Genomic DNA, 70,012 nt, shown 5'->3' on the forward strand with positions numbered 1-70,012 from the left:
TGACAACGCCACCTGGGGGGGGGAAAGGCTAGCCCCCAGGAAATACAAACTGAAAGAAAAATAAAATGTAGTTAGGACAATTGCGTTCGCACAGGTTCAGGGATGCACGGTGAGATCCTCCGTCCACTACAATAAAAATACAGAACATACACATTAAAAGGTGAAAAACATGGGACACAAACAGGCTCTCAACCTACAAAAAAAGAAAGAAACAATTAAAGGAAAACCAAGGTCTGTGATACAAAACACCCAGATATAGAAATACTTTCGCTCGGCGAACCAGCCCACAGCTGGTACTGGGTCCGATTGTCCTTGGTCTGCTCGGTCTCACACAACTTCCCACAGCTGGGAGAAAGGGGAAAGGCAGTACCAGTTTGTATAACCAGCCCAATATACAGCCGAGAATCGCCCCGGCCAGCCACAAAAGCTGGAGCGAATGATAGTCCAAGAGGGCGTGGCAAGGCAAGCTACCAGGAAAAACTGGGCCGCCGACAGATTAACCGTAATATAACCAAAACAACACAAAACAAAACAAGGCAAAACAAAATCAAACAAACAAGATCAACAAAACAAGACAGCAGCAGGGCAGGCGCCCGACTCTCTACGTAACCAAAGCAGGCGGTTGGTCCCCGAGAGGGCACGGCAGCAATCAAGCCCTACAAATAAGAAAAAGGCAAAACTAACCTTAGTCTTCTTTAATTTACAAAACTGGCGGCTATAAAATAAGCGGCTTACCCCAGAACTTGGAGGCGCTGTACTGCACGGCGGATGCACTCACGCGTCTTCTCACCATGGCTGGAGCAAAGGAAAGAAAAACAGCCGCGCTGTAGCGGGCCGCAGAAATATAACTACTAATTGCCGACGTTAGGGAGAAATCAGAAATCGAAGGGGAGACCTACCTGTAGCAATCGCATGACCTGATTGCCTCAGTAATTTAACCAACAAGCCAGCGTCTACCGCTGTATCACACCAGAAGCTCGGGAGGAAATAATCCAACGAGAAAACCCGGCTTGACGTAAGCGCGTAGCGGGAGCAGCACAGGAGAGAGAGAGAGAGAGAGAGAGAGAGAGAGAGAGAGAGAGAGCAGTAGCGCAAATGGGGGCGAGAGAGAAAGGAAAAGCGAGTAGCCCCTCCGGCTACATAAACAAAACCCCAAAACCCGCCACCAAGGCCACAGTCCAAAAAGTTCGACGTCACGCCCAGTAGCGGTGCGACAACTGTCCCCATAAAACAGTTCAGGCGGCCAGTAACTATAACACCAGAGTTCAGGTGGCCTACCTTGGGTCCCGTGATAGCAGCAGAACACTTCAGGCGGCCTGCCACGGGTGCCATGGCAGCGGCGCTGCAGCTCCGGCGGGCGGCCACGGGTGCCATGGTGGCGGCGTTGCAGCTCCGGCGGGCGGCCACGGGTCCGGCGGCAGCGGCGAAACCGTTCCAGCCGCTTCCCCCGAGTCCGGGGGTGGCGGCGCTGCTCCTCCGGCGGGCGGCCACGGGTCCGGTGGCGATGGCGCGGCAGCTCCGGCGGATGGCCACGGGTCCGGTGGCGATGGCGTGGCAGCTTCCGCTCCAGCACAACCCACGATTCCCGGCGGATGGCCACGGGTCTGGTGGCGATGGCGCGGCAGCTTCCGCTCCAGCACAACCCACGATTCCCGACGTGGCAGCCAGGCTGCTGGACGTGGCGGCCGGGCTGCTGGACGTGGCGGCCGGGCTGCTGGACGTCGCGGACACGGCAGTCCCTCCGACTCGCCGAGACCGTCCTCCGATGCAGGCTCCTCCCGCTCGCCGCGCTCCTCCCGCTCGCCGCGCTCCTGCTGTGGCTCGTAGAGCTCCTGATCAGGCGGCGCTCTCTCCCGCTGCGGCTCACAGAGCTCCTCCTCAAGCGGTGCGGGCTCCTTCCGCTCGCTGAGCTCCGCCGGCTCGCTGCGCTCCACAGTTGGCGACGCGGGCTCCGCCCACTCACTGAGCTCCAGCTCGGGCTCGCTGAGCTCCTCCGGCTCGCTGAGCTCCTCCGGCTCACTGAGCTCCACCGGCAGCGGCGCGAGCTCCTGCTGCGGCTCGCTGAGCTGCCCCTCCGGATGCGGCGCGGCCACAGATGGTTGATCCGGAGGTGAAGATGGTGATGCGGTAGCAGCAAGTGGTGAAGATGATGGTTGAGTAGGTGATGTGGACGGTGAAGCCGAGTGCGCTGCGGTCGCTGCAGTCTGACGGAACACTGGTGAAGAAGTAGCTGCAGAGGGCGGTGCTGATGGTGTGGCAACTTCTCGTGGTAGACTGGACAGCGATTCAGGAACAACAGACGGGTGAAATGATGGCAGAGTAGGTCCAGCAGGCATATCGACCTCCAACTGAGGATGAAGATGAGAGGCTGACTGGACTAAATACTGAGCTATAGGTAGCTGGGCAGCCGACTGAGTGACTAGCTGGGCTACGGCTTCAGGCTGGGAAGCTGGCTGTGCTACGGCTACAGGCTGGGCAGCTGGCTGTGCTACGGCTACAGGCTGGGCAGCTGGCTGTGCTACGGCTACAGGCTGGGCAGCTGGCAGTGCTACGGCTACAGGCTGGGCAGCTGGCTGTGCTACGGCTACAGGCTGGGCAGCTGGCTGTGCTACGGCTTCAGGCTGGGCAGCTGGCTGTGCAAGGGCTACAGGCTGGGCAGCTGGCTGTGCTACAGCTTCAGGCTGGGCAGCTGGCTGTGCTACGGCTTCAGGCTGGGCAGCTGGCTGTGCAAGGGCCACAGGCTGTGCTACGAGGTTAGCGTTCACACAGTCCAGTGAATAAACAGATGAGGTGAGTGAAGATGAATTGTCCATATGACTCACCACAATCGGCTGAGGGAAAGTCAGGGAATCTGGCGGCGGTGAAAGGCGCCAGCGGCGCGAGCGTCGCTTCTTTGATGATGCCGGGGCCGGCGCGACAGGCTGAGGTTCCACCAGTCGGCTGGACAGGAGAGCAGCTGTGTGGTTTTGAGCTGCCGGTCCTTGGTCTGCTGACTCAGCAGATGCCGCGGAGGTGAGTGGGGATGTGGTGAGGTGCAGAGAGCGTGGGAACTGTTTCCCCCGCAATGGAGGGTCCAACAAGTGAGCTGCAAGCGACGGTGGGGAAGCTATCTGCCTATGAAAAAAGAAGCAGGCAGCAAGGGCTCCCAGGGAGGTCGCCACATCCTCCTCGCCCGGACAGCCCAAACCAAAAAGCTCAAAGCTGGAACTTGCCCTCGGTATGGTTATGATCGAAATTAATCTCTTAATGTCCAAAAAGCTCACAGAAAGGGTGGTTGAAGACAGGAAAGTATCAAAAAATACGACCTGTATGTGTCTCTGGATCTTCTGCCTCGATAATGCTCCAACAGTAATTCCAGAGCTGGGCGAGCAACTCCTCCTGTGAGACGGTCCTTGAGTCCGCTGGGCCCATAATGGCTGGATCGTTCTGTCACAGTCTGTCTGGCAGACCATGGGGATGTGAGGAATGAGGACCCAAAATGCAGGACTGGATGACGAAGGCAGTGCGTTTATTTACAGGGGTGAAAATCCAAACAACCATAAATCCCCCGTGCGATCCCGACTCCCATTCCGTGTCTTCTCCCTTATCCCGTGCTCCGTGCTCTGTCTCCATTCCCTGTGTACTGTCCGTGTGCTGCCTCCTGGTTGCCGCAATGCCTCCTGGGGAAACACGCATACAAAAGGTAGCCGTGAGTACAAAACCTAACGGCAGACTTGCACTAACCTTGCACGTAAACTTAAGACTGACGGGAAGTCACTCAACGATCCAGCGTCGAGGAGCTCTCAGCCACACTGTTTTGAAGCTCCTCTGACGAGGCTTGATCGGCGCCAGGTGTGTGTGGATTCCTGGGTGTGACCGGTCAGCTGGCAGGGCCACGCCCACCAGGCCTAAAAGTGCCTGCCACGACCGCACCCTCACACACATGCACACACCCATAAACACCTGACAGCACACAAACACGGAACACAGGACAGCAGACACAACCATAATAACAATAATCACAATAATCACAATAATAATAATAATAATAATAATAGTAATAATAATAATAATAATAATAACTACAATAGTAGTCCACACTGCTCACGGACCCCGAATCCCTGGAGCTGGGTCCGTGACAATCTCAGCTAATGGTTAAAGTTGCTGAAATTACAATCTTGGAGTATTGTTACTAAGAAACGGAACATTAACAGATTGTGATAAAAGAAAATGTAGCTCTTGTTTTAACACATGGTGTATATCACAAGGAGCTTAATGATATAAGATGGGAGGGGAAAAGACAAATTTAAACCAAGAAATGCAAAACTTGGTTTGCAAATATAACTAAAGGCTTAATACAGAGAGCAGAAAATAAATCTTTGAATGTAATTTAAAGTTGGGTGGTGAATACATCATAACACCATTTAAGCATCATTTTATATAAAATGATGCTTATATGGAACTATTGATGACCTAAGACCTGATACTTTTTCCAAGGTCACACAGTCTTAACCTTTTCTTAGAATTACAGCGTCCTCTGGCCTCTGGGTCTGGGATTCGGTTCCCTCTGGCACAGCTGGCTGCCGGCAGAGCCCGCGGGCACGCCACTGCAGCCCCCTCTGGGTTCTGCTCCATGGCTGGTGGGTGACCTCTCGTCTGGGGATCTCCTCAGCTCTTCCCAGGAGGGTGTCCCTCCGGTGGTCCTCCTTGGGCTCTCGCACTCTGGGATCTCTGGATGTCTGGGGCCTGGATCTCCTCCATGCCTGCTTCATGGCCTGGGGGACGGGGCTATGGCCCTCTACACCCTCTAGCAGATCGTTACATGGAGAAACCCTTTGAATACAAGCGTGCTGATCCACACAGGTGTGCACACGGGTGTTCACAGACACAAACTACACCTTTCTTGGTTGCCACCTCAAAGCGCTGTCACTCCTGCGTGCTGCACAACAACATTCAATATTTAGTATTTAATGTGTGTAATATGTTGCTCTCTTTTTTTGCTTTTTTTTTCTCCCAACAGGTGATCCCGCTGATTTTTTTTTAAATGCCTTATCTCACTGTCCCTCTTCCCCTCTCTCTCTCTTTCTTTCTCCCTTTCCGATTGCCCAGTCATGTCTGTCCCGTCTGTAATAAAATAAAATAAAATAAAATAAAATAAAATAAAATAAAATAAAATAAAATAAAATAAAATAAATAATAATAACAAAGGTGAATCAAATGGACCGATACGGCAAGGCCGTGATGATCCACTTGGTAAAGCAAATCCGTTGGGTATCTTTGTTGGCCTTCATTAAACAATTCTGACGGCTAAAGAACCAAACGGGACAGGCAAAAAACAAAAAACAAAAAAAGAATTACAACGTCCAAATCTTTTTCTCTAAATATAAATATATTAGGTTTACATGTGCACTTTTGGGGGGGGGGGGGGGGATTGCTGTCCACACAGACAATATTGATTTGTAAATGATTAACTAACAATCATGTCAACACAAAGTTTTTTATTTGGAGCACAGTTCTACAAGGAAGACAAGTTACTGAAAACGTGCTTGTGCTTAAAGTGCGTTGGCACTCTTTGGTAATATTGTAGACACTGCTAAACTTAATCATTACATCGGCTCCTCTGATGACCTGTTTGCTGCTGCCTGCCACTGAAAGGCAGTGGGGAAAGGGGACACTTGGAGGTGGAGGTCCTGGCTGACCAATCCCCGGCTACCAAGACTGGCAATTGGGACATGGAATGTCACCTCTCTGGTGGGGAAGGAGTCTGAGTTAGTGCGTGAGGTTGAGAGGTACTGGCTAGATATAGTCGGGCTCACCTCAACGCATGGCTTGGGCTCTGGAACCAGCCTCTTGGAGAGGGGCTGGACTCTGTCTCAGTCTTGAGTTGCCCCTGGTGAGAGGCAGCGGGCTGGGGTGGGTCGTCCCAGTGGACGAGAGGGTTTGTTCCCTTCGCCTCCGGGTGGGGGAACGGGTCCTGACCATCATCTGCGCTTATGCACCGAGTGGCGGTTCAGAGTACCCAGCCTTCTTGTAGTCCCTGGGTGGGGTACTGGAGGGTGCTCCTCCTGGGGACTCTGTTGTCCTACTGGGAGACTTCAATGCTCATGTGGGAAATGACGGCGAGACCTGGAGGGGCGTGATTGGGAGGAACGGCCTCCCGGATGTGAACCCAAGCAGTGCTTTGTTATTGGACTTCTGTGCAAACCACAGTTTGGCTATAACAAACACCATGTTCAAACATAAGAATGTCCATAAGTGCACGTGGCACCAGGACGCTCTAGGCCACATGTCGATGATCGATTTTTGTTGCCATGATGCCAGGTCTCTCTTGGAAATGAGATTTTTGATCTCAATGATATTTTTTTACCTGGATAAATAAAGGACTAATAAAAATAAAATAAAAAATTGTAATCGTATCACCAGACCTAAGGCCATATGTTTTGGACACTCGGGTCCAAAGAGCGGCTGAGAACTGAGAACTGATCACCACCAGGATCAGGTGGAGGGGAGGATGCTGGACAAACCCGGTGCACCTAAACGTACAGTGAGTGTGTGCTGGGAATGTCTAGCAAAGGCCCCAGTCCGCGAGATCTTCAACTCACACCTCCAGCAGAGCCTCAGCAGCATTCCGAGGGAGACTTGGGACATTGAGTCCAAATGGACCATGTTCAGCACCTCCATTGCCGAAGCCGCTGCACTGAGCTGCGGCCGCAAGGTAGTTGGTGCCTGTCGTGGTGGTTATCCCCGACCCAAATGATGGTCACCAGAGGTGAGGGGAGCCACCAAGCTGAAGAAGGAGTCCTACCGGGCTTGGTTAGCCTGTGGGACTCCCGAGGCAGCTGATAGGTACCGACAGGCCAAGCGGAACGCAACGCGGGCAGTGGCTGAAGCAAAAAGTTAGGTGTGGGAGGAGTTCAGGGAGGCCATGGAAAAGGACTTTGGGACTGCCTCGAAGAGATTCTGGCAAACCGTCAGGCGACTCAGGAGGGGAAAGCGGTGTTCTACCTGCACTGTGTATAGTGCAGGTGGAGTGCTGCTGACTCCGACTGAGAAAATTGTTGGGCGGTGGAAGGAATACTTCGAGGATCTCCTTAATACCACTGGCACATCTTCCGTGGAGGAAACAGTCTGGGGACGAAGGGGATGACCCGCCAATCTCTGGGGGCGAGATCACTGTGACAGTTAAACAACTCCTTGATGGCAGTGGATAACGTCTGCCCTGAATTCCTGAAGGCTCTGGATGTTGTAGGGCTGTCCTGGCTGACACGCCTCTACAATGTTGCGTGGAGATTAGGAGCAGTACCCCTGGACTGGCAGACTGGGGTGGTGGTCCCCATCTTTAAGAAAGGAGACCGGAGGGTGTGGTCCAACTACAGGGGGATCACACTCCTCAGCCTCCCTGGGAAAGTCTATTCCAGGGTGCTGGAAAGGAGAGTCCGTCCATCAGTCGAACTTCGGATACAGGAGGAACAATGCGGTTTTCATCCTGGTCGTGGAACACTGGACCAGCTCTTCATCCTCTCAAGGATACTCGAGGGTGCATGGGAGTTTGTCCAACCAGTCTACATGTGTTTTGTGGACTTAGAGAAGGCATTCGACCGTGTCCCTTGGGGGGTCGTGTGGGGTGTCCTGTGGGGGGTCCTGTGGGAGTGTGGGGTATTTGGCCCATTGCTACAGGCCATTCAGTCCTTATACAACCGTTGCAAGAGCTTGGTCCGGATAGCCGGCAAGAAGTCTGACTCGTTCCTGGTGGGTGATGGGCTCCGCCAGGGCTGCCCTTTAACTGATTCTGTTCATAATTTTTATGGAAAGAATATCTAGGCACAGCCAAGTGGCGGAAGGTTTTCACTTGGATGGTCTCAGAATCTCATCTCTGCTTTTTGCATATGATGTGATTCTGTTGGCTTCATCAGGTGATGGCCTCCAGCTCACCCTGGAACGGTTCGCAGCCGAGCTGTGGGAATGAGAATCAGCACCTCTGAGGCCATGGTCCTCAGCTGGAAAAGGGTGGAGTGCCCACTCCGGGTCAGGGACAAGACCCTGCCCCAAGTGGAGGAGTTTAAGTATCTCGGGGTCTTGTTCACAAGTGATGGGAGAAGGAAGCAGGAGATCGACAGCCGGATTGGTGCGGCGGCTGCAGTGATGCGGATGCTGTTCCGGTCTGTTGTGGTGAAGAGAGAGCTGAGTGTAAAAGCGAAGCTCTCAATTTACCGGTCGATCTACGTCCCTACCCTCACCTATGGTCATGAGTTCTTTCGGTAGTGACCGAAAGAACGAGATCGCGGATACAAGCAGTGGAAATGGGCTTCCTAAGAGGGTGGCTGGCCTCTCCCTTAGAGATAGGGTGAGAAGTTTGGCCATTCATGAGGGGCTCAGAGTAGAGCCGCTGCTCCTCCACATCGCAAGGAGCCAGCTGAGGTGGTTCGGGCATCTGACAAGGATGCCTCCTGGGCGCCTCCTGGGTGAGGTGTTCCGGGCATGTCCCACCGGGAGGAGGCCCCGGGGCAGACCCAGGACTTGCTGGATTTTGCCTGGGAAAACCTGGGTGTTCTCCCGGACAATCCGGAGGAGGTGGCTGGGGAGAGCGAGGTCTGGGCTTCTCTGCTTGGGCTGCTGCTCCCACGACCCGGTCCCGGATAAGCGGAAGAAAATGGATGGATGGATGTTTATACATATACAAAAAAAAATATGATGACAACATAACAAGAGTTACAACACTGCCAAGTTTTCATAGCTGTGTCTTAAAGGAGCACACAGAGTTGTGGTGAAATGTATTCCTGACGTTCAGATTAATGCTGATTGTCTACATTGGACGATCGTGGCTCAAGAGTTGGCAGTTCGTCATGTAATGGGAAGGTTGCCAGTTCGAGCTCCGGCTCGGACAGTCTCGGTCGTTGTGTCCTTGGGCAACACTTCACCTACCGCCTACTGGTGTTGGCCAGAGAGGCTGATAGCGCAATATGGCAGCCTCGCTTCTGTCAGTCTGCCCCAGGGCAACTGTGGCTACAACTGTAGCTCCACCAGTATGTGAATGTGAGAGTGAATGAATAGTGGAATTGTAAAGCGCTTTGAGGGCCTCGAAAAGCGCTATATAAATGCACTCCATTATTATTATTATGTGAGTCCAGCATGAAGGTGGACAGCAGCTGTTTCCTAACGTAACTTCTGTTTTATCTTCACCAATTTTTTGTAAATCAGGGTTTCATTCATAAACAACAACGATACCTACTTTAGTTCCAGAACTGAAGTAAATAGAATAATGTACGCATAAATTATGTTTACCTTTCTCTTGAATTACTTTTTAAAAGCTTTTAAATATATTTTTCATGTATAAACACAATTACTGTGAACAGCTGTCTAATAACTGACCGAAACCAAGCCAAACCTCTCCACCTTAACACAGACTGTCTGCTGACATCATCTCTCAGGGACGTATTTCAGTGGTTCGAGTCAAGAACCTACGTCAACAACTTTCTTCATATTTACTCAAAGACTGATGCCTGGACAAAAACAAAGAGACTTCTATCAAACCAGCAAACCTTTAGAATTGCAAGCTTTTAGAGTCTGAATGTAACTAAATAAGAGATGATGATGATGGTTTTAATGATAATGGTGTCTGTGAAGATTCTCAGTCATCCAGGTCATCGTAGTCAAAGGAGTTTGCAAAGAAAAGCGTCTGGACTTCTTTGAGTTGCTTGAAGACGTTTCACCTCTCATCCGAGAAGCTTCTTCAGTTCTAAGGTCAAATGGCCGAGAGTCCCAGATTTACAGGTTTCCTAGAAGAGGTTTACAAGTTTGTGGACAAGGCTCAGCGGGCCCAACACTCTAAAGGAAAAGAAAGACAACGCAGGAAATTTCACACCTTGCTTTCAAAAACCCACACTCCTCAGTCTGAACCCACACAACTCAGAGAAGAAAACACACCTGAAGACAGTCGGGAGAAATGGGTTAAGAACTTTTCAGACTGGAATCTCACTGAACCTGAAAAGAGGGTTTTAGCCAAAGGACTCAATTTCGCCATTTCTCCTCAACAGTTTCCCATAGTGGACCTCATCACAGCCACAGAAACCGCCATACGGATTAATAAATTATCACAGACAGAAGCAGAGCAAATCAGGATGAAAGTCTCAGCCACCCTCTCCAGTGCGAAAGTTCCTCCGTCTAACCTTACATTACAAGAAAAGAAGGCCGTCGCTTCCCTGAGCAAAGACCACAACATCACTATATTACCAGCGGATAAGGGAAGGTGCACCGTGGTCCTGAACACAACAGATTACCACACAAAGATCACTACTCTCCTCAGTGACAACAACACCTACGAAGCTTTAAAGCGAGACCCCACAAGCAGCTACAAAAAGAAAGTTATAGCTTGCCTTCAAGACCTTCAAAAGGACAAAATCATTGACCGCATTACATATCACCGCCTTTATCCAGGGGATGCCATACCCTGCATTTATGGACTTCCTAAAATCCACAAAGGTGTCCCACTCAGACCCATAGTCAGTAGCATAAACTCAGCCACTTATAACATTGCGAAACACCTTGCTACCATCCTTGCACCCCTCGTGGGGAACACCCCACACCACATCAAGAACTCCACCGACTTCACCGACAAGGTCCAGAAACTTACCCTGGATCCAGATGAAACCATGGTGTCCTTTGATGCAGTCTCCCTCTTCACTTGCATACCCACCACGGAGGCCGTGGAGACTGTCAGAAAACGACTACAAGAAGACAGCTCCTTGGAAGACAGGACCAACTTCACACCTGATCAGATCTGCACACTGTTAGACCTCTGCCTCACCACAACATACTTCAAATACAACGAAGGCTTCTACAGACAAAAACATGGCTGTGCCATGGGCTCCCCCGTGTCGCCTATTGTAGCCAACCTTTACATGGAGGAAGTGGAAAGGAAGGCTCTTGGCTCTTTCAAAGGAAGAGTACCCAGCCACTGGTACAGATATGTAGACGACACCTGGGTCAAAATCAAGACACAAGAAGTGGAATCCTTCACTGCGCACATTAACGCCGTGGATAAAAACATCAAGTTCACCAGGGAAGACACAAAGGATAACTGTTTGCCTTTCCTGGACTGCGCTGTGCACATTGAATAGAATGGCAACCTCAACATCGAAGTTTACCGGAAGCCCACACACACGGACCAGTACCTCCTCTTTGACTCCCATCACCCTCTGGAACACAAACTTGGAGTAATCAGGACCCTACACTACCGGGCAGAACATGTTCCCTCTAAGCCTGAGGGAAAAAAGAAGGAACACACACATGTAAAGGAAGCACTCAAAACATGCGGTTATCCTGACTGGGCATTCATAAAGTTAGCAAAGAGGCACAGAAAAGAAGATCAGACACCAGCGAGGGAGGATAAGAAAGACAGACGCAACAACATTGTCATCCCCTATGTAGCCGGTGTATCAGAGAAACTCAGGAGAGTTTTCTCCAAGCACGACATCCCAGTGTACTTCAGACCCACCCAGCAACACACTCAGACAAAAACTGGTTCACCCGAAAGACAAAACTCCAAAACACAGACTTAACAACGTGGTGTATGCTGTACAGTGCAGCGAAGAATGCCCAGACCTCTACATTGGAGAGACCAAACAGCCACTTCACAAGCGCATGGCACAACATAGAAGCGCCACCTCCACAGGACAAGACTCAGCAGTCCATCTGCATCTAAAGGATAAAGGTCACTCTTTCGAGGATGCCAATGTTCACATTTTGGACAGAGAGGACAGATGGTTTGAAAGAGGAGTGAAAGAGGCCATCTATGTCCACTGTGAGCGACCATCTTTGAACAGAGGCGGTGGTTTACGACAGCGGTCCCCAACCTTTTTTGCGCCAGGGACCGGTTTATGCCCGACAATATTTTCACGGACCGGCCTTTAAGGTGTCGCTGATAAATACAACAAAATAAAACTAGTACCAGTACCGAAAAAAAGAAGATTTATTCATAACACACGTGAAAAGACCCAGGAAAACCGTGTTAACGACAAAAACGATAACAAAAGAACGCTGAAAACCGATAAAAATCCTGAAAACCATACATTTCACACCCGAGCCTTAACTCTCACGGCCCGGTACCAAACGACTCACGGACCGGTACCGGTCCGAGGCCCGGGGGTTGGGGACCGCTGGTTTACGACACCAACTGTCTGCCATCTATAATCCAGTTTTGAGTTCCCTCCCCAGACGCCTTAATGCCCACTCACATCCTGGGCCATCTGACCTCAGGAATTCACATGACAAGGTGGGGCCAGGTTTCACAATGAGCCCACCCGAAACCCTGGCTGATTAGGTCCCACACCCGCTTTCACACCTTGGCTCATGTGATTAGAGGATCACCAGGGGGTCCTTTGTCCCTCTTTGGCGGGGATACTCCCACTGGGTTTAAATCTGGGACTCTCGGCCATTTGACCTTAGAACTGAAGAAGCTTCTCGGATGAGAGGTGAAACGTCTTCAAGCAACTTAAAGAAGTCCAGACGCTTTTCTTTGCAAACTCCTTTGACAATGATAATGGTGATGATCTTAAGTCATCACACATGATGCTAAATGATGCTTTGTGACTTTTTGTACATTAGCAGTGCCAGCTTTGCAGACTTAAACCTGTTTTCTGTTATTTGGATGTCATCTGCAAATTGCACACTGGCCTCCTACTGATACATCCACTGGTGTAAATTACAGTTTCAGGTGAGCAATTTTAGTTGTTTTAAAAAAGAGAGAACTAAAATGTGCTTATTACTACAAGTGAGGGCACCATGCTTAAGGGTGGCATGGTGCAACAGTGGTTGGCGCAGCTGCCTCACAGGAAGGTCCTGAGTTGAGTTTCACCACCAGGGTGGGTACTCTGGCTTACTCCCACAGTCCAAAGACATGAAGTCAGTGGGGTTAGGGTAGTTGCCCCTAGGTGTGAATATGAATGGTTATCCATTTGACTGGTGCCTCTTGCCCTGTGATAGCTGAGATAGGCTGCAACTCTGATAAGTAGAAGAAGGTGGATGGATGTGATAAGTAAATAAAAATGCAACTAAGAAATGATGTTTCAGGAGCTTTCGTGTAAGCCATTTAAAAAGGTCATTCTGAGCAGTCTTAACTAAGACAGTAGTACATCTAACTTAAAATAAGTCCTCTATACAGTTTTGTCTTGTACTTAAACTTGTGTGTAAAAAAAAAAAAAACTACACAAAAAATCCTTTGTTAGTACAACATACAGTCCATATTCCACATTTTTAAGGAATCAGTTTGCATGTTTTTGTCTCAGTGACATTGACTAGTTAGAATTCACAGTGTCACATCAGAGTCGCTAGTTCCAGCTTTTATTTATGACTATATGCTTTTGTCTGACCAACTCAACTTGTCTCTCGTGTGCTGTCCCCCTCTGTCTCTTTTCATGCTGGTTACGCTTTTGAAAGCCTCTTGCAGAGCTTACCTGAGGAGGAGGTGGTCCCTGATCATGCTAAATGAAGGAAGTGAGCTTGAAAGGAAACTCACGCAGGTAAAAACAGTCAGATAAGACAGATGGACCGTGGTAGGCATAGAAAATAAAAAAAAATGTTTAAAAAAATCTACAAAACTACAAAACTCAAAGGGAAAAAAATCATCATCATCATGTCATCTTTTCACACCACATAAACGTGCCATTAGTGAATACAAAACCAGTTTTGAACTTAACAGCTAAAATATGGGTGGTCCTTGTTTGTCTGGAGCCAGACCAGATAAAATTTCACTTAGTCTTCTCTGGCTGTGGATTTAAAAGCAAAGTGATCCCTCGGTGGTCTTTTAATGCTGCCACCTTACAAACAAACATTACTGGGAAAAAAGAGACAACACCAATAAAAAGTCATCATTTTATAGGTCAGACACACTGGAAATGGAAACCATGAAGTTTACTTTCTGTGCCATCTCACAGCATGCATCACAGGCGACCTATATTCTCACTAATGCAGGAGACAAATGTGAGGCATGTGCACTGCCCAGAGCATTACACAAACCGTGATGGGCCCAAAGCAATTCTGTGAGTCTGGGCGATTACACACTGGTCCACATAATAGAAACCCATTATCAGAGGGCCAGAGAGGAATGACAGGGGGGGCAAAGTGGCCCAGCAGATTAATGAGATTGCCATCCAGTTTGAGGACACCACCCTCTGGTCCAAGCACAAACATTTATCAGAGAGCAGAGAGGAAAGAGAGACGTCAACAGACTAATGGCAGAAAAAAACACTTTCAAAAGGTTTTATAGTTTAAAAACCTAGATCGATAGATAAAGCTACTGCTATGTTTGAGAATGCACTTTAAAACCAGTTTGTAAGACTTAAAGATCAAATAAGAAGACTCGTTTATCACATGGTTAGAGATTCATTTGAAACTCTTCCTTATAGAGCGAGTTTACCACTTTAGAAAGCTCTGATAGGTCCAGTTCTGCATTCTGCTTCTAAAATTCTGAGCAGCCCAAAAAGCTTTTCAAGTACACAATTGTTCTGCATTTCTCTTTTTGCATCCATCTTTGTTTCTGTCCTGAGTAACTTTCAATTCAATTTCCAATTCAGTGTTATTTACACAGCGCCAAATCACAACAACAGTCGCCTCAAGGCACTTTATATTGTACAGTAGATCGTACAATAATACATACAGAGGAAAACCCAACAATCATATGACCCCCTATGAGCAAGCACTTTGGCGACAGTGGGAAGGAAAAACTCCCTTTTAACAGGAAGAAACCTCCGACAGAACCAGGCTCAGGGAGGGGCGGGGCCATCTGCTGTGATTGGGTGGGGTGAGAGAAGGAAGACAGGATAGACTATATTGTCTATAGAGTGTGCTGTAGAGTACAGTGTACGCTGTAAACTGACTGGTTTCCTTTGCATCAGTCTGCGTCTCCCAGTTACTTTCTGTGTTTCCCATACAGCGTCCCCAGGTGGCAAAAAATGTGCGTTCTCTTTGCGAGCTCGTAACCAGCACGCTCTGCTGTCAAGGGTGAGTATTGGTTAATGCTCATCATGTGACTGATGCAAGGCGGGTCCTTTTATTTAGCCAAACCGTGATTAGTATTTAAATGTTTTTGTTGAGGAGCGTCAAAAGGCACTGGGGCTCCCATCAGGAAAGGAGCAGCTGCTTCTCTTTATCTATCTGCTCACATTCTTTGAGCCAAACAGCTAATCGCTGTTCAGACACGCACTGTGATCCGACTCTGCGTGTGACAGAGGATGATTATTTTCTTTGTTCCCTGATTGCCAAGACTCTGGAGAATAATCGGTTAAAACCAAAGGTAATTCTAATAGCAAAGGGTTTGGCTTAGGCTGATCCCAGACAATGACTGAGCTGACGTTTGTTGCTGGGGTTGTTTGAAAGAGTAAGTCTTACTCTGGAAGAATAACGTGACGTATGGTGGGTTCGTCTATGAGCACAGTCATCACAGGTTGTGACTCCAGGAGAATATCAGAGGACCAATAAACCACCCGAAGATCATCAGCCTAATATCTTTACTTCACCAAGAAAGTCTCATCACCTCCAGCTTTTATGATCATTTCATTATTACTCTGTTTGTCCTCTGGGTTTTTCTGTCATTCCTGGTGTCCTTCAGTCAGAAAACAAAAAGAAACAGAGATGGAGTCTCTGTCAGTGTGCTCATCCATCATCGATTCATATAGGCACAGTATTTGCATGTATTTGCATTCTACTCTGAACTGGGAGGTTAATGGTGTTCTTGGAGCAATCTGTCACATCATGTTTTTAACACTGACGTGACTGTCCTGTGCTACAGTCCATGTGCCTGGTCTCTCACATGGGACTGCTTGTGTGTGAGGTACAGCTCCATAATAGCCGCCGGTCTTTAGGTAACTGTGGGAAGTTCACTCACACATCAGACCCATTCACACTCAGTGCCCACTAATATACCTCCACTCATATGTGAATACGAAGCTGCAGCTGTAATCAAACTGCTGACCTCGGCTGTGTTGATGCCTAGTTCTTCCTCCTGAGCAACACCCACCCAAAACCACCAACTCAGATTTCCTTTGTTACACAAATCAAGAGAGATATTTTTGTCCTGTGAAATTGTAATTTAGGTCTTCCCACGACACAGCAGAAGTGTTGACCCACTGTATGTCTGAGTATTCAAGTCGAGCCTTTGATCGCAGTGATGTCATACATGTTTGAAGCTTTGTAATGAAACAGTCATAAATAGCGCTGATATGGTTGGCTGCTTAAAAGAGGCCTCCCACGTCACCCCTGAGGAACATCACTGAAAGGAAATGCATCAGCAGATGCCAGTAACAGCTGATCAAGGGCTGTGTGAAAGGACATCAGTGACACTGGAGTTATATCCACACAAGGCGGCTTTGTACTCACTCAAAAATATGTTCTCAGGCAGCATTATTATTATTAAAATTATATGAAAAGTGATCCTCTTTAGTTTTTTGCTGGTTACTGCTAATCCAAAAACAGACACTCACTGTGGCCAGCTCAGTCAACCTAAAAAACTGGTCAAATTCACTTATGAGCCAAAAAATGCTTAAATACACTTAAAAATGCTTGTGACAATAACTAAAGATTATTGAGAATAAGGAGCGTGAGTGTGGAGCATCTGCTTTTTCACAGAGATGTTTGCAGAGATAAAAGGATAAGATCATATTGAATATTTCTGTATGCACTTGACTGGTTTTTCACTCTAAAGGTATCGTAGCATTAACACATGAAAGCTGATGAGTCCAATGGTCTCTCTGTTCTAAGCTAACCGCTAAACTGTGATGGTATATGGCGTCTGCAGTCATCAGTCAGCTGACCACTGAAACCTGACTACCAAGTGTCTGACACTGCAGTCTGACCAAGACTTCACTCCAAGCTACCCATCAGCTGAGTCAATGGATCCACATGGATGAGACTGGATCCAGATTAGTTCGTGTCATTTACTCAAACAGCATCAGGGAATGTTTCCAATTTTCTTCTATAAATTTTGAATGTATTTTGTAAAGTCATGATGTCAAATGTGGGGTGGAATGAACCGGCAGCTCTTCCAGTCTCACCATTGACTGGACGTGCTTTAGACTACAGGCCACATCTACATTCATACGGTGCCTGAAGTGCTTGTATGCCTGGTATCTGTGGCCAGTTTGGGATCACCACTTAACCTAATGTCCGTGTTAGGTTACTGTGAGAGGAAATCAGAGAACCCAAAGGAAACCAGGAAGAACTTTCAAGTTTCACACAGAAAAGTCAGAAACCTTCTTGCTATGAGCCCCGTTTCCAAGAGCTTACTCAGATGGATCATTGGATTGTTGTTGTTTTCTGTATTATTGTAGGGTCTTAAACTTAAAATATAAAGCGCTTTGAGAAAACTGTTGTTTGGCACTATATAAATAAAACTGATAAATAAAACTGAACTGAACTTGCTTTTCAAACTCATACTTTCATTGGTTTGATACATCAACACTAATTTTACAGCACTTCAGATAAAAACACTGAAATGTAACTTTGGTGACATATCCACCTTTTTCGACAAACTATTATTTTCTCTCATGTGATGATGAAGTTATCAGTTTTTACGTGTATTATCTGCCTGTTCCTCTTTTTTCTGGCCACTGTGATCATAACTGGACTGTCATATCATTACCACAATGTGAAGTCAGTACATTTTTAAAGTGGCTGTTCATTTGTCCTGTACAGTCAGGACTCTCTGATGCTAACATGCCTCCCCATAAATACAGCTCTGTGTAGGAGTTTAACTGCAGACAGACAGGTGGACATACAGATGGATCATAGTTAAGATTACAGACTGGATTTTCAAAATAAAATTCACATTTAGAGGGAGGCAGGTTTCCTGTAGGTTGAGCAAAGTCTTGGATGGACGAGGTTTGGGTTTCACGTCAGGGCCTCTGATGTAGCACTGGATGAGGTTTTTAATAAGGAGGTGCATGGCAGGTTAAGCTTCTAGTATGGCTGTAGCAGGGTGTAGAACAGCTCATCTGCTCATCAGAAGGATGGTGGTCCAATCCCCAGCTGCTCCAGTCTGCATACCAAATGTCCTTGAGCAACATACTAACCCCAAGTTGCAAGTTGCTAGAAAGCACTTAAGAAGAGTGTAACTGAATGAAGTGCTATGCGTGCTCAGGTAGTGTACAAAAGCACTGTATAAGAGGCAGTATAGTTTAGAATTGTTACTGTTTTCATCATTGCCAGTCACTGTGAATGATTGAGAATGATTTCTCAGTAATCAAAGAGGAAAACGGAATCATATTTGGAGAGAAGCCATCCCCAAAGCCGACATACACATGTAGGAATGTCTGTCTCTTTTCACCTTTGCTTCAGCCAAAGTGTTGAGCCACTCTGATAACGTTATCTAATTTACCTTTACTGTCATTAATTAAAAGTTTGGATAGCTCAGTAGGTAGCGTGGTCGTCCCATGATCGGAAGGTCGGGGATTCGCATCCACTGAACGGGAACCTGATATACCCCTGAGCAAGGTACCGTCCCTACACACTGCTCCCCGGGCGCCTGATTTGCACTCCTTCACTGCCCACTGCTTCACTGAGTGAATGGGTTAAATGCAGAGAGAGTAATTCCCCCACGGGGATCAATAAAGTATACATGTCTTGTTACTGTAGTAACATTTTTTTTGTAGCTTGAGTAGCTCAGAGGACACATTTCACAGTGACAGTAAGACAGTGAAAATTGTAGCCCCTGTCTGTTAGACTGAGAATGTCCAACAGAGGAACAGGACGGATGATGGCAGATGGCAGATCCATGGTGTAATTGTGGTGGTGGCGGCATTCTCGCCTCTCCATCAGCGTGTCCAAAATTAGCTCTGATAAACACAGACTGCATTTTACTTCTGGTCAAGTGATTAAAGAAAGTCTTTGCATAGCAGGCGGGGAACCATTCATTCATAGCACAGCTGGATGTTTGTGGATGGATCTCGAGGAGAAATGACTCAAAGACGTGCTAATATGCAGCACTCAACATTTCATTTGCTGGAGTGACAGTGCTGACATCACACAGCACTTCCACCCCAGCCTGTCCTGAGATACAGGTCTTTCAATCCCCGTCCTGTTTAATCCAGTGGAAACAGCGTGTTGTATCCAGGCAACAAGTTTGTTGCCAGGTGACAGATACAGAGGTCCTGAGACCAGAGACTGCATGTAACAATTCCATACGAGTAAGGCAGAGCATCAGTCACCTACTGCAGCTTACACATTTCTTTGAAAATCATGCTTTGATCAGCTTTACCCATTAAACCAAACGGTGCATTCACATGCTCCGGCTTGCCTGCGAGCAGATGAAGTGGCAGTAAAAGTCAATGGCAGGAAACTGATCTCTGCACCTTCTGTGAACCCTCATCTGCTTGCCTAATTGCCACATGGAATCGTGATGTTCGCAGTGACAGCTTATCAGAGGAGATATATCTGCCAGCAAATATGAAAACAGCCATAAGTGGTGGGATTATCAAACGTGTTTCTGCCAACACACTGGGCCTTTCATGTGGCAGCCACAAGCAGAGATAATGATCATTTCCAGGAGCTTCAGCTGACAAATCCACCACCACCATTAAAGGCTTTCATTCTTGCCCAGAGCTGTGTGGGGAGACTGTGTACTTTTACTTTGATTTAGATGCAGCTGCTTTAGCAAGGGCCATTTGTTTCCTCAGGCATGTTTATGTCAAGTAAGAACTCGGATTTGTTAGGCAAATATTGGAACTGCACGCTAGTTTACTGCTCCTTCTGTAGGTGGAACACCTGCTTTAATAAGCATATACTCTGTACACATATACACAGTACTATGGAACCTTTTAGACTCTTTTGTCCTATTTTTTGTTTTGTTTTGTTTTTTCACATTTTTGCTTTCAGCCACCTATTTTTTCATTCCAATGAAAATCCTTTGTGCTGTCTGCAGACAAATCAAAAGTTTAATAAGCTGGAAAATCCTCCAAAGAATCTGGAAATTGCTTTGAAAGAACAGGAAAGTGTAGATTAGACTTAGATTTGAGTAGCATGGCTTTGAATGAATGAGTACTAACATTTAAGCACAAGTGTTAACAAAGCTAGACTCCTCACTCAGCAGCTACAGTCATGAAAAAGGAAGTTCTCATTGAAAAGCTACACTACTCAAAACTTTTAGAAATCCCCAATTTTTCCACTTTTTTATTGAAAATGATGCAGCTTAATGTCTAATTGCACTCTGAAATGAAAGCATAGTACAAATAAGCAGTTGGAGTTAAAATAGAAACCATGGAATCAATTTATAGACCAAAGTGTACTCTGACCTTTGACTCATCAGAGTAGCCTCCTTTGGCAGATATAACAGCTGAACATACCCGTAGCATTCTTTCTACAACAGAAATCAAATCTTGTCCCATATCTGTAGCAGAAGTTCCCATAAATGTGAACCTTGTAGGTTGCTTTGCTTTCACTCTTCTGTCCAGTTCATCCCAAACCAGCTCGATGGAGTCTGGAGACTGTGCTGGACACTCCACGTTTTCAAGCTCACCATCTTGTTCTTTGTTCCTGAGGTAGTTCTGGCAGAGCTTAGACTTATGTTTTGGGTCATTATCTTGCTGCTCCTTAATTCAGATCAAACTGAGGTTATTGTACTCGGCCCTGAAAATCTTAGAAATATGGTATCTAACCAGATTCTTACTCTGGATGGCATTACCTTGGCCTCCAGTAACGCTGTGAGGAACCTTGGAGTCATTTTTGACCAGGACATGTCCTTCAATGCACATATTAAACAAATATGTAAGACTGCTTTCTTCCATTTATGCAACATCTCTAAAGTTAGAAATATCCTGTCTCAGAGTGATGCTGAAAAACTAGTTCATGCATTTATTACTTCCAGGCTGGACTACTGTAATTCATTATTATCAGGAAGTCCTAAAAACTCCCTGAAAAGCCTTCAGTTAATCCAAAATGCTGCAGCAAGAGTCCTGACAGGGACTAGAAAGAGAGAGCAGATTTCTCCTGTATTGGCTTCCCTTCATTGGCTTCCTGTTAAATCCAGAATTCAAAATCCTGCTCCTCACATACAAGGTCTTAAATAATCAGGCCCCATCTTATCTTAATGACCTTGTAGTACCATATCACCCTATTAGAGCACTTCGCTCTCACACTGCAGGCTTACTTGTTGTTCCTAGAGTATTTAAAAGTAGAATGGGAGGGAGAGCCTTCAGTTTTCAGGCCCCTCTTCTGTGGAACCAGCTTCCAGTTTGGATTCAGGAGACAGACACTATCTCTACTTTTAAGATTAGGCTTCAAACTTTCCTTTTTGCTAAAGCATATAGTTAGGGCTGGACCAGGTGACCCTGAATCCTCCCTTAGTTATGCTGCAATAGGTGTAGGCTGCTGGGGGATTCCCATGATGCATTGGGTGTTTCTTCTTCACTCACTATGTGTTAATAGACCTCTCTGTATTGAATCATATCTGTTATTAATCTCTGTCTCTCTTCCACAGCATGTCTTTATCCTGTCTTCCTTCTCTCACCCCAACCAATCACAGCAGATGGCCCCGCCCCTCCCTGAGCCTGGTTCTGCTGGAGGTTTCTTCCTGTTAAAAGGGAGTTTTTCTTTCCCACTGTCGCCAAAGTGCTTGCTCATAGGGGGTCATATGATTGTTGGGTTTTTCTCTGTATGTATTATTGTAGAGCAGGGGTGTCAAACTCAATTGCACAGGGGGCCAAAACTCAAGGCACACTTTAGGTCGCGGGCCAAACAAGATAAACATTTATTGAACACACTAAAACAATGTTTTTTAAACATAAATATGAATAAAAACAGACAGGAATATTATTCCAGATTAAATAAATGTAAAAAAAAAAAACTTTAACTTTAAATATTTTGCTCTTCAAAAAAATATATCCTGTCAAAATTATGCAAGTTAGAAATATGAACATGCTGCCAAAAACCCCCAGAAAAAATAAATGAAAGCATACACAAGGTTGGAGCTGCATGTAGACGGAGCTGGGCATTGATTCAGGAACAGAACTAATAAACTGTGTGGGCCATTCAGTGTGGTACTTTCCCTTGAGTGTATCATTACACTGCAGCTCCATCTGAATCTGCACAGGTGCAGTTCAGCAAAGTCCACTGACTTGGTTCAACATTACTTGGCAACAGGGAAACTGGTGCATTTGTGACAGCTTCACTTGAAATGCCTTCACCGCATCATACATGCCATGTTCATGAACTGACAGATTTCCTTGCTGAGCTCAAAAACTCTATTGAGAATTTTTATCCCAACTCAGCCAACGGACCTCTGTATGATGAGGAATGTCTGCAAACTCTGAATCTATTTCTCACATAAAAGACTGAAACGGTGATTTAAACTTTTAGCTCAGATAAAATTTACGGTTTGCGTTACGGTGATCATTACATGCTCCATTTTTAGGATTTTACCACACAGCGTTTCCTGGTGTATGATGCAGTGATATGCTGTTAACTCACCGGTACAGTTCTCCTCCTGCATCTTTACACGCATCCTGCTGACTAGTCCGCTTTTTTCACGCACAACACCGGCGCTCCATCTGTTGTAAGTCCAACAAGTTTGTCCCAGGGCAGTTTCATGTCGGTTACACTTTGACATATGTTTTAAAAAATGTCTTTTCCTGTCGTTGTCCCGTGCATCGATTTAATGTTCAATATTTCCTCTCCAGGGATGAAGATGGCCAGCTGTGCAATGTCCATCATGTCTATACTTTCATCCACAGTAAGAGAGTATGCAATAAAGTTTTTGCTTCTTTCACACAACTGTGTTCTTAAATCACAAACCCGATCAGCAATCGTATTTCTCCTCAGGCTCACATTTGCCAAAATCTGCGTTTTGTCTGGACACAAGACGTCGCACACCTTCATCATGCAGCTCTTCAGAGTGGTACCGGGCTGATTTGGCTCCTCTGCTACAATAAAATTTGCTTTCACAACAGCTTCACTTTGTGATTTTGCTCTGGTGAAAAACGTCTGCTGAAATGTCAGATTCTTCTTTAGACTTCTACTTTCTGTAGTTTCTGCTCTGCATTTAGGTTTTTCAGCTTATCCTGACATTTTGTCTCGTAGTTCCTTGCCTATCACACAAGCTGTTAACTCTCAGAAACCTGTCCTCTGATTGAGTCGTGTCTTTGGGTCTGCAGACCTCTTCCTGTCACAGTTTGTTTCTGAGCCTTTGATGGTGAAGCAAACTGCTCTCACTGACACCTTGACTTCATTTGCAGTTTCTCTGTAGGACATCTATAAGTGATATGATGGTCTGTCTCTCTTCCATTGTTAATTGCCTTTTTCTCAGCATTTTTTTTTAGCAACACACTACTTTCTGCAGTACAATGCTGTTCAACTGATGTTCACGAGGGTCTGGCACCACAGTGTGCTCAGCACTGCTTTTATGCAGACAGAGGGGTTGGAAGTAATCCAGAAAAAACACCTTAACAACCTGAACAGCTTTAAACTAACTTATGTTGTGTCCCTGAAAAAGGCCTTTATGTATAATTCTGAAATGTACATTATTTTTCAGTTTTGGTAACCTTACATTTTTTAAACTTCTGTCAGTTCACAATTACCTTTGTACCATTTCAAGGTATTCGTTGGACTTATATGACTTGAACTGCAATAAATATGTGAAAAAATAGGGGTGTCTGGACTTTGCGTCACTATTGTAGCACCTTGTTTCCTTTGTTTTTCAGCCAATCTGTTGTAGACTTGCTCGTGTGCTTCCGATGGTTGTCCTGTTGTATGGCCCAGTTTCCGCTAGGCTGTAGTTTTCTGACTGAAATTCTCACATTTGACTTCAGAGTCCTTTGGTCTTCAGAAAAGATTGTGATCAACACACAATCCTGTGTGTGTTGATCCAGAACACTTGTTAGTTGTTCACATGTAACTTTACAAACCTAGGTTGTGCTGACATTTTCCTTTTAGAGTGAAAATCCTTTCTTCTGGCAGCCCTCTCAACCCATACTTCACTCTTTCTTTTACTGTTATTAACTAGCTGACGTCTATAGAGTCTGAGATGTAGCTCTGGTTTGTTTGTTTTGGACTGTTTCTCTGCACCTTGGGGTGAACTTGCTGGAATGTCCCTCCTTGGAAATTTTACTTCTACCAGCATAGAAGTGCCACATTTCAAAGAAAAAACCATCATTACACATTTAAATCCAATAACTCATATGTATATATATATATATATATATATATATATATATATATATATATATATATATATATATAAAAAACACCACATCACTGGAGATAAAGGCAAAGGTTAAAATATCAATACTACAGTCTAAATATCAGGAGAGCAAATCAATATGCTTTCAGATGCCCGCATTCTCCACCACTAATCATGGCAGCACAAGAACAAGCTCTGAGTACAAGATCCATAGAGGCTGGGGTCTATCACACCAGGCAAGACCCCAGGTGCAGGCTGTGTAAAGATGCCCCTGAGACAATCCAGCACATAACAGCAGGGTGCAAGATGCTAGCAGGCAAGGCATACATGGAACGCCATAACCAAGTGGCCGGCATAGTGTACAGGAACATCTGTGCCGAGTATAACCTGGAAGTCCCGAGGTCAAAATGGGAGATGCCCCCAAGGGTGGTGGAGAATGACCGAGCTAAGATCCTGTGGGACTTCCAGATACAGACGAACAAAATGGTGGTGGCTAACCAACCGGACATAGTGGTGGTAGACAAACAGGAGAAGACGGCCGTAGTGATCGATGTAGCGGTTCCGAATGACAGCAATATCAGGAAGAAGGAACACGAGAAGCTGGAGAAATACCAAGGGCTCAGAGAAGAGCTCGAGAGGATGTGGAGGGTGAAGGTAACGGTGGTCCCCGTAGTAATCGGAGCACTAGGTGCGGTGACTCCCAAGCTAGGCGAGTGGCTCCAGCAGATCCCGGGAACAACATCGGAGATCTCTGTCCAGAAGAGCGCAGTCCTGGGAACAGCTAAGATACTGCGCAGGACCCTCAAGCTCCCAGGCCTCTGGTAGAGGACCCGAGCTTGAAGGATAAACCGCCCGTAGGGGCGTGATGGGTGTTTTTATATATATATATATATATATATATATATATATATATATATATATTCGGTAAATTATATTCTATCTATACAGTCCTAATACATTCCTTAGAAGGCATAAGAAACATAGATAGTGTGTCGTCCATCCATAACCTGTTCAGGGTCGCAGGGGGCTGGAGCCTATCCCAGCTGTCTTAGGGCAGGAGGCGGGGTACACCCTGGGCTAATACACAGAGACAACCATTCACACTTAGAAGCAAGACTTTGTAAAACAAAGTGTTAGCGAACGTCAACCAAGATTTGTGTCTTCAGATTTCAGGAAGACACAAACCTTGTGAATTTCAGCACAGGTTTCAGAAATTCAAAAAACCAAACACATATTTGATTCCTCTGAATCAAATATGTGTTTGGTTTTTGCATAACTGTCACACTAATTTTAATACTAGACAAAGATAACCTGAGTAAATATAAGGTGCAGTTTGTAAATGCTATCCAAACCCACCTGGTCTTATGTGAAAAACTAATTGCTGATGTGTGATCATTGTACTGATGCATGACCTAAATGTGCTTCAGCTTCAGGGCATGAGCTGATGGTGGATCATTCTCCTTCAGGATTTTCTTGTAGAAAGCAAATTCATTGTTCCATCAGCTGTAGAACGATGAAGTAGCAAATCCATCATTCTTCATCTGACATTTAGGATTCCTGTTTAAGACACCACTCGCTGAGTAGTGGTGTCGCAAAAAACCCAAACAAAAGCAGGAACTGACATTTTCATCAGTGCAGAAATGCTTAAGTTGTAGATGAGGATGTCATTTAGGAGTACACTCTGTCCTAACCACCTGCATAAATAAATGACAAATGTGAAAGGTCTAATGTGGCAGACGTTTATTATTTGTGGTGCTCAATGGATGAATATATAGCTATATTTATTTATTTATTTATTTTTGCAAAACAGAATTTCTCCCTTTACATTTTCATAAGCTATCACGTGTGCCTGATTCTCGCCGCCAGGCCATATGTTTGACACGCCTGAGCCAGGCAGACTGTGTACATTTGTACCAGAGTTATACAAATTAAACAGGACACCTGTGACCTGGTAGTTTAACCTTTACTATAGCACTTCATACACATGCAGTTTTGCATTTTTCAGTTTAATTCTTGAGTTATTCTTTTATATTATACTTTTTTATTTACGGTTAAGGGTTATTTTTATACACAGCCTTGGACTAAAAAGGCTCTCCGCTCTTGCAGAAGTTGGAACATGGCTGCCATCTAGTGGACACTTCAGCACTTTTACATCTGCCATTCAGTGCCTTTGTTTTCTTTGAGAAGCCCCACTTGGTATGAATGTCAGTACAGTAATCCTGATCTGATGATACTAAAACTCACCTTATATAATATTTACATTATTTTGTGTTTGGAAGCAAGTGTAGAAAAAAAGAACCCTACAGTTTTTTAATTCTTTTACCTGAGTCACCACTTTTATTATTTTCCAGACCGAGGTGCATACATGAAAATAATAACTCAAGACCTGTTTGTATAATGACACTTAGAGCAACAAATGGTTATGAATTTGACTATCACAACATCATTTTGTTGAGAAGGACTGGTTTTAAAAGGCAAAACAACATTTGAACTGCAAAAGCTCCAATCAACATGTTCATGCTGTATGAAACAAACTATTTGTTAACAGAAGTGCTGCTTTTATTGCTAAGGTTTAAAAACAAAAACAAAAAAGGACACCAGTGTGGATTTTGTATCAATCACATATTCAGTGCTTTCAGTGTTTCGTTAACATCGTTGTTCAGACAGCAGGCCATTTTCAAAACACCTCCAGGTCTGCAGCGTTGTAGACCACTGCTGTCTCCTCAGTGCCCACAGCAGCTTCCTCTTGAGCCTCCTCGTCTTCTGCAGCTTCCTCCAGAGACTCCAAAGCCTCGTTGGTATCACTGGCAAAAGTCTCTCTGGAGACGTCATCGTGCTCCTGCAGGTTTAGGGTGCCGATGGCCTGCTTCATCTTCTTGGCCACCAAATGCCGCCTCCTCTTCTGGGCAGCTTTCTTGCTCTTGTACTCCTTCACCTGTTCCTCAAAGAATATCTGCTTGATCTGGGCCTTGGTGATACTGGGGGTGTTCTTCAGCAGGTTGAGATACACCCCACCCGGTGTCCGGCGCCTGCTGCCGTCCATGGTGTACACACCGCCGCTCTCCTCCAGGGTGGCGGTCTCTCCGAGAAGTTCTATGGCTTTTTTCTTGCCAACTACTTTGACAACTCGTGCGATCAGCTCCTTTTTGGGCTCCTGCAGCCTGAACGCAATCTCCTCTATCACCTTATCATCAGGCTCACCTTCGGTGATCTCGTAGCGGCCCTTGATGTCCATCTCTGCTCTGGGGCCCAGTCGCTCCTTTGCAGGCCTCTTTCTCTTTGCATCACCTCCTGTGTTTTCTTCTGACCCCCTACCCTTCATGTACTCCTCCAGCTCAGCATCCAGCATGCTCACTTCTCCTCCTTCCTTTGACTGCGCCTCCATCTCCCTCTCCTTCTCCATTATCTTCCGAGCTAGGACGAAATTATAAGTCTCCACATTCCTGCTGGACATGCCAACACCATCCATGCCAAATATGCCAAGTTCTGCAGTGATAGCGTCCTGGCACTGCTCTTGCACTACAGAGCCCCAAATGTTATTTACCTTGCGGCCACCCGTCGTCCCCTGGGCGGGCACAGGGGTCGGCCCTAGCCGAGCGGGCTGTGGAGCATTGGACACTTTCTGGCGTTTCCGGCGCCAAACAGCCGCCTCCTCGTCAGAGGACTCCGGGTCACTGTCACTAGACTCTGCCGTCCTACCTGTGCTGCGATAAGCTGCGGCTGGAAGTGTCTGAGCATAGGCTCTGTTCTGGAAAGACTGGCCGCAGAAAGCCGGGGGAACCTGGGGTCGAGCTTCTTGTGCTGCTGTGGCTGGTCCCATCTCAGTATCCGAGCTGGACCCAGAGATCTCTCCATCTTCCAGGTCACCGTCCATGAGATCTCCGCCTCCCGCCATTTCTTGTCTGAAAGCCACACCGAAGCTAATGGCCGTACACTCCTGTTTTATTACATCGGCTAAAGTTGAGGCCACTAATTAGCGTGAACAGCTAAAGCTGCACCGTTAGCGGCTAACGACACCGTTGAACCCAACAGAGAATTAATTAAGTCCGGGTTACTGCGGAAATACCTCCAGTGCAGGCTACAGCAGCAGGCTTTCTGCTCTGTATACAGCTGGACTTCAGCCTTGTTCTACTATTTCAGTCACACACTGAACTGCTAGGAAGAGGCTGACAGACCAACTTGAAACTCACAGAAAAAAATCCGCGCTAGGCTAAACCGATACTTCCGCCTTCAAATTCTGACACCCTTTCAAAATAAACAAAAGCGATTAAACGTTAGAGCGTTCTTTATAAACACTACAGAATCACGTCAGATATGGTTGAGAACACTTACATTTAAGTATCCTAAATGTAAATATATATTACTTTAATACTTTATTTACAGCTAACGTGCAAACCAATAGGTTACATAGGCAGTTAGTTGTGTGGCAGCCATTTTCATATTTCCATATAATAGGTTGATCAATGTCTGAAATATAAAGCTATTTGTTCAGGTGTGTTTATCTCTATTTTTTTTATTAATTTAAGGAGAGTGTAAGAATAGATTTCTTTGTGCGGATGTCATCAAATGGTATTTTTTATCTACTATGAAAAAAGTAAGTCGTCATCTCCGGCGGATGTTGCGTCAGCAGAACGGCACTGTTACAGATAAACAATATGGCGATGTCCGTACAGTGCCTCACGTCTGCTGGGAGATTTTTCTTACAAAGACATTTATTGAAGAAGAATTCAATAAGCAGGGTAAGAAGAATTGATTCATAGTCATGTTTTGAGTTTCTCATTTAATTGATATGTCCGTGACAGTTGTCAGTGCTCAGTGTTACAGAGGAAAAGCTCTGCGCATGGCCGGCTTGTTTGCGAACAGCTATTTAAGCTAGCTAACAGTCGTCGAAATCTTAGCAATCACATGATTAACTCTTACGGTGATGTTTGGATGTGCCCTGTGTAACAGAACCGCCAATGGCGCAGATTTATTCATTATCGCTGACTGGTAGCAGCAAACGTAACGCTCCAAGTTTTGAAGCGTCATGATGACTGGCTGTCCTTCTCCCGTAGTTCACCGCTGGACCGCACAGACTCTTGGCTACCCAAGCTGCTCACCAGGTGGCGCTAAATGTTCCTGAAACCAAGGTGACTGCTTTAGAGAACGGACTCCGGGTGGCATCTGAGGACTCAGGGCTCCCCACCTGCACAGTAAGCTGGAAGTAAACAGTTTAAAACTGGCTGCTTTAATACATGCACGTAAATATGTAGTTAAAATACCATAACCATTGTGAAGCAGCCAGCCAAATGTAATAGGCATTACAAAAAATGTTAGCATCTACTAGCTTTGCCACTACAGGCTGAGATGTGGGCTTGTGGTACAGTAGCAGCAGTTTGTGGACGCGGATATTAATTCCTGCTTTGTTCCAGGTGGGCTTGTGGATAGATGCCGGGAGTCGCTATGAGAACGAGAGAAATAACGGCACAGCGCACTTTCTGGAGCATATGGCATTTAAGGTGAGATGGCAGCTACGCAGCAAAGTTTTTAAAGCAGTGGTCTTTATTTGAATATATGCTGCCCTGTGCAGAGTGGGAAGAACACATTCTAATAGTTCACAGCAGTATAATAACAAAATAATGGCATAAATGTAATATTTCAGAATTTCTTTAAAAATGAAAATTACATTCCAGAGTTTGTTCACTTTGTCTGTGTAAATGTGTGACAGGGCACCAGGAAACGGTCTCAGCTTGATCTGGAGTTGGAGATCGAGAACATGGGGGCTCACCTGAATGCCTACACATCCCGCGAGCAGACTGTTTACTATGCCAAAGCTTTCTCCAAGGATCTTCCGAGAGGTACGGGAGGGCAGAGGGGCTGAATGTTGCACGGCAACATCTCAAAAGAAAAACCTGGAATGTGTTAAAGCACAATAAAATATCTCTCTGTGCCAAAGCTGTGGAGATTCTGGCTGACATCATCCAGAACAGCACACTGGGAGAGGCGGAAATCGAGAGGGAGCGAGGGGTGATCCTTCGAGAGATGCAGGAAGTGGAGACCAATCTGCAAGAGGTGGTCTTTGATTATCTGCATGCTACAGCGTACCAGTCCACAGCGCTGGGCAGAACCATCCTGGGCCCCACTGAGAACATCAAGTGAGACCAAACACCTAAAAACACAAAGTACTCTGAGGTTTGCTGAAAGCATCCTGCACAGCTTAGCTTCCTGCTGTGTGTTTGTGACGCAGGACCATCAACAGAGGAGACCTGGTGGAGTATATCACCGCTCACTATAAAGGACCCAGAATAGTGTTGGCTGCTGCTGGAGGTTAGAGCTGTTTTCTGCTTACATGTTTGGTTAACATTTTCTACAAACCTGCATGAGCACTGCTCAAAGTATGCAATAAATTCTGAACCAGAGTAAAATTGATCTGATCTCCAGGACTCGCTCCCTCTCTGATCAGGTGTCTGTCATGATGAGCTCATCGATTTGGCCAAGTATCACTTTGGAAAACTTCCCGGCAGACATCAAGGCGAAGCCCCTGCTCTTCCTCCATGCCATTTCACAGGAAGTGAGGTAAGGCTAACTTTAGTTTCTCACTACTGCATAACGGGGCGTCACATCAGCACAGAGCAGCTACTGTGTTATTTAAAGAATGAGATCGAGTGTGTCAGAGTAACACGGTTGTCTCTAAGGTGGATGCAAATGAAGGGTGATGGCTCAGACCTGTCCACGTCTTGGAAAATGTTTAAAACACACATACTACTTAAGATGCCTTAAATCCAGTTCAGGTGGGTCTACAAGTGAATATGACTTTAGTCACATGGCACCTGAGTTTTCTGCACACATTTCTTTTTTTTTTCAAATATATTTTTATTAGGATTTTTTTCATAGTAACAGACAATGACAAAAAGTACACAAGAACCAGAACAGAACTTAGCTCTGAGGCACATACAAGGCAGCTGAGGTAAACCACAACCTCTCCAGGAATCAAAACAAATCACGGTAAGATCAATAGTCAGGCAAATGAATTCAGATTGGGAAAGCCTCTGCACACAGTTTAGATTTTCAGTCGGACTTGGATCATCCAGTGTGACTGCATCATGCAGGTTCATGCAGGTTCATGCAGGCTGTGCTTTCTAGTTCACACGGTAGCATCAGGCTTTCATTAATGGAAACCTTGAAGATGAAGGAGGCGATTCCTGAAATGAACGATTATACTGCAGCTGGACATGCTCGGGGAGACTGTGAGGTATTGTTTAGAGGAGTAACCAGAACAAGTTTGCTTTCAAGTTGTATTTAAAGTGGTTTAAAAGATGTGTAAAAACAGTCATGAATTCATTTTCCATATGCACGTATGCATCCTGTTGTCTGCTGCTCGTCTCAGTCCAGACATGCACAGATTAGATTTGCTCTTTAACCCAGCTCTGTGCCTTCAAAACAAAAGCGTTGACAGTTCCCCACTAACTCCTGCTGGCCTGTATCACAGCACTGAGAACTTTAGATACTTCCAGTAGACCTCAGTTAAGTATTTGTGTGCTTTCCATCATTCGTTGACTGTGAAACTGGTGCAGAGTTTCATTTCAAGTTATTAAAAAAGCTTTAATTTGTTGAATGCTTCAGGACTCTGTTACCGTTTCAGATCCGAGTGCGTGACGACAAAATGCCGCTCGCTCACATCGCCATTGCCGTGGAGGCCGTCGGATGGTCTCACCCCGACACAATCCCACTCATGGTAGCCAACACGCTCATTGGAAACTGGGACCGCTCATTTGGTGGAGGCGTGGTGAGTACTGAGGAAACCTTGGATGTGGCACGTGTCGTTTTCTCTGTGCTGCTGCTGAATGCTCTTCCTCTTCTTCGCCATCTTTAAATAAAAACTGACCACACATACGTGCTCAGCATTTATTCAGCGAATCGTTTGTTTTTATGTCCTCTGAGTTTAGAATCTATCCAGTAAGCTGGCTCAGATGGCCTGTCAGGGGAACCTGTGCCATAGCTTCCAGTCCTTCAACACCTGCTACACAGACACAGGCCTCTGGGGACTCTACATGGTGTGTGAACCCGGCACCATCAACGACATGATGCACTTTACTCAGATGGAATGGTGAGCGCCCTCAGATCACAGTTTAGTCGTCAAAGGTTTAAAGAAGGTTAAACCTGCTGACAGTGTGTTGCTGCTTCCTGTCAGGATTTCTCTTTGTACCAGTGTGACGGAGAGCGAGGTAGCTCGGGCCAAGAACCTGCTCAAGACCAACATGCTGCTGCATCTAGACGGTAAGGCAGCGTGACTGTAGAGCGTGCAGTCTGGTGCGTGCAGTGCGGTGCCTGGTTTCACGTGTTGATCTGCTTCCTCCAGGATCCACCCCAATCTGCGAGGACATCGGCAGACAGATGCTGTGCTACAGTCGCAGGATCCCTCTGCATGAGCTGGAAGCCCGCATTGATGTGAGTCGACAGATTCTTCTGCTCTGTCAGTAACTGTTACCGGAAATCCAACTGAGGGCTGCGTTTTGTACTCTGTACTCTCAGTATCCAGCAGCTACGGTTAGCTCTGTTAGAGGGAGTAAAAATGAAAGCTAACAGTATGTCTGTTATTGCAGCTCAGACTGAGGCCTGTACTTCACTTTTTATTTACCTGGTAACTTGTTTAGACAGATTAGTGGTGAGACTGTGTCTCACTCACATGCTGCTGTATCGTGTCTCCAACATGATGCGTTCTTAGCGCGTGGTGTCAGTGAACGTCGCAGCGGAATTACACCTTTGTGATTGTTGAACGTAAAAACACTGAACCCAGAGGAGGAAGTGAGATCCCGGGAACGTTGAGCTTCCTAGCACTTGTCACGTGTGCTTATTGCTGCTTCCATATTTAAAGTTAAAATACATCGTAAGAGTATATTTTTCATAAGGCCAGGTTTCTTTACATTTAAAGCAGTAAGACCAGAACAATAATAGAGTCACAGTGATAAACTGTGTAAGGCCAAGAAAACCTCAAAGTAAATCCGGTAACGTCCAGGCAGTGTTCTTTAAGCATGACCTGATAATGTTTGAAAAGCTCTTTTTGCCCTGATCCTCCACCATGTTTGTCTCTGGCTCTCCACAGGCCATCGATGCCAACACCATAAAGGATGTGTGCACCAAATACATCTACAACAGAGCTCCTGCCATCGCAGCAGTCGGTACGTTTTCGAACACAGGACGCCTGCAGAGGCTGAACTTACAGAAACTCAGAGTGTACAATGAAAGGAAGCCGGCGGCTCAGTGTGGGGAGTGAATCCCAGTTTGAACTCTGCTGTTGATGCAAGTGATCGTCACTCTGACGGCTGAACTATGCAGACTGATATTTTAGCTTTTAGCCCGATTTACAATTTTAATCAGTTTTCTGTCACCTGTAAAGAAAAGAATGGTTCATCATAACTCTGGGTTTAAATCTTGAGCCAAAACAGGAAGTGAGCGTAGCTTCAAGAGTGACGATGCAGTCAGTCAAAGGTCAGAGCGTCTCTGGAACTCAGTCTGTGTTCAAACTAAAGACGTAAGCTTCAAACTCGTGTTTCTACCTGATGTTAAAGCAGATAAGCAATAAGTTTGTTTGTTCTCAGGTCCAATCGAACAGCTGCCCGACTACAACCAGATCCGCAGTGGGATGTTCTGGATGAGAAGCTGAGCAGGACCACGCTGAGGAAGTGGACAAATGCAAAATTAAAGTCGTGTCAAGTTATTTTTTCCTTCTTTTTATTATAAAATAAAGAACAACACAATAATGTTAAAATAACAAGAGTCTATTAACGCGTGGTTCTTGTCATTTTTTATTTTTGGCTGCCACTTGTTCCTGAGCAGCTTTCTTGGCTTTGACCATCTCCACCAGTTCCTGTCAGAGGAAAAAGGAAACGTGTTAGCTCCTCAGTTTGTCGCTGCTGAGTTTCACGCTGCAGTAAAAACACTTTAATGCAAAAAATGAGTCTTCTGAGCACAGACCACGGCAGCAGCATACCTTATACCTCTTCATACAGTCCTTCTTGCTTCGTCCACGCACAGCAGCTGCGATCTTCTCCCAGCGCTCAGGTGTGTTGACTGGGTAGGTCTTCAGGGCTTGTTCTAGAAGTTTCTGCTCCTCTGTGGTCCAGGGGGCAGCATTCCCATCACTGCCCGAGGCTGAGGGGCCACACGTGACAACACAATTGTTAGGAACTCTCAAAAGCTCACACCGCTGACGACTGAATGTTTTCATTACATCATCTACTAAATAATGACTGGGACAAAAACGAGCCATCTACGGTAGCTGTGCCCCAAATACAGACTAGCTCAGCTGCAATAGGTGTAGTCCTACCTGGAGCTAACACTCCTCTACACACTGGCTGTTTAATGTCACAGTGGAACATGTGGAGTGATTGTTCTGTGTGAGCAGTGTTAACAACAATGCTGCCACGCTGCACTGTCGGACATGTTGGATCTCTGATGTCATTTCAAGCTTCTGTCACCATGAACTCGACTGTTTCTCTTCCTGCTCAGACCCACACTTCAACCAATCACAGTTTGACTGAATGTGAGTGTGTTGGCTCTGATATGGTGCAGGAAAATGTACAGGCATATTTAAAGTTCAAAGGATGTTAGTAAGATCACTGACTCGTTACATTGTAACATCTGTGTGTTTGATCACAGCGAGCATAACTGGGATGTGTGGTAGCCTGTGTGTTTATGCAGTGAGCTGATGTGTTTCAGTCGTTTTACAGAGAAATGCTAAAGTGTGTGTGTGTAATCTATTACTAACACGATCACCACAGGGAGGAGACGTACTTTATAACATTTGATACCCCAGCCTCACTTACCATCAAACCTCTCTGAGGGCACAGCGTTGTCGATGGAGGGCGGCACTGATGTGTGCTCCTTCTTGAACTTTTCAAATGCTTTTCTATTTATTTCATCTTTCTGCACCGGATCTGTGGATGAGACCGTAAACAGCAGCAGGTCAAAGCATCCATGCGCCTACAGATAAAACTGTGGTAAGCTGAGGTTTCTTTGTGAGCTTACCGAGTCGTTGGAGGTTCTTGGCTTTGTTGATGACGTCTTTAGCCGTCCTCTTCATGCCGCTGGTGGAGTGCGTGTTCATATAGTCGGCAATAACCTCCCACCTAAGAAACAAGCGTTATTGACACACAGTTCCCCGATTGACGCCGGCTGTAATTCTGAGCGCTCACCTGGCGTTGGTTCCAGCAGGGAACAGGTTCACTGCTTTGATGAGCAGCTGGAGGTCCTCTTCATTCCAGCCCTTCCCCCCGCCCGCTCCCCCGCTGGCCTGCTCAGAGCTGCGAGCCGCCTGCCTGGCCTGGATCTCAGCCTCCCTCTCCTTCTGCAGCTGAGCATTCACCTCCTGCACCTGAGGAAACAGCAGCAACGTGTTTGTCGACCACAGAGACGTGCTGGCTCCTGATGGTCTCCGGCTTCAAACCTGAGGCGCTACAAAAAAAAAAAGTTCCTTTACCCGCTTTTCCACTGCTGCCTTGTTCTCCTCTTTAGAGCCCGAGGCCAACACTTCATTGAGGGACTGTAGGCTGGAAAGAAACAACACACATGCGTCACATCTCATCCAATGCACTGCTGAAGCTTTATGAAATGATAATTACACTAAATCTTAGTTTAAGCCTGTAGTTTGGCACATCATGTCAAACCAGAAAGTTCTTCACACTTGTAATGAAACCACAGGCTCTTCTGTGTGCCAGAGAACTGCTCCTCCCTGCAGCACAGCTACGACGGCACATCAGAGTTTCACAGATGATATCCCAGGTGATTCCTTTCATTTATATGGTAAGCTGTTTAAATGTAACCAACATTATTAGCAGCTTTACGCTCATCCAGGATCAGCTCATGGTGGAAACCTGAATCCAGTTTGTTTCTTCAAAGTCGAGCAAGAAACCAAAAAGCATCACGCTCTTGGGTGACGGTGGCTCTTTGGCTAAAACTGACTCGTACCTTGTTAGTTCCAGGCGGTCACAGAGTTTCTCCACTTCCTCCATCATTTTCACGCTGTCAGCCTCGTTGTCTGCAAAGTAGTTCCAGTTCTGTGGAGAGGTATCAAATAGTGAAAATACACCAAGCAGCAGCACACAAACATGTCTGACACTGTAGGTGCTTACCTTGCACATGGTCCTGAGTTTCTGCCTCTCCTTCTTGATGGCCTTCTTCTGGATCTCCTTCTCTTTCTTGGCCTGCTGGGCGGCCTGCTTGGCTTCCTCTTCCTCCTTCTCCTTTGCCAGTCGAGCTGCCTCCAGCTCCGCCCGCCGGGCCTGTCAGACACACAGAACTCTGAGCCTGTGACCAACTGAAGCTCAGCATCTTCTCACAGCATGAACTGAGCAGCTTTAAGAAGCTTCTTTGACTGCGAGCTGGGAAATATGTGTATTACCCACAGTGTGAAGCACTGAGTGGTGTTTTTGTCCAAATATGACAATAAGAAAACCAAACTGTCCAACACTGTTCGCTGCTCAGATTCTGGTAAACAGAAGTGAACACTATCCACTCTTTAAATTTCATAACAGCTTCAGGTTAAGCTGCCTCTTTGTGATCCAGGTCACAGAGAGGATGGAGGAATTCCAGCACCTGAACCAGGACAGGGAAGTGATGTCTGTGTGAACATTTGTCCTGCAGTAACCCTCCTTTATTTATTGATTTATTTTCCCTTTGTCACGTCTGCACTGGCAGGAATAATCTCAGCATGGATTGTTTTAATCACCTTGTCATTCAAAAACTAGAGGAGCAGCTAATGTAACACGAACGTCGCAGCTAACAGCACAAACCAAATGAGATGACTTCTATGCTGCTAGCTTTACTGTTGGAAGTAACAGTCGCACACCTTTAGGCCAATCGACCTTTCCCCCCGTGAGAGTGACACCTACCCTCTCCTTCTCTTCCTGCTCTCTCTTCTTGGCCTCGGCTTTGGCTTTCTTCTCAGACTCCTTCCTGGATTTTTCTTCTTCTTTGAATTTCTTTATTCTAGGGTCGCAGCCGTAGGCAGTATCTGCAGTGAAGCATTACAGACGATGAGTCACTTTTTACAGACCATCTCTGTACATGTAGGAGCTATTTGCTCAATACTTCAGGGCTTTGTGTTGCTAATGAAGTGTGTGACTGTACCAACTAGTGTTCGTATTCTGTTCATCTCCTCCTTCTTCCTTTGAGCCCTCGAAGCTCGGTTCTGCTTTTCAATCCATCTCCTCTCATCACGACTACACGGGGGGGGGAGAGTTAACACGTTAGACGACAGAGGGCTAACACCTGCATCAGGGCAGACGGGAGCTTACCATTCAGCCTTTTCCTTTTCCTCTTCATCCAAGTATGAAAATTCCCTCCAGGAGTCAAAGTTATACCTTTAACCAAAAAGAAAAGAATGAACCATTACCCCGTGTTTGTTTTGTTTTTCATTCAAAGGAGCATCTCTCACTCTTCCACTTACCAAAAAGAGTAAAAATTATCCACTTCTTCAAAAGAGGACTCCACAGTTCCAAGTTTGGGCACGTGTTTCTTGGAAGACCATCTGGCATTTCTCTCAAAAACGGGAGCAAATACCTCAAAAAAGTTCTCTTTCCCTTCACTCTTGGAAGGCACGGAATTGTCGAAGGTAGGATCTACACTGTCGAAGGCTCTCCTCTTCACAGGGTCGGACAAGATTTCCACAGCTGAGGTTCAACAGATGGGTCAGTTAGTTCAGGAGATTCCAGAAACAACGTCAGTGTTGATGATTAGTTGCAGCACTGCGTACCTTTAGTGATACAGGTGAAGTAGTCATTGTCTCCTTCCACAATCTGCTCCCCTGCAGCTTTCCTTTTGTCGGGATGGTGCTTCAGCACAATCGATTTGTCTGCGGATAAACGGCAAAGACTTGGGATCAAACTGCGTCATTAGAACAAACCAGAAACATGAAACACGCGTGTAGGTGGGAACATACTCACGGGCAGCTTTGATCTGTTTCTGTGTCGCCTTGTACCTCAGGTGTGGGAGCCCAAGCACAGCATAGTGATCTTGATTCTGACAGGTTACAGGAGAGTAACGCTCAACAACATTCAAATAATCACTTAGTCCCAACATCGTACAGTAAATATGAGTTTATTTTAAAACATTACATCTGCACCGTCTTCTACAATCCACGTGCGGCCTTTTCGTTCTAGATAAACTCTAAAGTCAAAGTGAAAAAAAGAAAAAAACTCTCGCCTTCACATGTCTATTTGTAATGAACGCTTTATTTTTAATGTGGAATACATTTCACTACAGGAAGTGCTTACTGTCGTTTGTAGCGATGAACCAAAACCGTTTAAGTTTGCGAGGCATTTCAGAACTTTGTCCTCACCTGTGATTGGGCTTTTCAGCTTCATCTTAATGCAGTGAATCGAAGTTTTAGTGGCACTGACTGCAGGATCTGTCACTGGCACAGGTGTTAACACCTCACCATGAGATCATTAAACTAATGTTCTGTGACTCACAGCATGCAGATTAGATGCACTACTGCGCTCTGAGCACACCGTAAACACTGAAACGTCAGGTCAGACTGAGAAGCACAACCAGAGTCCCCGAAAAGCTTGAAATGGATAATTGTGTGTTTCAGAAACATGACTCAAAGGGCTTCACGATGAACCATATTTTAATCTCAGACAATTAAATGAACGACACTGAAAATGCACGCTCCGCTAAGAGAACGAGGCAAAAGCAAGTCCAGTACGCCCTGATCGCCGCCTGATCCCCTGCTGCATGTGCCCGGTGTACAACAAACCCAAAGCCCTGAAACAGCAGGAAGTAAAGAGTGCATCCATCAAAGTGGATTATTTTCCTCTGTTTGGAAAGATTTTGGACTCAGGGCACAACACAGTTAACTGATTCAAACACACCAGGAAAAACAAAGCAGCGGTTGCTAACGTGAATTATCATCGACTCAGGCATCATTAAAGCACGTCTGTGCAGCGTGTCAGTGCATCCATCAAATTCAAATACACACACACACACACACACACACACACACACATGTCTGGTTTGCTATCCTCATGGGGACATCCCATTGACATAATGCTTTCCCTAGCCCCTTACCCTAACCCTAACCATTAAAAATGAATGCCTAACCCTAACCCTTACCCTAAACCTAACCATAACCTAATTGTAACCCTGACAGTAAAACCGCATTTTGAGTGTGAAAATTGCTTTCAACCCCGAGGGGACCTGGATTTTGGTCCCCACGGTGCAGAAAGTCCCCACCAGGATAGTAAAAGTCAGATTTTGGTCCCCACCAGGATAGTATGAACCCGTACACACACACACACACACACACACACACACACACACACACACACACACACACCTGGCCAAAAATAAGCGTCCACTTAAGACAGTGAGTATCGAAGGCTTTGGAAAACTGGCTGTGCTGCAAAACACGCATCATCACCGGTTCAACTGAATAGTTTTTCCAGACTGTAAATACATCACAGGGAAACGGAGAGGGCTGTCAGGAAGCTCACTCTGAAATTCCCAACACATTCTACTTTGCTTACAGAAGATGCCCTCAGGTCAGCTGAACAAACTCCCCATCATGTTTTAATAAACAGGAGTGTATCACAGCAGAACTTTGATGATTTCAGTTTTTGTACATTTCAGTAAAAATGTTTTATTCATATTTTTTTTTATCTTCTAAGAGACAGAAGAACCATTTAGTACAGATGTGAAAGCAGGGATCTCTTTACAAACAGCTGAGATGTATTGTCACATACCTTCCAGTCTTTAGGATCAAGTTTTCGGAGCATGGAGTACTCCTCCAGCTGAAACTCCTCATCTGCCGACTCTTCTGAGGACTCCTCCTCTTCCTCCAGCTCCTGGAAGGAAGACGACGCATTTCTGTTTCTCCTCCTTATGTAGGCCTCGAACCACCGACCCACGGGCTCCACCTGAACCTGTGCAGAGGCTGTGAGGAGGAAGAGACATTTTGGTAAATTAAACTTCTTTGCTCCCTTTTTTGTTACCATGACACTGTAAAACTAAGTGTTTTAGTACTTCGACTCATCACTTATCTTAAACTTGAACACTGCCAAGAGATTTTTATCAAAGCCTTAGGCGTTAATTAGCATGTTAGGGCTAAAGTGTTTGCAAAGGTTTGCACATTTCAAAGCTTTACATTAGAAAGACTCCAAGGTGGAGGGCTCTGGCAGCTATGGCTGTCTTTTATGTACAGTCTATGGTTGACGGCTGGGAAACAGAGGAAAACTAAAAGGCTGTTTGGCAGCAAAGAGCTTCAGAGAGACTAAGCAGGCTATGTTCAGAAAGGGTTTTACTGCCAAATGTTGAGAAGGTTTACAACATTAGGACATTGTTGCGGTACTTAGTGTGAAACATGCTGTAAGACAAACGCTTAAACAGAAAATAAAAATGAAAAGTGCTGAGCAGATTGGTATATACATGAATGCAGCTGATGATCAGTGCAAAAATGGAACCGATGCAGAGAACACAGGATAGGGTCATATGTTTGAGGTGGGAACAGTCTTATGGTTATTGAAGAACTGAAGCAGAGCTGCAAGCACAACATACTTCATTCCACCAAGCTCAGTGGATGTGTCACAACCATCACTGCCCCAAACATGGTGGAAAGTCTCACTGAAAACTCAGGATCCTCCAAACAAGAACTCCCACAGCTGAGAGAGGTCCCAAAGGAAGCGCTCCCAATGACTGACTCTGAACATGTTGCCTCTCTCTTGCTTTGTCATTTTAAAGCTACAAAAGTATAAAATGCATTATTACTGGAGTGGAACAGGAGTGGAGATGAATCAGCCCTCACCAAGCAGCACCGACACGTGACACTGTGCCGCGACACTCTCACAGTTTAACAGCCGTCAGTCAGTAACAGGCAGTGCTGCGTGTGGCCACCTTCACTCCTGTCAGAGTCACAGGTGTTCAGCCCTTACGTAACAGCCAGGTAATGCTCCACATGAAAGGTTGTGAAATTCCAAACTAGTCTGTCATTAATGATAATAATAATAATAATAATAATAATAATAATAATAATAATAATAATAATAATAATAATAATAATAATAAGAAGAAGAAGAAGAAGACGAAGAAGAAGAAGAAGAAGAAGAAGACGAAGAAGAAGAAGACGAAGAAGCCAACTAACCGGTGAAGCTGGTGAGACGCTCTGGCGGCAGCGAGTGAACCCGGCGACAAACGCCGTTTGGATAACCTGAGACACAACACGGCTAACTAATACAAACGCAGAGACTTTACCGAGCTTCAAATTAGCCGGTAATGTTAGCCTGCTGTGTGCGCTGTTTAGCTGCATGCTAAAAAGCAGAGCAGCAGTCAGTATGTAAGAGTGACTGCTTAACTAGCTGCCTCCCTCTGACCTCCTTCAGTGCTTACCGGCAGCTGCTCTGTAGACAACCGTTTCATCCCCATCCAACGCTTCCAGCAGCATTTTCAAAGCAGGTTACGCGAACATTCAGATGCCCAAATGATCAAGTGAGACCTTAAGAAAGTGCTGCAGTCTATGGCCCGCTCTCTACCACATGGGCCTCCTTTTGCCACTGCCAATCCGAGAACGAGCTCTGCTGTCACACCGCTAAACCCTCCGGGTGTATCATCGCGCCTCGTCACTTGTAGTTCCGCCATTTTTGTTTTGGTATTTATCTGTAGCTTAAAACCTGGTCCCGCTAGCTAAACATGTCACACAGTTTCTCTAATAATTATGATGTAAAAATGATACGCACAAGATTTCTGTAGCCCCCATCAGAACAACATGATAATAATATATTTTTTAAATATGGTACATCCCCAATACAATTCCCGCTTGTGTGTTCCGGTTTGTTGCGCATAGCGGCGGAAGTCCAAAGCTGCTGTGTAATTGTAGAGTTTAGCAGTCCCGATTGTTCGTGACTAAACAGTTTGTTCACACATTAAACATGCCGGACTATCTGGGAGACGACCAAAGGAAGATTAAGGAAGAGGAGAAGGATGACTCTCCTATTAGAGGTATATCTAAAATCATTTATTTTAAACCCTTTGATATTATTTCCCGAAAGGAAGCGTCGATATCAGCTAGCAACATTGCTAATGTTAGCTTAGCTCGTTGAAAACAGTTTGCTCCTGCTGAATGTGTTTGTTACCATGTTGTTATAAATATGATGTGTTGATGGTGGAATAAAAAGTCTTGTGTATACTGCATCGCTCAGTCCGACAACAGTGTCGGAGTGCAAACGCATTCATGTGATTGTGATTCTTTTTTAAAGCTTTGGATGAAGGGGACATCGCTCTGCTCAAAACATATGTAAGTATGGCTTTCAAACTAAACCACGACACCAAGCAAGTGTCAAGGAAATGGAAATGATTCCACAGTGAGTGAATGTGTTGTTTGCTGTTCACCACCAGGGTCAGAGTACCTATTCCAGACAGATCAAACAAGTGGAAGATGACATTCAGCAGCTGCTCAAGAAGATAAATGAGCTGACGGGTGAGCGACGAATCCAGAAGTACATTTGTGCCACAGCAGGGCAGTAAGATGTAGAGTTCTCAGTAAGCTTCTTACTGGACTTGGTGATTGTTTAAAAGCAGTCATAAGCAATAAAACGGCATTTATTTGAAAAGCTCATTTGCCGAACTAACTTTCTAAACCTTCAAAAGTTCCAGCTTAGGAGGCCACTTGTGTCTGACCAAATTTCAAGTACTGGGTCAAAATCAGGGGTTTTACTCCGGCTTTCTTGGATTTTCTTTACTTGGAATTCACCATTACAATTTATAAACGTATTCAGATATTCTTGGTTTCATTTCTAACAACCAACAGTAGTACAGGAAGTATTTGGTAGCTCCATAGAAGTGGTTTACACATTAGGCTGACAAGTGAAAGGTCGCTCGTTGATTCCAGCAGGAGACGCAAATCAGAAAAGGCTTCTGAACTAAAAAGTCTGATCCTGAATGAATTTTGTCGCATCCAGAAACGATACAAAATCAGCAAGTTTAGCGAATCGTGCGTCCCAAGTTACAGACACGATGATAACTGCTGCTGCATGGTCCTGTGCATATTAACTGATTATCCTGCAACATGCACAGGACTCAATAGCACTGTTGCACAAATACATTTGGACATTTAAGTTTCATTAAGTGCCAGTTAAATCTCATGTATTTTCACCCCTTGACTTAATTATTTGGTGCTTGCATGGCCTGTTACTTCAGATGCAGCTGTCTAGCTGGCCTTTCCCGGCCACCCAGTGCCAGCCTGTACTCTGGGCTAGTTTAACACACAAAGAGAGATCACCTTTTCTACCACAACCCACAGCTATGGGGCCAGTTTAGATTTTAAAAAGGCATGTCTAGTTGACTTTAAATCCAAAAAATGGAAAGGGCAGCATTGTTGTTGAAAATGGATCATCTTAAATTTGGAACGGTTGTCCAGCTTTATCAGAGGAGTATATATGGACAGTTTTGGTACTTTGGAAGCATGCACAAGATGCTTTGTGTCTGATTTTTGTTTTTTTTAATTGCACAGGCATCAAGGAGTCTGACACAGGCCTGGCTCCACCGGCTCTCTGGGATCTAGCTGCTGACAAGCAGACACTGCAGAGTGAGCAGCCGCTGCAGGTAGCAAGGTAAATGTTCGACTTTAACATCACCAAAATGTAAAGTGTGGTGTTATATCGCTGATCTTCCCTTTGAGATGTTTCGAGCGACATTCCTGTTAATCTGACGTGAATATTCTTAGCTTTCCTACTTCCTTCCACAGCATTTCCATTATGTAGCTTCATGATTCTTTATTTTTTTCTGAAAGATGCACAAAGATCATCAATGCAGACTCTGAGGATCCCAAATACATCATCAACGTCAAACAGTTTGCCAAGTTTGTGGTGGACCTGAGTGACCAGGTGGCTCCAACTGACATCGAGGAGGGCATGAGAGTGGGGTGAGGCAGAAACATGATTTAGATGTGTTACATAGTTTCCAGAAGGTTCCGTCAAGTGTAAGCTAAGTTTAGTGACCTTTCTGTTTTTCCAGGGTTGACAGAAACAAGTATCAGATCCACATTCCTCTGCCTCCGAAAATCGACCCCACTGTCACCATGATGCAGGTTGGGAGGCGAGGATACTTTGTGATTGTTTGGTTATCTGTCTGCTTGCATGTGATAACTCCTTTGCCCACTTGCTTTAGGTGGAAGAGAAGCCTGATGTGACCTACAGTGATGTTGGTGGATGCAAGGAGCAGATTGAGAAGCTAAGAGAGGTGGTCGAAACTCCGCTGCTCCATGTGAGTGTTCCAAAGTTAGAACAACCACTGAGGCTTGAGTGAAGCAACTGTCTTCTGCACATGGAAGCTCACTTGTCATCTTTTTCTTCTCACCAGCCTGAGAGGTTTGTCAATCTGGGAATCGAGCCTCCTAAAGGTGTGCTGCTATTCGGGCCCCCCGGTACCGGAAAGACCCTGTGTGCCCGGGCTGTGGCCAACAGAACAGACGCCTGCTTCATCAGAGTCATCGGCTCCGAGCTCGTGCAGAAATATGTGGGAGAGGTGCGCTCACGAAAAGAAAGATTAGCTGCAGTTCAGATCAGGAAGGTTGATTCTCGTAAACATCTGACTTTTCCTGAACTCGTTCACAGGGAGCCAGGATGGTGCGTGAGCTCTTTGAGATGGCCAGGACCAAAAAGGCCTGTCTGATCTTCTTTGATGAAATTGATGCTATTGGAGGTTAGTCTTATTACTTAAAAAAAAAAACAACAAAAAAAACCATCCATTGACGTGCAGCAGCCCTTTTAATCCAGCGTGAAGAGAAATCCATTCTGAGTGTGAGCGTGTAACCCTCTGAACCTGCCAGGTGCTCGTTTTGATGACGGCGCCGGTGGAGACAACGAGGTCCAAAGGACCATGCTGGAGCTCATCAATCAGCTGGATGGTTTCGACCCTCGAGGCAACATCAAAGTGCTGATGGCCACCAACAGGCCGGACACGCTGGACCCGGCCCTGATGAGGCCCGGACGTCTGGATAGGAAGATCGAGTTCAGCCTGCCTGACCTTGAGGTGAGTTTCAAACTGGACTGTTACACTTCTCTGATGTAGCTCTGTCCAATTCAACCATCTTTAAAACTCCCGTTGCAGGGTCGCACCCACATCTTCAAGATCCATGCCCGCTCCATGAGTGTGGAGAGAGACATTCGCTTTGAGCTGCTGGCTCGCCTCTGTCCCAACAGCACCGGTAAGACTGCAGAGCAGACGTTACTTCCTGTCGAGTCACAGTCTCCCTCAGCTGCGTCTTTATCTGTTTTAGTGTTTCCTGCTCGTGTGGGTGTGGCATACATCAGCTGTCCTTTCCTTCAGAATGCTGTTGTCATAGAGACACTAAACCAGCGGTCCCCAAACCACGGACCGGTACCGGGCCGTAAGAGTTGAGGCTTGGGTGTGAAATGTATGGTTTTCAGGGGTTTTATCGTTGACGCGGTTTCCCTGGGTGTTTGGTACCAGTACTGGTTTTATTGATCCGCGACACCATAAAGGCTGGTCTGTGAAAATATTGTCGGAGATAAATGAATAAAAAGTTGGGGACCGCTGCACTAAACTACTTGTTTTCTGAGTGGCTTCCAGTATTTTTCCGATTTGTTTATCGACTTCTTGTTAGTTTAGAAGAGTTCAGACCTCTTAGTGTAGTACTGATGTATGACCACACGGGGGCAACCTGTTACTTGGAAAGGTTTCTTATTGCCTTTTATAAACTTGGAAGTATGTTATGTTAAAGTAGATGAGAGTCTGAGGCAAGTCTCGGCTGTCCTTTAACACAATCCTGTATTTCAGCCAAGTCAAACTGTTTTGAATGGCTTGACAGCGTGAGATAAAGGTCGTCTATATGCAGGTTTAATAGTTTTTCAGCTCTAGACTGAAAGTCTGAGCACTCTCTTAAATCGTGTGTTTCCTTTCAGGTGCCGAGATCCGCAGCGTGTGCACCGAGGCAGGAATGTTTGCCATCAGGGCCCGCAGGAAGATCGCCACAGAGAAAGATTTCCTGGAAGCCGTTAACAAGGTCATCAAATCATATGCCAAGTTCAGCGCCACTCCCAGATACATGACCTACAACTGAGTGTGTGCTTGTGTCTGATTTGGCTTTGTCAAAAAAAGAAAGTCAAAAGGATTTTGTTTTGTTGTTATTGTTGTTCACTAAAAAATAAAAGTTATTCCAGATTTGAGTTTCAGTGTTTAACAAAATAAGCACAGGGAGCTTGAAAGGCCTCCTGTGCCGTTCACCAACAGCACAATCAAAGCTGTCCACTGCATTCATGTAGTACTCTTGAGTCAAATACCAATGCAAATGTACAGTAACAGCAACATGACACTGTAAACAGACCGGAAAGGTCATTCCAGATCAGAATAACAAAAATCATATTGACAGATTATAGGTAACAATTTGGTACCAGCGTGATAATGAGGTGGTCAGTATTACATGTTTACAACACAAGGCCTCCAAAAGTACCTGCTAACATTATCATGTAGACAAGCTGCAGCTTTAAAAAGTACTTCAGCAAACAGTGAGAACTACAACATGACTAAAGTGCAACGTCAACACTGCAGAGAAATCAGGCTGGACACATTCTGAAGGTTCTGATTAAAACAATGTTCTTGTCTTTAACAAGACTTCGTGATTCTTTAAGTGCACTGAGTGTGAAAAACACTCCTGATATTTCAGCTGAAAACAAGTTCACAGTGAGGTTGTGAGAGCGCCACCACGTCCCATTCCTGCGACTTGTTCTCAGTTACGTCACATCCTCTCAGGTCATGTCGCTGACCGCAGCCACAGACGGGTGAGAGTTTGAGTGCTGACAGTGGAGCACGGCATCGTGGACGGTGGGGAACAGGAAGTCTGTGGTCAGGTCCTTAGTGAAGAACTTCAAGGTGTCCAGTTCAGCCAGCAGGTTTCCTGCAGAGAAACATGCAGCAGGCTCAGTATTTACATCAATGACAACCACTTTCAAACCATTTTAACACAAACAGACTTTTGTGAAGGACAGACTCACTGCAGCGGGGCTAATAAACGTTCTGTGCAGACACTGAGACGTTCCTGCAGTGATACCTTTGTTCCATTTACAGGGCACACAAAGCAAATAAAGCAACCTGCTGTGTTCATTTCTTGGACTGCACTCGACAGCAGCTTTGTTACAGCCTGAAACGAGCCGCTGCAGCTTCATCCCTGCCTTCTTCTGGCTAGCTGCCACTCTGAAAACATCCTGAGCGCTCGTGAGGCAATATACTGAAAGTGAACTGTAAATATATCGTGTGACATCATGTTTACCATTTGGTTCCAAATGATATCTTCTCATTTTCAATCCCAAATCTGCAGAACAGGAGTGTCCTGTTTGTTACTGCAGGAATGGCGCTGGCTTCAGTCTTTGAATCACAGGCTGTGTTTGCACAGGCAGCAGTCTGTCAGCAGTCTGTCAGGACCCACAAGCTTAATCATCCAAACCAAAACTTTCATATCAACAGAGTTCTGTCATAGCGCTTGTTGCCTGTTTCCATCCAATCACATGGCAGAAGCTCAATGCAGACATCAGCTGGAGTTCAAGGCGAGCATCAGAATGAACATGGCATGACTGTAGATATCAGACGTGCTGAGTGTTTTAGAAGTTGCTGGGACTTTCCAACACAATCATCTCTGAGGTTTAAAGATGACGGTCTGAACAAGCGTGAGGTGAGCAGCAGTTCTCTGGGAGAAGATGCCTCAATGATGTCAGAGAAGAATTGTGTCGAGCGTGACAGGAAGGTAAGAGTGACTCAGATAACCACGTGTTACCACCGAAGAGCTTCTCTGAATGCACCTCATGTTGGAAAGCAGATGGGCTAAAGCAGCATCAGACCACAGGGCGCCACATCGCCCAGCTACAAACAGAAACCTGAGGTTGCAGTATGCACAGGCTTTGCCTAATCTTGATTTCTGTAGCAGACTTTGGTACAAACATCATAACAGCATGGATTCCTCCTGCCTTGAATCAGTGGTGCTACAGTGTGAGGGATATTTCCACGTCCATGCCTTTCTGACCACAGTGTACCCAACTCCTGCAGGACGATGTGTAACAAAGCACCAGTCCTCTTTAACTGGTTTCATGAACAGTTCACGGTCCACAAATAGTCCCCACAGCTATTTGTAAAGATACGCCGATAGATGGATGGATGGGTTTTAATTGCTATAGCGTTTGGTACGTAGTGCATATTAAACAGAGCATGTGCACAGATATTTTCAGATCTAACAAAAAATGAAGTCTTAATAGTCACTTACTGTTGCAGCCAGCTATGACCACCCGGACATCTACGGTGGCATACTCTTTAATGACCTGCACAAACAGATAACAGATAAAAACAAATAATAGTTTTTAGTATTTGAGCTCTACACCATGAAACAGTGACTGGTGTTCCTGTGCAGTGCAGCACTGGAGAAAGGGCCAGAACCTGTCTGATGGCTTTAGCTCCCACTGAGTCGATGAAACTTGCAGACGTCCAGTCCAGGATGATGGAGTGGACTGTGCTGAAAGGCTCAAGGAAGACCGCCTCCTCTGAGGCTGAGTCGCCATGTCTGTCGCCAAACTGGCCGTTCTTCTGATCCTCCGCCACCGCCACGTGATGAGTCACTGCCTCATCCTTGTACTAGAAACAAAGTAGCACACCAAAACATATAATATATACACACACGACCGTCACATGAGTGTGTATTTAACCTGTTAACAAAGCTCAAAGTTTGGATAGACAAGAAAAGAAAAATAGTGACTCACCTTGGCACAGATTTTCAGCAGAGACGACTGATTGCTGTTCGTCTTCTCCTTTCTTTTTTTTTGGGCTTTCCGAGCAGCTTGTAAGTGTTCAGGGTTTAGCCCCGTCTGTAAAGAGCAACATAATTACAACAGAGCTGTTAACATCCAACTCAGCACTTCATTCTTCCTCACTCGTTTACCTCTACCATTACCTCGCGTCTTATTTTGGCGATTCTCATAATCAACTGTGTAAACTCTTAAACTCCAACAGAAAAAAATTAAACCTCAATAAAAACAAACATTTTCTCTGATAATTGTTCATATTACATTACATAATACACTTGTTATTAATCTCTGTCTCTCTTCCCCAGCATGTCTTTATCCTGTCTTCCTTCTCTCACCCTAACCAATCACAGCAGATGGCCCCGCCCCTCCCTGAGCCTGGTTCTGTCGGAGGTTTCTTCCTGTTAAAAGGGAGTTTTTCCTTCCCACTGTCACCAAAGTGCTTGCTCATAGGGGGTCATATGATTGTTGGGTGTTTCTCTGTATGTATTACTGTAGGGTCGACCTTACAATATAAAGCACCTTGAGGCGACTGTTGTTGTGATTTGGCGCTGTATAAATAAAGTTGAATTGAATATGAAAAACAAAAATGAGAACTGAAATAATGTTTTACAAAACGAACACATATCGACATCTTTACTTTTAAACTTTAACACAATAAGCATGAAGCACATGATCAACTGCTTTCAGTAATATCTGTGCTTCACCTGATTTGTCACAAAACAAGCGTTAATCTTGCACAAAGATAACCTGAGTAAATGCAAAATGCAGTTTTCAACGTGTGATTTCATTGTTTAATCAACACAAGCTATCCAAACCTGCACCTAGGTGAAAAAGTAATTACCCAGAATTCATAGTTCCATCAACTGTCCAAGCTCTGAAGCAGTAAAGTAATGACCCTGTTACCCTTCGCAGCTGATCGTGGCACCATGTGTTGCTTTTTGAGCTCTTGTAGCGTCGGTCTCTTTGTGTTATTGATGCGATCAGGCATGGCTGTGACTCGTAAACACTGAGCTAAATCCATGATCTTACAACGGGACTCTTTTCCCCTTTAAGGACTCAACATGCCACCACAGAGACTGATCCCTAGGAATCAGTTGTTGCTGGTAAAGCTGGCACAGTTACTCCTCAGGTTAAGACTGGAAGAAGCTGGGAATATCTCCCACAAGGTGCTTAGATGCTGGATAAACCTTTGTTTTAATTCACACAGTAAAGTTTAAAATGTATTTTTTGCTCTTAGTTTTTTGAACACATAAAAAAGCAGAAATGACAAACGTAGAAACGTTTTCACTGAACTGTGTGAAGCTGTAACGTGAACAGGCTACAACTGCAAACCTTCATTTGTAGCCAAGACAGTTAAAACACAAGCAAACAGACTTCCTGCTCATCTCAAAGTAGAGCTCTGCTCGTATCTACCACCAGATAATTACACGCTCACGCTGCTCTTCTCAGACTGAGTCAGTCTTAACTGACTCAGTCTGAGAAGAGCAGCGTGAGCTCAGTGATAATAAGTGCTTCACATATTTCCCCCACAAAAGGGGTTTCTGTTTGCTTACACACTCAAACACAGTGCTACCTTCTCCTTGAGGCTGTTCACATACAGGTCACTGTTAGCGAAGTAGATTGAAGAGTTGGAGTGGAAAATCTTAATCCCCTCATATTCAGCCGCCTGAGAACACAAACAGCAGGTTTGGTCAGTGTGGATGTTTCACACGGAGCAGGTTTCTCTTCTCACACATTTACCTCTTCATACTCGTCGACGTCACAGTAGAGCCCCGTGTTAGCGACGTGACCCAGGATGGAACTTTTAGGGCTGGAAGAGAAAGAAAACAGTTCAGAGCACAAATCAAACCTGCTCTTTGAAAACTCTCACAGCTGCCTTTAAGCTTCAGTTCAAGTAAAAACACATATTCGAATCATTACCTCTGTGTCCTGTATATGACTGTCAATATGGCGAATGTGACGGCCACCAGGAGGCCGTAGTCCAGTCCCAGCAGCACAGAAGCGATAAAGGCAATCACCCAGATGGCCTGAGAGGACAAAAAAGAAAGTAACATGAAACCAGCATGAAGATAAAGCATTTTGCAAGAAACACAAACACAGTTTTTACATATGCAAATGTCTTCAGACGACGTGCATTTATCTGATCGTTTCCACTCCTGCACATTATAGTCACACTTCTGTCTGCAAGTTCAGCTTCTCCACTGTGTGTTCACTCGGGTTCACATAAACACCTCTCAGAACAACGGTGCACTTTAAGTCAGCTAAGCTTGGTTTTAAAGACTGACCAGTTCAATCTTGCTGGTCCTCCACAGACTGGGAATGTCTCTGAACTGCTTGAACATCCCTATTAGGTTGACCATGATGATGGCAGCCAGCGCAGTCTGAGAAACACAAGCAAACATGAGAGCCAAACAAGACATTTAGGTGTGTGCAGTCTCACAGGTCACGCCCAAACGTCAGACAGGAACTCACCTGAGGGAGCGGCTCGAAGACAAAGCCGATGGCCACCACCACCACCAGCACCAGCAGCGACGCCAGGAGCCCTGCAATCTAAAGCACACACATAAAAAGCAATAACTCCATCAACACACCTCTCTCACTCTACCAATAGCTTTACAGCACCAATTTAGATAGTGTAATCATTTCTGTAGCTCGTGTGTGTCACCTGTGTTTTGCCTCCTGTGCTCTCCTGGACCAGACTCCTCGACATGGAGCAGGTGACGGCAAACGTTTGGAAGAAAGAGCTGATGAAGTTACACAGACCGAGTGCAATGAGCTCCTGAAAGTGGACACATGGAGGAAAACTGTGAAAACACTGAGCTTCCAAAAGAGAGGAAAGTCCTTCTGCAACAACATTTTCACACGTCAGCTTTGGACAATTTCAGGAAAATGCGACCCGTATATTTCCCACAGTCGTGCTTTACTAAATGCATGACCTGTATTTATGTGTCAGCTATGTGTCACTGGAGCTTTGTTCAGTCTTAAACGAATAGTACAGTCAGGCAACTATACAATGCTCCAAACTACTCAGTGTTCAATGAAATGAACAAGTTCCAACAAACTGGAACAATGAACCTTTTGTGAGCAGCATTTCCAATATCAGCGCGCAGAATAAAAATATAACTTTACAAGATTTGCAACAAACATCTAGAGGACGTCCCGTCATCCAGAAGATCCAAAGTGTTCAAACAAACATTTAGTCACACACAGTGCCAGAGGCTCATCAGCAGCTCACCCCGTGGACACACTCACCTGGTTGCCATCCACACTGTAGCCATGTTTCAGGGCAAAGATCTTGGCCAGCGAGACATCCATGGAGAATCCTACAATTGCTATAGCAAAAGAATCTGTGACCAAATTGGGCAACAGCGAGATGTTTGGGGCAGCAGGAGGGCGGAGCCTGTAACCAATAAGACAACATCTGTATACCTCTGTCACACACGTGTAGAGAACAAGAGCTTAAACCAAAAGACACTTAAACAATCTATAAGTGTGTGCAGCCTACCCTGTTGGTATGTTCCCAACCACATGGACCTTGTATTCCTTTGATAACGACAAACCATAAGAGATGCCCGTGGACACGATGACCACAATGATCTCTCCAGGAATGGGAATGGGCAGCTTCTTCTTGAAGCGCTCGTTGAGAACTTTGATCACGTAAAGGAAGATGATGCACCCGAGCCCCAGAAGGAAAGTGGCAATATTGGTGCTGGTGATTCTGCTGAGCACTGCTTTGACACTCTGCAGTGACAGAAAGGTAAGTGTTAGCGATTCATTGACCATTCTGGGAAGGAGAAAGGCAGGGCCTCTCAAAACTCACATAAATAGCAGAGAGAAACCCAGAATAACGCTGCGTTTCCACCCCCAGCAAGTACTTCAGTTGGGAGATGACGACGTGCATGGATGCTGCTGTGGTGAAGCCTCGCACCAGCGGCTCGGTGAGGTAGATTGCTACAAAGCCAAACCTGAGAAGACCTAAAACAATCTGAAAGGAATGCAAAAGAAGAGGGGGGTCATTCTGTTTTTGGAAAACAATGTTTCATACAGAAACATTTAAAATCGAGTTGATACATCAACAGTGATTCAGACATGCTGCTGCTGCTTTGGATAAACAGTGAGATTAGCCACGGCTGTTCTGTAGGTGGGAGGCTGACCTGGATGAGTCCCGCCAGGGTTGTGACCATCACGGCCACCTGGACCCTGCTCTTATCACGAAGTTCCACGTTGATGGCATCGGATGCGTTGGATCCAGTAGCATTGATATTCATATACATGCTGTCTGGTGCCTCCCTCACAGCGACGCCCCCAATCATCAGACTTATGACAGCAAAGGTTCCTGCAGGTCACAAACACAGCGCTATGATAGGCTGGGGTCAAAGCTGATGTCAAGTACAACGAGCTCTCAAATCCAGCACAGAAACTGCAGACTTGTGCTTGCACCGGCCTTTACTCTCACCACCCCTGTGACGGTAAAGGCCGTCCTGCCTCACACTTGAAAAGCAGCCCAATAATTTCCTCTCGGGGACCGTCATCATTTCCACAGCAACCTGATGTCAGGCCAGATTTCGGCCAGCGGTGATTTATAATCTTTGCCGATTAGCTCCTCAGCTTCAAAGGGTCTAGTTTATTGGACCCATTTGTTGGACAGATTTAAACTGACAATTGAGACAAGCGTGACAGTGCTGGAGAAAAGAAAGCAGCCAGATTGGTGAGACAACTGAGGCTGGGTTTAATGAAATCTCAGTCCTGCTGCTTATGTCAGTCTTTAAGTAGTTAGAGGCAGCGAGTTTTACAATCCCAGTTCAAAAGCTGGAAGATGTTAGAAAGTGGGTTTTCACAACATCCACCAAGCTCAGAGGGTTAGGGTTAAGAGCACAAGGTTAAGCCTCTGTGGGCAGTATTTACTTTAAAGGTAGAGGTCAAAGGTGACATTTGGATGCAGATGTGAGCCCCAGCATCACGTCCTCAATGTTAATCAGAATTTTAAAGACATTTTAAGAACGTTTAAAGATCAGGTAATAACGTCATATTTACAGTCCCCATAAACACTCTCAGTGAGAAGGTAAGCAGCATCTATACAGTACTGTCTGTATAATATCAATACACACCAAACGTGTATGAATGACAGTTTAAGTTAGAAGGTTTTGTCAGTTTTTAACCAATAAAATCATTAGTGGAGCTTGAAGACCTCGTGGACGTCAGTCAAATATGAATGGAGTCTTAACATGACGTCACTCCCTCCACCCCCAAAGTTTCATCAACATTCATTCGAAACTTTAAAAGTTATCATGTTTTAAGACAGAATGACACACACACACACACACACACACACACACACACACACACACACACACACACACACACACACACACACACACACACACACACCCTTCTTGGCAGAGGAAATGAGTCACAGTACTCGTCTATCATGTGATAACGGGGTTTTCTCGCCTGGAAGGAAGAAACTGAATCTCACTATTCAAAGTGTGTGAGACATGAAGCACTCTGTCTGAAAGGATGCTGGGTTTAGTCTGTGAGAGCACGAAGCTCTTTGAGCTCTTTCTGTTCTTTACAGAGAAATATCCAAACCCTCACACCAACAAAGAGGACCAAGAAGGTTTAATAAAAGCACAGTTGGCTTTAACAAAATGAAATGTAATATTTTTATTGCACCTGTCCTTTTTCAGGAAAACCTCTCCCACACACGGTTGCACTAAACCAAACATCACTGCAGCACTTTGCCTCCTTCCCGTTTGGTGCTGTTCATCAAGTGTGTGCTTTCTGATGACAGGCTCATCTGTCTCTTATTCTGCAATAATGTGACGTGTTGTTTCCTCACCATGTGACAGTTTTACAGGAACACTTCCTGTTTGTGAGGTGCTTCATTGGGTCCAACTGTCAGAGGGACTCATAGGTCACAGCTGGCATTTGAGACTTGGACCCATTTCAAGGAAAGGAAGCTGTCACAGGGTGAGGTCGCTGAAATGTCACAATCCTCCCATGAAAGCTAAGCACACAGTTACACAAATACAAACATTTCCTCCACACCTTTCATCTCGTAATCTGAATCACTGTGTAACCAAGTGCACCTCATAGTCACTCACACTACAGACACAGCTGTGTGAAAAATGACTCGTCGCCTGCAAGACTTTGATGTGACACCATTAATGTGGATTAAGAAACACCACCATAGAGTATAAAAAGCTCAACCCTGTAAAAAATGACATCATCTTAACTACATTTGTCTTTTCTACAGAATTTCTTAGTCTCTCAAAAAGCAAGCGAGAAAACAAAACAGCTCAGTGCGTCTGAACGTGTTTTGAAAGCAGACATGAGGAACAGAGGTGGAGCCAATGAAAGACAAATTCTGGACAATGTCAAGAGAGTCAGGCTGGAAACAAATCAACTATAGTTTCCTATCCTCATAATAGGCAGTAAAGCATTACTGGAAATACTGTTAGACGTGAGGAAGCTGCCGTAGCAGAGCACACAGCTGCAGTGAAACAGAGGAGCTGCTTCCATGGTTTCTTTATTCCAAACGAACCGCAATGAATGAACATCAAGCTAGAAAATGAAGAAGCTAGCAATCAGGACCAAGAGTTCAGTCAGTGACACATCAAGGAAGCAGCAGTTTCCTTTATATACAATCATTTTCTTCTTATACATCTTATTTAAAAATCTTCTTTCTTGGCGAGAACCTTAACACCAACTTTATATTTAACACCAAACTGAAAGGAAATGTCAGACAGTGTCAGGGTGTGTCTGTTTGGATCATCCAATATGGGAGAACAATTTCAAACAATAAATAAATATTTAGGTCGGGGGCATCACCATGGCGGCGGTACCTTTAATTTCTCTCCTCTGTACATGTAGCTTCAACAGCAGAACATGATATTTTCTGTTGTGTGTGTGTTGGGGGCGGGGAGTAAATAAGAGGGCGGAGCTTATGGAACAATGAAGAGCATATTGTAAATCTTTTCTTGTATGTAGGCAGAGCAGGTCACACAGGGCCATGAGGTCAGAACAGAGGCTCTCTCACCTACTGATATGTGTCTGGACGTGCCAAAGAAGGTGTACAGCAGGACCGGGTAGAAGGAGGAGTACAGACCATAAACAGGAGGCACCGCAGCCAGCATAGCGTAGGCTAGTCCTGTGGAGCAGGGAAGAAAACACGTTTCCAAATAAATAATCCTGGAGGTTCAGTGACTCCATCACAGTGTCAAAGTGTCAGCGATGCCAAAACAGAGTCAGCATGAAGCAGAAAACTGTTCCTCTGAGCCGCAGCCGGCCCTGCTCACAGCCTCAGCGTTTCACACAGTGCTGCTGCACAGCTCACTGACCTTGTGGAAGCTGCACAACTCCCGTGCTGAGACCTGAGACCACATCTGAAAAGAGGTACTTCTTGACTGGATACGACGGCAGCCATGAGAGAATAGGCATGAAGCTCAGAGCTGCTGCCTTGGCCTTCTCTGAAGAACACCTGTGGATATTCAACACCAATCAGATTTTTTAAAACCCACCACAGACGATACTCTGACCACACAAAGTTTTTCTGGAGTCAGCTTTCATGTTGTTGGCTGCAGGATTCAAGAAGCCCCCTCGTGTTAGCTGAACTTTGGTATGACTCATGCTTCACAAAATCACTACTATACCTTTAATAGCAGCACCACGTGATTTACACTGAAGATATCTGTTCATTCTTACACCACAGAAATATCATTTCAGTGATGTAGCAATATTTGTTCTGCTTTTACAGATTTAAGCCCCAACACAACTTCACTCTCACTCTGCACTATAGCCAAGACGTATTTAAAAAACATGTTTTACAACATTATGACACGTTTGTTGTTCCCTCTGCAAAATGAAAAAAAGCATCTGTATAAAATGACACGGCACTCTTTAACGTGTCACTGTGTCGATTCCCACTCAGAGCCTGAGCTCTGTCACACCCTCTGCCTCACTCCCTTTTGCCCTGCGTCCTGTGGATGGTTATGAGTGCAGACCCGTTCTAACTCCCGGGTTGCTCGCTGTACCGTTCCAATGCAAATCTCTGCTTTTGTATGAAGACCTCCTCCTCCTCAGCTCCCCTCCCCTCAGTAAGCCCTCCCACCTGTCTCAGTCCCAAATTCCCAGTGAGCTGGCATCAGCATGTCATTTCCCAACCTTGTTCGGGCGACTTGTTTAACCCCCGACTTCTCCCCCTTTTTGCTTGCACTTTGAAACATTTGCCCAGCTGCATCAGTTACCAAATAAAAAGCAGAGACAGAGGATCCCGGGTTTGTGCAGTTTAGCTCTGAATAACTTATTCATTTGTTTTTAAATGTCAGAATCCAACATAATCTATTTGAACATCAGTGTTGGAGCTTTTTTGCATTTTAATGTGTTTAAACGTCTTATTTTTCCACTCATCAAAAGGATCAACTCCCACAGATTTCCCACTGTCTTCTAGATTCAGTTTATACAGCAGACTGGGATCTTGTGTGTGGATCTATGTCGATGCTGATCTGTTCAACGACATGTTAACAGGAAATGTCCAGAGAAAGACTTACTGGAACTTTTCTGCCAGCTTCTGACAATTTGTGGTGGTGTCTTCTTTGCGTTTCAGAAGCTGTGCCTGGATCAGAGTTTCGTTGTAGACAGGACGCTCGATCCTGTAAATCAGCTGGGAGTCTTCATCCTGTCGAGCTGCTGCAGCCACCACTTCTTCCTCTTCTTGCTCCATGGTAGGGCTGACGTAGAATCTATGTCCCGTGTAGTTTATCTCTCCCGCTTTGTCTTCTCGGTCATTTCACTAGCTGGTATATCCTCATTCCTTAAACCTTTTCAGAGCAAGCGAGAACAAGACATGACAAGATAGTTATGATTTCTACAAGCATGGGTGACGAGAATAAGAAAGCCCTTTGCTATGGCGACAAAGAGATTTCAGTTTGATTTGCAAGGCTCCAACTTTCAAGTAAATATTTGGTCTCTGACCAGCTTATGTAATGGCTTGCATTAAGTTTGATGTACTAGGGGAAAAGTTTGCTGAATAAATCATAGGGATAGAGTTTGCTCAGGGTAGGTGCACAGTGTTTTACAGCTACAGGCAAACCTCTCTCCCAAAAGTCTTGCAACCACAGGTCTTCATGGACCACGATCCAGGAACAAAGCCATGCATGTGGGTAATGTTTATAAAAGAGGAAACACGTAGCTGGTCTGGTTAAGTACTTGGATTACAGCTCAACATGGTGCCTTCAAAGTCAATCCAAAAAAACAAAAAAATCAAATCTCTGGCTATGCAGATAAATAGTGAATGAAACTACTGTAATACTGTGAGAATAGCAGGCGACTGTTAGAAAAGTTAGAAGTTAGTAAGAACAATTAGAATACAGTTATGTATTTGATATTTACATTAATTATTTATTAAATCTATATATATTTATTATTTTATATATAATAATATGCAAATGAGTAACACTTGTTTATGTTTTACCCGTGTGTGGAACAGGTCCTGAGCATTAATAGACTCATGTCAAAGGTTTTATATATCATGCAGAATAAAGTCGGGTCTCCTGCTCAGTCATTCTCGCGCCGACAGTTGAACGTCTCGGGCTTCTTCCCACTTCCTCTGCTCTGCTAGCTAGCTCACATCATGTTGTAAGAAGCAGCTTTGATAAATTCAAAGCGGAGACACGAAATTTTAATTAAAGGGCCAATATGTGCTACAGGTACGACGGCGAGCGTAACTACAGCAGCTCCCGTGGCTGTGGCAGAAGCTTTCACCTCCTCACAGGGAAACAAGCTAACTCAAAGATACTAGCAAAGATACTTCGCTCACCTCCATCCTCCTTGTTTCCCTCCAGCTGCTAAGATGCTGTCGGCTCAAGGAGAACACAAGTACATAAACTGACCTCTTCGGTTGAAGTTTAACAAGGGCAACGTCCTTTAACTAGAGCACCAAACGCTGACGATAAATCACAGATAGAATGTGCAGACAGGATGAGTCCCTCTGCTTCAAACTTTCTTGCAACTTCCGGTCCGCAAGAACGGGAGTAGCTCTGCACGCATGCGTTGTTGTCTTTATCATCCCACTTTGTAGTCCTAAAACAAAGGGTAGGCCTACTTTATGTTCTTGCTGTGCTTTAATATCAGTGCTAGAAGACAGAAAGGAAAGAGGACCTTTACACTTTAGCAGTTTTTGTCTAAAAGGTTATCCAAATCTGGCATTTCCCGTTCTCTCTCAAGATAAATACCAAATATGGCAGACACATTTATTACAGACACACAACACCGCTGTAGACACTTGTCTACTGGAGGGTTTGTGTAGTCCCACAGTGAGTAGTTCCTGTGCTGGAAAACAAAGACAGAGTGGGAGCTCTCGTGTTTGGGGACAGAGGGGTGGATGATGAAAGCAGAAAGTGTTTGACGTGTGGCAGGCTTGGCCCCCTCCTCCCGGTGCCGTGTTGGTCACCAACACGTGCTGCAAGTCAGGTGGGGAGCCAGGATTCTGCTTTGGAGTGGGCACTCGTGTAACTGTAAATGAGAAAAAATGACTTTAGTTGAAGTTTATTTATGGTCTGTGTGAAATCACAAGACTGCAGTCAGTTTTACCAAAGAGCAGAGAGAAAGAGCGCTCAGAGAAAGCTGCCATGCTTTCAGGGAGACAAATTCAAGAGGGAGACTTTTCCCATCATGTCTGAAGTTACTAAAGATGAATCCATCGTCACTCTGACCGTCAGCTGTACTCTGCGCAGCCGCAAACTGTTTGTATGCCTAAAGAAAAGCCACGTCCAGTATATTACAAGTGAACTATGCCTTAACAGCTGTGTCGACAAATGTGTCTTTTTTCCACTGAAAAAACTCTGGGTGGTAAACATCTCATGAACAACAGCAGAAAGTCACACAGCAGTCTGAGTATAACCAAATATCCCAGCTCCAACAGAGTCATGCAAAAAAAAAGTAGGTTAAGCAAAGTTTGTTTGTCCTCTGCTGCACAACCTCTGCACAGGGGTGTGCTTGATCGGGTTTAACAGGTATTGGTCAACGTGAAATGGCTAGATAGAACTTTTTTTTAGTATTATTTTTTGAATTAAGTGAAAATAAAACCAGAGAAAATTCTGCTAACAGTCAGTTAAGTTGCTGAAGCAGGGACCGAGGGTGCTGCAGTGGTACGCTCAGCTGAGTTTAAGTGGCTGGTTTGGCTTCCACATTCCACTCATGGATTATGGAACTAACTCATGTTTAAAAGTGTATTTTTATATTTAAATGTATAATTATGAATAATAAAAGTAATGCATATTAATATTGTTGCATACATATGTATAGAAGCTCAGGGACCCGAAGTGCAACAAGCAAATATCCCTGATAACACTGCAGCAGCACCCTGATCATATTTGTATGTCATTTGTGCATAATTATAACTCTACTGTGAGTGTTGCAGCACAAGTTGACACTCACCAGACTTTGCAACGCTTTTCTAATTTTTTTGCTATTTTGCTGAGCCCATATAAACTGTAGTCTCAGCTTACACTGTTGCCACCAGGTGCAGTCTTCTGCTGCTGCAGCCCATCTGCTTCAAGGGTCCATGTGTTGTGTGTTCAGAGACACTTCTTTGGTTGTAACTGTAGTTTTCACTTGAATTACTGTTGCCTTCCTATCAGCTCAAAGGAGGCTGGCTGTATTCCTCTCAAATTTAGCAGACTGATCATGTCTGCATGCCTAAGCATACTGAGTTGCTACCATGTGATTGACACATACACATACATGAGCAGTTGAACAGGTGTACCTAACAAAGTGGCCTGTGAGTGTATTCTGCGCTATACTTTTTTTTGACCGAGACAACAGAGACAGATACACAACAAGATTAAATCAGAGATAAGACAGAGCAAGACAAGACACACTGGAAGTCCTACGTGAAATGTACAATGTATACACAGAAACGTACACACTGTATGTAAGTGTGTATACAACTGTATGTGGGTACTTGTGTGTGCATTTCTGGGAGGGGTGCATATGGGAAGAAAACAAACAGCAGATAAATAATCATGCATGACCCTCACCTGTCATGAAAATCGCCAATCAACTTTAACCCAGCTACTTCTGAAAACCTGTTCTGACAAGATCATTTCCAGCATTTCATGGTTGCCCTCATTCCCATCCACAAAAGAAAACGATGTAATCGGCCTATACTCATTTTGTTTGAGGTAAAGGTTTTGTAGTGACAGTTTATGTGTAAGTTCAATAAGGAAGGTCTGTAATGACTCATATGCCTGCTTATCTGTTCTTTACATCACTACCACTTTCCCACGTTTTCACTGTCAACCATTACTCCGGGCCTCAAGGGCCGTTGTCCTGCAGGATCTAGCTGATTTAAATGGCTAAATGACCTCCTCAACATGTCTTGAAGTTCTCCAGAGGGCTGGTAATGAACTAGTCATGTGATTCAGGTGTGTTGACTCAGGGTGAGATCTGAAACCTGCAGGACACCGGCCCTCGAGGCCTGGAGTTGGACACCCCTGCTCTAGTCCAATCATCTTCTTGCCTGCCTTCTTTGAGCCAATCAGTCTCCTCATTCTCCCGCTTAGACTCTCATTCGTGCAACCCACCGCCTTCCCATCTCCACCTCACAGACAGCTCAGTCAGAGCTCCACCCAAGCCTTTCATTTCAGTCAGTTAAGTGTAGTGTGGGGTTTTTGTTTTTTCTAACCATATGTGGACTACAAGTATGGGTTTTCTGGAGAGACTGGCAATGTAATTCAAACCCATCTTCTTCACAAAGGATCCACTTAGGATCACTGTCACTGTGTACGACTTGAGAATCATTCTTCTCAATCAAGCACAGGCGACAGACATGGCGGCTGCTGAATGACTCATTAACATAAAGAACTGTGTTCATTCCAAGATAATCTCCAGTGAGCCACTGGACCACACACCTGCTCATCATAAAAGTAAAAACCTACCTCTTGGCTTTCAGTGGTTCCAGTATGACACTGAAACCATACTTGTTTTGATCTTGTACATGAAAATGTAAAGTTTCTGACAACAAAACAAAGACAGGCAGACCCCGGCTGAGAACCAAATAATGTGAACTTGGATCATGTTCAACTCTTGTATGAGAAATCAACTACGGAAAGAGGGAGAACCCAAATACAGACAAGCAGAGGCAGGGAGTAACGATAATAAAGGCTGATTACCAAACATAGACGAAACAAGAAAACCAAACTAAACGAAGAACCAATGAAAAAAACCTAAACTGGAAAGACACTAGGAAACTTGGAGCACGGAAATACATGCTCTGACCAAGGACTGAGGAAGACAGAGATGACACTGTGGGGTGAAGAGCGAAGTGGAAACACATGGGAACATGGCAGGAACAAATCAGACATAACGAGACGGGGGAAGCAAAACTGAACACACCGAACACAAGAGAAAATAAAACAGGAAGTACAAACAATGAGACCATGACTAAGACGTGTGGACTTGATTCGAGCAGACATGGCAGAGAGACCTTGACAAAGGTGCAAGAATGATGTGCAACCGCATTATAGAAGAGATTATACAATATTTTCTCACTGGGTACTGAAAGATGGGGAATATCCATGACATTTCAATTCAGTCCACTTTTTGACAACCCTTGCTTTACACTTAAAGCCGCCCACCCTCCTCCCTTGGTGGCGCTACTGTGCCCTACCTTGTAATTACCTTAGAAAAGACTACACGTCTCTCAACTGCATCAATATGTGGAATTTTTTGAGATTGTGATCCCTCTGTTGGTGATGGAAGGAGATTACAAGCAATAGCAGGCGGGCCATTTCTTGACCATGGGCTAGCTAGAGTATAAAGATATAAGAAAAAGCCAGTCAAGTGAAAAACCAAATGATCTCACTTTGCACTTGTTTGGTAATTACATAGCTGTGAAAATAAGAACTTAAAAAGCAAAAGTAAATGCAATTATCGAAAATGATTTAAAACAAGCAGAAAAAAAATGCAGTGTTTTTGTGTTTATGGATTTTTGACTCTTGTATATTCAGTATTGTTTACTGTCTACTTGTGTTTCCTAGTTTAGTGTTTTGTGGTGAGTTTATCAGTACATCTAGTTTAGGTGGTCTTGGTTGTTTTTGGTCCCTTTCATGTCTCTGTCTTGTCTCTGTGTCATTCCCTCAGCATCTCCCTGTTAAGTCAGTCTTGTGTCCATGTGTTTTTGCCAGTCTGTCTCCTCAGTCATGTCTCTGGTGAAGAGTGGATGGAGTGGCCTTAAATGCAGGATTGCTGCCGATGGCTTGCAGGTGAGGCTGGGCCAGCACTGGTGGCCGACTTTGCCCAACACAGACCAAAAGCATCAGAAGCACACTTCCCTGGACCATGACGGTAATGTGCTGGGTGGCACCAAAATTGCCCTCAAAAGAATCCTGAGTCAGCTGTGAGTAATTTACATGGCTGCTGAATTCCTTGGATTTAGCAGTCATTTCTCAAGCGTCTTCTCCAGATTTAAGCTAATTCACTATTACCCATTGTCACCATGGTAGGCACATAAAGTACCATTAAAAGTTGACAGGGCAGATATTTACATGAAACTGTACTGCACTGTCTAGAGTGCTGAATGCATACCTGGAGGGTCAGCACTCATTTACATCTATTAGTTCTAGAACTGGTAGACCAGGTAGTCCATTGAGCAGCTGCCCAGCCAGGGAACACCTGAAAAATGCAGGTGGAGTGTTGACAAAGCAGCCTGTGAAACGTATTAGATTCAGACATTCTCACAGATAATGATTTGAAAGCACTCCTGAGCCTGCACTTGATCAACTTGCTTCTTTATTAGTCCGGACATTGTCACAGCTGCTGTCCCCTTTTTGTCATCATGTGCACTTTCCTTGCTAATGTATTAATATGTTATTACTTTTCAAACGCCATCTTCTCTACATCACACGTTAGCCAAGGCGGTTATCAAGAGGAAACTCATCTGCAGACCGGAGATTTATCAGCCACCCAGGTCACTCCTGGTCCGTCTCACGGAGGAGAATAGCTGCTGACATGATGTGGATCCAAAGATCCATAATTGGCCTACCTGGGGTTGAAAGTCTCGATAAATGCACGGCGTTTCGGCGGGTACACCGGCTTCCGCGAGTGTGACGCTTATTTTGAACGATGAAGAAATAATAAAATATAATTTTATTTTTATATTTCAGTATCACAATAATCTTCCAATTTCGAACTACAAGTTAAAAAAGAACTAACATAAATAAAATACACTTCAGCTAAATACTGACCGACCCCTGACCTAAGTGGATGTTTAAAAAAATTAAGTTCAAAAATCTTTTTTTTTTCATGCCTAAACATTAATAAAAATACTTGAGAAAAAAATGATTGAGGTTGTCATAATTCATGCATGAAAGGGTTAACGTAACCCCAAGGCATGCTGAAAGCAGTCTTCCATTCAACGCTTTCCCTTATGGGTACCAGATGGTAAGCACTGTGCAAATTGAGCTTCATAAACACAGTGACATCATGCAACAGCTCAAAGGCTGAGCTGCTGAGCGGCAGAGGTATTTATTCTCCATGGTGATCTGATTCAACCCAGAAAATCACCTCTGATAATCAATATAAGGTCTCAGTGTTTTGGCCTTTATTTCAACAAAGAGAAACAAAAAGATGGTCGTATGATTCCTGCGGTGAGTAAATCAAATTTGACAAATTTGGTAGGTTTCCATTGCTTCTCTTTCAGGAGGAAGGAGGCTCCAGAGCTGGTTGGAAGGAGGGGGAGCAGCAGATCAATAGTTGTATACTTTGATGGTGGTTCCACCATCACTATTGCATTTGTTCTCCCACTTGGTTGGGTTTAGTCCATTTTTAGGGGCTTTTTAAAGCATCCTTAAATTTCATCAAAACTCACACCATGCCCAAAACAAAATAGCAATAACAGTAGCAGGAGGATGCATATTCATATTTTCTGACATTGTCTTCCAACGTTGCAATTTCCCAACTTGTCTACTGAAGACAGTACAGCTTGTCCAGTGTTCTTGATGTCATGATAGTGCACTCACATAGAGGTGTTATTACTGTTGTTAATAATGACAAGCCATGCTGTTGAAGCACACAGCGCCTCTGTGTAAAAATAATATGTGCTGCAACATTAGGAGGAAGACGAAATGGTAAATTAGATTGAAAACAGTTTAGCTGAAATCGAGTGCGTGGTTAGCACAAGGCCTTCAGGGATCAGTTCAAAATGAATGAAACTTAATAAAGGGCAAGTGTAGTCAGGCTGTCACAGTTTATGTGGGCCACGTCACTTCTGAAACACTCCCATGAGGTGAGGTAGGCAGAAAAGGAGCTGCCTCCTGTTGTTGCTGCAGCAGACACAACATGAGATGGTCACAGAGATACAAACTCAGGTCAGTGAGCTGGAGTCTGTAAGTGCTGCTCAAACATTTACTGTTACAAGTTAGGGCTCATATTTCGGATGCACCAAGTCAGACATTCATGCATTCATTTTCTTGTGTAGGCGTAATGGAAAAATAAATTCATTACTCAAGGTAACAAATGTATTCAGATCATCGAGGGAAAGAAAAATCCCCACAAATCGATCATGTTGAACCATCGAATCATACGTCATGCTCAGATTAATGTCAGGCTTAAACAGCAGCACAGTCTGTTTCTCCTCTGAGACTGTGCATGCAGGTGATAATGAGTAACCATGGTTACAGGTGGATGCTCGCTCTGAAACTCTGATGATTCCTCATAAAAGATCTCAGGTTGTTGTTACCATGTATCCTCTAAATGAATGAAATCTAGCAGACATTTGTGGGAAATAAATCAAATATGGAAAAATAGAGCAAAAAGACAAAAACACTGTAAAGAGTGATTACCGAAACCAAAAGAAAAGGGAAACATAAATGAACAAAAGAAGAAGTGATGTGATGTGAAGATAGACGTCATTCAGTGGAAAGGGCCCAGTAACCAAATAAGCTGCCAGCTGATACATATCTGTGGCTGCATTAAATGTGGCTGGCGTTCAGGGGGCACTCATACTGAGCATTTAAGACATACAATGAGATTCTCTGCAATCTGCTATGTGGTAAATTATAATACAACTTTTTAACTCAACTTATAAAGTTGGTAAATAACACGAGTTCACAAATGGGCGGAGAGCAAAGATGAGTAATGTTAAAGCGGCTCTCTGCCCAGTTCTGCTGGGTGGATGGAGTGAAAGTGTGATTTTTCTGTCTGTACTCAATAATGCTACTTCAGCTGATTATTGATTTGGGGGACCTGAGGGAAAGAATGTTACACCTTTCTCATCTTATTTGCTTTAATAGTTCTTCAACTTACTTTGGAAAGTTCTGATCAACATGACTGAGCCTTTTGTTATTCTAACTTTGCATAACGCAGCACTGTAGTGAACTCACAGCTGCACTCTGTGCCATCATGTCTCTTCTGGATGCTGATGGTTTTCTCTCTAACACCAGAACTGCCCCCCTGTGGCAACACACAGGAACTGAAATGTTCAAAACAATCAAATAATCAACACACTGTTAGTCCACCGAGGACAGTTTGCCAACCTGGTTTTTCTCTCTCTTTATTTTTCCCAGTAATCTAACATCATCTATGGATCACTGTTTCCTAATGTGTTAAGAATAGTTTTCATTGTAATCCAGTGACGTGCAGTGACTTTTACAGAAAGGCAAGCAGAGACGGTGTGTATCTTCCTCGACTGTTTAACAAGACAAATTGGACCAGATTAAACAATATTGTTTCCTGCTGTATGTCTTTGATTCTTTAATGTATGCCTACACCCTCCTGCAGCTTACTGCCGTCTGCATGGCTGTCTTCGCCTTTCTTCACTTCTTCCTGGCTGATGAATTATAAAATATTATTTCTGTGGTTATCAACTGAATATTAAATATCAGGAGTGGTGAAGGAATACTTTAGATGTAAAACAGAAATAAACACTATAAAAACTGCCTACGCCTCAGTGATTGTACATGAAGTATCTTTAGTCCAGGCAGGCTGGGGTGTTTCTTCTCTGTATTTCTTCCACAGGCAGATTTGGGGGTCAGGGGTCCGTTCTTCGTACCTCGCTTACTACATCCAAGATCAAATGACACATCCAAGATCAAATCATCGCGCCAACTTTGAGCTCGCTAATCCGGTTCTCCGAACACACCTGTTGTTGACGATTAGTATAGCTGGATGAAGTAATGTGAGATCACTGGGTGGCTTAAAAGGGGCTACGCATCGATAGTAGAAACATTGATCGGCAACCCTGTGATTGGTCGGCGAAGATGTCGAAGGAGCGCGCTCAGTATTTTACGGCAGCAGAGCAAGAACTCTTGATTGAGGGATTTCAGGAGTTTCAGAGTCTAATTAAAACGCAAGGGAACACTGCAAAGGCTGCAAAAGCAAGGAGAGAGGGCTGGCAGAAAGTTGCTGACAAATTAAACTCGTAAGTAATTTATTATATTATATTACATCATATCCTCTTTCACATTAGAGCCACAACAGGAACCACTAGAACATGGGAACAAGTAAAAGTGAAATATAAGAATATTCTACAGAATGGTAATATGTATCACTTATATTGCTTTTAGTCTCTTGAAAAGAGACCCTAAAATAATCTGTTTGTTTGTAAATAATACCCTCACGGGAAAATCGATATCTCTCTATGAGCACACTGTCGCGCTGAGCTAAAGGATCCTGTCTATCCCGCAATATACGCTGAATTCTGAAAACTCTCCTTATCAATCTTGCACCTTCCGCAATGGGTTGCTCGCGTACAAACGGACAGGACATGGCTGCGACAGACTTCCCAAATCCACCTTCGCTTTTATAGCCGTGGTCTCTCATCTTGATTACACGAAGTAATTTACTATTACTACTCTAACATATGAATTACATCTGAAATAATCAAATACATGAAATAGAATGATTAATAGTACATTTCCCATTTTTAGGAAATGACCTGTGTGTATCTGTATGACATCAATAAAAGAATCAAATACTGCATTATCTTTAGTTACATTGATAATATTTATTTATGGAAAAACAGTGGAGAAATATCGCTGTTGCTTTCGTATAACTGAAGCGGACATACCTGAGTGGCCGCGATCTAATCCTGTTTATATAAAGTAAGCCTGCTCCCAAGCAGGTTTATGCTTATGGATCTGTTGCTATGACAGCAAGTCCCGGATGAGCTTCGGGGGAACCGAACGATCCAAGATCACGCGAAATCGTCAACAATCAAATCCAGCTAACTTACTTAGCGAGGTACGAAGAACGGACCCCAGATCTCGTCGAGTGTGGAGCTGCTGAGCCTGGGCTTGCTTTGCACACCTGTAAGTCATTTGCTCATCTAAAGGCTCTGTATTTAGGATCAACTCTGACTGTGGGTCTCTGCCAGCTTGTCCTGTTACTATGTGGTAAATTGTTGTTTAACTGTATCTTGTTCCTGCTAAGTAGTAAGTCCTGTGTTTTCCTCGTAGTCTAACTACTGCCTCGCTCGTACAACTGGGCTGTATACCCTCCATAACTACAGCCTTCTGCTACTTTCCAGTAAACCACTCTCTTCTGGTACTCACCTGCCTGCCCACCCTCTCTTTTTCACATTCCAGCCTGCCCTCTGACATTCTGTCTCTCAAAAATACCTTCCCAAAGCTAGTGATGGCCAAATGGAGTTTTGAAGCATTTTGTCCATGTGGTTAAAAAAGAGGTTTATTTCTCACAGCTATATGTGCCCACAACCCCCCCTGCTGATCAAAACCTTTATTGTCATTTTAACAATTTGTGATGGCCTCTTGGCTGTCAGCTGGGGAATAATCACTGTTCATGCCTCCCCTGTTTGAAAGCATGCCTGGAGGGAGGAGCTGACAGCAAACAGCTATACAAGGATTAGCTGTGGGAAAGGAACATCGTGAGCTGGTGGGCAACGTCAGCCTGAAGAAGCATGGTGTAAATAAAGCACTGTGGTACATTAAACAGCTGTGTCCACGTCTCGCTGGGCAAATTAACACTAATGCATGTTACAGTTTGATTTCAATCAATAAATCCAATCCAAGGCATAAGATTATTATTATTCACCATTCTTCCTGCTATGCTTGGACTATTTATCCAGAAGTGCATCTATCCAAGCAGATATAGGCTTGCTGTGGGATACTTGTTAACCCAACACCCTAAATGTGAATTAAATGTGAAATTAATAATTAATTTAACTATTACTTGTTCCACTTGCACCTCTGTCTAGACCAGGGGTGGGCAAGTCAAGGGCTGGTGTCCTGCAGGTTTTTGATGTGTCCTTGATCCACACTCACTGCCACTGAGTTGAAGTTAACTTTAGCTTTCAGTGGAGTATTCCAGTGTGCTCCAGACTCTACATCTTACATGTGCCCCACAATGCCTTGCACAATCTGGTGGGCATCATGTGGGCGAGGCATACTTTGCGAATGGGCGGAGGGTTGCCTCAAGGAAACTTCCTCCCCCCTGGGGGTTTCCCGACTGCTGGCTGGCCGTACGAGCTGCCGGTAGTGACTCAAGCCCCTCTGCGTCGCCATTTCAAAAGCGTGTAGCCGAAACTACTCTCGACCCCAAGAGTTATGGCGTAGGGGAAAAAGCGTTCACCGACCGTAAGTAAGTAAGCATCAATGTCAGTCAAACAGAGAGTGTCCATGCACACTCTGATGCTTCAGTGTCCCACATAAAACATGTCCCTCCAAATGAACACTATGTTAAAGTCACTGTGGCTTTAGCATTAACTTTAGCGCCGCCGATGTCGTAACAGTCCAATATTACTGCGTTGGCGGTCCAGTTACTCACGGAGTACTCTCCTCCAGCAGGCAAGCATGTCACGCGATGGGTTGGTGCTCTTCCGTGCCTGCAAATATCGTCGAAATCGCGGGGGAGTTAGCTCCTTCACGGCATCCTATCGGCTTGGCCAGCGCAGACAGACAAAGAGAAAAAAAAAGACACACCACCTCAGCTGAAGTGTCGATCGTAGAAAAATACGGGAAAAATATCTGAGCCCACCATCTGTCGGTCCGGATGACGATGAAGATCCAGAGAACAATGTTCAGGTGCCACTTTGTAACAGCAGTCTGGCGAGGAAGGAGTAGCTAGCAGATCCAGCGAGCGT

General features: G+C 44.9%; 5 protein-coding genes across 5 annotated transcripts; 2 read left to right on the forward strand and 3 right to left on the reverse strand.

Annotated features, from left to right (window-relative positions):
• Positions 1-25,939: 25,939 nt before the first annotated feature.
• Positions 25,940-28,376, reverse strand: phax (phosphorylated adaptor for RNA export). Its single transcript, XM_063500993.1, has one exon. It carries the CDS (start codon positions 28,032-28,034, stop codon positions 26,817-26,819), a length of 1,218 nt encoding a protein of 405 aa, XP_063357063.1. The 5' UTR covers positions 28,035-28,376; the 3' UTR covers positions 25,940-26,816.
• A 401-nt stretch (positions 28,377-28,777) lies between these two features.
• pmpcb (peptidase, mitochondrial processing subunit beta) lies at positions 28,778-33,900 on the forward strand. Its single transcript, XM_063460500.1, has 13 exons — positions 28,778-28,878; positions 29,194-29,331; positions 29,551-29,637; positions 29,847-29,976; positions 30,075-30,273; positions 30,366-30,445; positions 30,582-30,694; positions 31,761-31,904; positions 32,065-32,225; positions 32,310-32,395; positions 32,478-32,566; positions 33,222-33,297; positions 33,718-33,900. Exons 1-13 carry the CDS (start codon positions 28,795-28,797, stop codon positions 33,780-33,782), a joined length of 1,452 nt encoding a protein of 483 aa, XP_063316570.1. The 5' UTR covers positions 28,778-28,794; the 3' UTR covers positions 33,783-33,900.
• Positions 33,901-33,911: 11 nt separating this feature from the next.
• Positions 33,912-41,699, reverse strand: dnajc2 (DnaJ (Hsp40) homolog, subfamily C, member 2). Its single transcript, XM_063460499.1, has 16 exons — positions 41,501-41,699; positions 39,862-40,052; positions 38,062-38,137; positions 37,872-37,970; positions 37,566-37,788; positions 37,414-37,479; positions 37,247-37,338; positions 37,009-37,130; positions 36,250-36,399; positions 36,086-36,174; positions 35,598-35,667; positions 35,314-35,492; positions 35,147-35,247; positions 34,945-35,055; positions 34,110-34,270; positions 33,912-33,986 (listed from the first exon to the last, which is right to left on the reverse strand). Exons 1-16 carry the CDS (start codon positions 41,553-41,555, stop codon positions 33,918-33,920), a joined length of 1,854 nt encoding a protein of 617 aa, XP_063316569.1. The 5' UTR covers positions 41,556-41,699; the 3' UTR covers positions 33,912-33,917.
• Positions 41,700-41,938: 239 nt separating this feature from the next.
• Positions 41,939-46,291, forward strand: psmc2 (proteasome 26S subunit, ATPase 2). Its single transcript, XM_063460501.1, has 12 exons — positions 41,939-42,109; positions 42,367-42,404; positions 42,506-42,587; positions 43,620-43,719; positions 43,899-44,030; positions 44,123-44,195; positions 44,276-44,371; positions 44,468-44,632; positions 44,722-44,809; positions 44,937-45,139; positions 45,218-45,314; positions 46,033-46,291. Exons 1-12 carry the CDS (start codon positions 42,040-42,042, stop codon positions 46,188-46,190), a joined length of 1,302 nt encoding a protein of 433 aa, XP_063316571.1. The 5' UTR covers positions 41,939-42,039; the 3' UTR covers positions 46,191-46,291.
• Positions 46,239-58,881, reverse strand: slc26a5 (solute carrier family 26 member 5). Its single transcript, XM_063460497.1, has 18 exons — positions 58,733-58,881; positions 57,465-57,734; positions 56,256-56,395; positions 55,955-56,065; positions 53,070-53,251; positions 52,736-52,900; positions 52,421-52,656; positions 52,168-52,315; positions 51,581-51,694; positions 51,388-51,465; positions 51,201-51,296; positions 50,836-50,942; positions 50,656-50,725; positions 50,489-50,581; positions 48,871-48,975; positions 48,551-48,745; positions 48,381-48,435; positions 46,239-47,024 (listed from the first exon to the last, which is right to left on the reverse strand). Exons 2-18 carry the CDS (start codon positions 57,635-57,637, stop codon positions 46,876-46,878), a joined length of 2,217 nt encoding a protein of 738 aa, XP_063316567.1. The 5' UTR covers positions 57,638-57,734; positions 58,733-58,881; the 3' UTR covers positions 46,239-46,875.
• Between the last annotated feature and the right edge of the window lie 11,131 nt (positions 58,882-70,012).

Source organism: Pelmatolapia mariae, linkage group LG17 (genome assembly GCF_036321145.2).
Source record: "Pelmatolapia mariae isolate MD_Pm_ZW linkage group LG17, Pm_UMD_F_2, whole genome shotgun sequence".
NCBI lineage: Eukaryota > Metazoa > Chordata > Actinopteri > Cichliformes > Cichlidae > Pelmatolapia > Pelmatolapia mariae.

Excerpts from the sequence above, each read along its gene's own strand:
- phax (XM_063500993.1), bottom strand. The coding sequence starts at position 28,034 with ATGGCGGGAGGCGGAGATCTCATGGACGGTGACCTGGAAGATGGAGAG.
- pmpcb (XM_063460500.1), top strand. The coding sequence starts at position 28,795 with ATGGCGATGTCCGTACAGTGCCTCACGTCTGCTGGGAGATTTTTCTTA. Across the intron at positions 29,638-29,846 it reads TGGAGCATATGGCATTTAAG|GGCACCAGGAAACGGTCTCA; the intron begins GTGAGATGGCAG and ends AATGTGTGACAG. Across the intron at positions 32,567-33,221 it reads AGCTGGAAGCCCGCATTGAT|GCCATCGATGCCAACACCAT; the intron begins GTGAGTCGACAG and ends GGCTCTCCACAG.
- dnajc2 (XM_063460499.1), bottom strand. The coding sequence starts at position 41,555 with ATGCTGCTGGAAGCGTTGGATGGGGATGAAACGGTTGTCTACAGAGCA. Across the intron at positions 40,053-41,500 it reads TGTCTACAGAGCAGCTGCCG|CCTCTGCACAGGTTCAGGTG; the intron begins GTAAGCACTGAA and ends TCCTCCTCACAG. Across the intron at positions 33,987-34,109 it reads ACTGTATGAAGAGGTATAAG|GAACTGGTGGAGATGGTCAA; the intron begins GTATGCTGCTGC and ends TTCCTCTGACAG.
- psmc2 (XM_063460501.1), top strand. The coding sequence starts at position 42,040 with ATGCCGGACTATCTGGGAGACGACCAAAGGAAGATTAAGGAAGAGGAG. Across the intron at positions 42,110-42,366 it reads GGATGACTCTCCTATTAGAG|CTTTGGATGAAGGGGACATC; the intron begins GTATATCTAAAA and ends TCTTTTTTAAAG. Across the intron at positions 44,633-44,721 it reads TGCAGAAATATGTGGGAGAG|GGAGCCAGGATGGTGCGTGA; the intron begins GTGCGCTCACGA and ends ACTCGTTCACAG.
- slc26a5 (XM_063460497.1), bottom strand. The coding sequence starts at position 57,637 with ATGGAGCAAGAAGAGGAAGAAGTGGTGGCTGCAGCAGCTCGACAGGAT. Across the intron at positions 53,252-55,954 it reads GTCCAGACACATATCAGTAG|GAACCTTTGCTGTCATAAGT; the intron begins GTGAGAGAGCCT and ends TGTGACCTGCAG. Across the intron at positions 48,746-48,870 it reads TGCTGAAAATCTGTGCCAAG|TACAAGGATGAGGCAGTGAC; the intron begins GTGAGTCACTAT and ends CTTTGTTTCTAG.